The 72089-nt window shown below is 39.3% G+C and overlaps 1 protein-coding gene and 1 pseudogene across 1 annotated transcript; both read left to right on the top strand.

The window, feature by feature from the left end:
- Positions 1-32461: 32461 nt before the first annotated feature.
- Positions 32462-52623, top strand: LOC124100470 (S-adenosylmethionine decarboxylase proenzyme). Its single transcript, XM_046455999.2, has 9 exons — positions 32462-32907; positions 43313-43399; positions 44826-44952; positions 45159-45261; positions 46860-46902; positions 47018-47162; positions 47286-47378; positions 47463-47618; positions 48012-52623. The coding sequence occupies exons 1-9, from the start codon at positions 32798-32800 to the stop codon at positions 48150-48152; spliced, it is 1005 nt and encodes a 334-aa protein (XP_046311955.1). The 5' UTR covers positions 32462-32797; the 3' UTR covers positions 48153-52623.
- A 9092-nt stretch (positions 52624-61715) lies between these two features.
- LOC124100474 (glyceraldehyde-3-phosphate dehydrogenase-like) lies at positions 61716-64630 on the top strand (annotated as a pseudogene).
- Positions 64631-72089: the final 7459 nt, after the last annotated feature.

Below are 72089 nucleotides of genomic sequence, written 5' to 3'. Positions count from 1 at the left end.
GGAGTGATAGGTCATTCCTAAGGAGGGGGTTACATTTAAACTGATTGGTCCAGGCCCTGCAATGCCTATGTGCGACCACACAGAGCCCTTATTACTGGGCAGTTCCAAGCATTGTCTTAACAGCTACAGAAATTTAACTCAGACCTTGCAGCTTAGAAACTTTACAACACCCGGTCTTTTACCCTTTAACTTTTACACTTTAACTTCAATTTCTTTTACCCTTACACATATACACAAGCATGGGTGCAGAAGCCTGTTTTTGCTGATAGCAGGCCCGCCCTGGCCCCTGGGGACTCAACCCCCAGTTCTTTGTTATGCATGTCAATGTGGCCAGCTCACAAGGCCATGACGCAGGCTTGCGGTTCCCTGTTTATCTGCCTCGCACATATGTGTCTCTCGGGAACATCTTGACCTGTTCGAGCCTCCTGATAGGGGACGGTGAGGTGATGGTAACCCAAGGACGCAGTTATTACTCTTCCCTCCTCACTTTTGAGTAATTTCCCGCAGCTGTTAAAAAGATATATAAAGGGAACAAATCTGGCAATAAAGCGCGCGCGCACATGCTCCCTCCTGGATGAAGAACCTTGGTGTCCTGTGTATTTTTAACCCCGCCGTCCCTCGCCAGACTCGGCTCCGTTAGCTGGACGCGGAATCTGGAGGCTCCCACCGAGATCCGGAAAGTAGGGGTAAGCGGACGGGGCTCACCTTCTAAAGGTAGAAGGGGGAGGATTGGTTTAAAGGTAATTTAAAGAGACAGGGTACGTACCATGGGTAACTCAACAGTGAAGGTTCGTCTGGCCAACGAACTAAAAGAGCTGTTAAATACACAAGGAACAGGAATAAAAACTAAGACTGCAACCGAATTCGTTGAAGTTATAGCCCAGGCTTGTCCTTGGTTTCTGACAGGAGGCTTTCTCAATAACAATGATTGGGATTTGGTTTGGCAACAGCTTCGCAGGGCTGTCTTGTCTGGAGGGGATTTTTTGTTGTGGAAAGTGAAAATCAAGAGAGGTGTCACGAGCTAGCCCGAGTCAATCAGGACGCCGGCTTCCCACGGCGTAACCTCAAATGTTAACAGGCTCAGGACAATATGCTGTCATAAATCAGCAAATTAATTATGATCCTGGGGGTCTATGCTCAGATAGCCTCAGCTGCGGTCCATGCCTGGAAAGCCCTGCCCGTTTCTAAGACTGAAGCAAAAATTTCCAAGATCTCTCAAGGGCCCTCTGAACCTTATTCGGACTTTATAGCCCGCCTAATGCAGGCGGCTGGAAAAATATTCCCTAATCTGGAACAGGCTATGCCACTTATTAGACAACTGGCATATGAAAACGCTAACACTTACTGCCAAAATGCTATTAAGTCCTCCTGGGCCAAAAGTATAGATGACATGATTCGAGCATGCAAAGATATAGATGGGCCTCATATTACTGGTCAGGTTTTGGCTGCTGCCCTTAAGACTGGAATGCAAAAATCTGATAACAGGGGAACCCGCTCTAAGGGGTGTTTTAAGTGTGGGAAAGAGGGACATATAAGGAGAAACTGCCCGGAAAGGAGCGAGGGTGCTGGCAGAGGGATGCTTGGAATTTGTCCTCGATGTCATAAAGGAAATCATTGGAGTAGTGAGTGCAGGTCAAAATTTGACATCCAGGGTAACCCAATACCGTCGGGAAACGGGAGCAGGGGCCCGCCCCGGGCCCCAGAAGCCAAAGTGTACGGGGCAGTGCAGGGACGAAACAGTGCCCCGGGGAGTGGGCATCTCCGCTGCCTCCCCCTGACCAACCCCTTTCTATCCGGGAACTCCCCAGGGGAACACCGGGAAGTGCAGGATTGGATCTCAGTTCCACCTCCCGAGCAGTACTGACTCCGCAGATGGGTCCCCAGACCCTGCCAACTGGAGTCTTTGGCCCTTTGCTGGAGGGAATTGTGGGACTGATACTGGGAAGAGGCAACACTCTGCATAAAGGGCTCAGAATTCTTACAGGTGTGGTTGATGGTGATTACCATGGGGAGTTAAAAATTGTTGCCGAGGCTACCCAAGGAATCGTTATTATTCCTCCCGGAGAACGCATAGCACAATTATTGCTGCTGTCGGCAGCGTCTCTACCCAGCCGCGCCCTACAGGCAGCCCGGGGTAATGGCAGTTTTGGTTCCACCGGCTCCCCTCAAACCTTTTGGGTAGCACACTTGGACTCCCGACCACAGTTAACCATTAAAATACAGGATAAAATCTTCAAGGGGATATTAGATTCAGGAGCTGATGTCTCTGTTATCTCTAAGAAACAATGGCCATCTGCTTGGCCTCTCCAAGATCCCTCAGCTGTATTACAGGGGATTGGGCAGACGAGACCAGAAAAAAGTGCCTCCTTTCTAAAATGGAGAGATGAGGAAGGACACAGTGGTTATTTTCAGCCTTATGTAGTGGCTGGACTCCGTACAAATCTTTGGGGAAGGGACCTACTTCAACAAATGGGAGCTATCCTCACCACTCAGACCCTAAAAGGGAGTAATAAATTTGTTAATGACATGATGTTAGATATGGGATGGCTTCCCGGAAAAGGACTGGGGAAAAGACATGAAGGAAGGGCAACGCCTGTGGACCCTACAGAAGAAATTACCAGAAGTGGAGGAGATCGGAGGGGGCTAGGAAATTTATCCTAGGGGCCACTGAAATGCGGCCACGTCCTCTATCTATTACTTGGTTATCAGATGACCCTGTGTGGATAGAACAGTGGCCCCTAACTAAGGACAAATTGCAGGCCGCAACCCTTCTGGTTCAGGAACAGCTTAGGGTGGGGCATATAGTGCCTTCCACTTCCCCCCTGGAACACTCCTATTTTTGTCATAAGAAAGGGGTCTGGAAAATGGAGGCTTCTCCAAGACCTGCGGGCTATTAATAATACCATGCAGCCCATGGGAACTTTACAGCCAGGACTACCCTTCCCCACCGCTATCCCTAAAGATTGGCATCTTATTATTTTGGACCTAAAAGATTGCTTCTTTTCTATTCCCCTGGCCCCCCAGGATTGTAAACGTTTTGCTTTCTCTTTACCTTCAATAAATTTTAGGGAACCCTATCAGCGGTTTGAATGGACTGTCTTACCTCAAGGAATGGCCAATAGACCTACTATGTGTCAGTACTTTATAGCAAAAATTCTGCAACCCTTTAGGCAACAATTCCCAAACTTTTACCTCGTCCATTATATGGATGATATATTGTTGGCAGGCCCTGATAGGAAAGCACTTTTCCGGTCTTATGAAGTCCTCCAGTCCCTGTTAAAGGGGGCCGGACTGATTATAGCCCCAGAGAAGGTGCAGATTCAGTATCCTTATAACTATCTAGGATATACTATTAACAAGGTAGGGATCACTCCCCAGAGGCCTCAATTTCAGGTGAACCAGCTCAAAACCCTGCACCAATGGCAGACATTTCTGGGGGAAATCCAATGGCTGCGGCCTTCCCTCCATGTCCCTACTGGTGAACTTAAACCCCTGTATGACCTTTTGAGAGGAGACCCCTCACCCACCTCCCCGCGAAAACCTACTCCAGAAGCCTTGAAGGAGCTTAGATTGATAGAGACAGCCTTACAAGAGATGCAGGTGATGCAGGTGGACTACTCCCAGTCCTTGTTATTCATTGTTCTGCCATCAAAACTCACCCTGACTGGAGTCTTTTGGCAGACTGGTCCTATTTATTGGGTTCACTTACCTGCATCCCCCTCCCGGGTCTTGATACCTTTCCATGATCTGGTAATACAATTAGTTTGGAGAGCAAAATATCTAGGAGATGCCCTGTTTGGGAAAACCTTTGATGTTCTCATATTACCATATAATCAAGACATTCTTTCTAAATTAAGACAGGAACATGATCTCTGGTGTCTTTTCTTCTGTAGTTTCATGGGACAGGTTGACAGTCACTACCCTAAAAGCAGGCTCCTTGAAAGTCTAAAGACATGTCCAATAATTTTCCCAAAGATCCTAAAAAAGGATCCTCTCCTGGGGGCACAAACCGTCTTCACTGACGGGGCCAAAAATGGGTTTGCTGTCGTTTCAGATGGGACCCAAGTCATCCGCAAGAAAGTGGCCAATTGTTCAGCCCAAAAAGCGGAGGTTGCAGCCTTAATATTGGCCTTACAGACCTATAGCTTGGTGCCCCTTAATGTTTTCACAGACAGTCTCTATATCGCCAGGCTCGCCTCCGCGATTGAGACGGCACCTTATATTGGAAAACAATCCACTATCATGGATCAACTACAAACAGTGCAGCTTCTTATATGGGCTAGGGCAGACCCCCTCTTCATAGGTCACATTAGAAGTCATTCCGGACTTCCAGGTCCTCTGGCGGCGGGCAACGCCATGGCAGACGCTGCCACACATGCCACTAATTTTATATATACAATAACTGAGTATGATAAGGCCCTACAACTTCATAATAAATTTCACCTAAACGCACAAACTTTGCGCTTCCGCTCAGGATGTTCCCGGGATCAAGCTTTAAAAATTGTCTCCCTATGTCCTACTTGTGCACCTTTTATCCATTCCCCTTCTCTGGGAGTCAACCCAAGGGGCCTTCAGCCAAACGACATCTGGCAAACTGATGTAACTCATATTCCTAGTTTTGGAAAGCTGTCTTTTGTGCATGTCAGTATAGACACGTTCTCTGGTTTTATCTCCGCTACTTTACATTCAGGAGAAAAGGCTAAGGACGTGATACAGCACTATGTTAAAACCTTTTCCTTTATGGGAACCCCTCGATGTATAAAAACAGATAATGGCCCAGCTTATATTAGTCAAACCTTCCAAAAATTTTGCTCACAGTGGGATATTATACACAAAACAGGAATCCCATATAACCCCCAAGGACAGGCCATTGTTGAACGGGCCCATCAACATCTTAAAACCTATTTGCAAAAAAACAAAAGAGGGGGAGATATACCAGAATTGTCAGGGACCACAAGCACTCCTAAGCATAACTCTATTCACTTTAAATTTTTTGCTCACTGACGCCGAAGGCCGTAAAGCGGCGCAGCGTCACTTTTCCCCTCCCACCATACAAAAAGCACAGATAAGATGGAAGGATCTGGCTACAGGGAAGTGGCAACCCCCTGCTCCACTCTTGGCTAGAGTGAGAGGAGCTGTATGTGTCTTCCCTCCAGGGATGGAAAAACCCATTTGGATCCCGGAGCGCTGCACCAGACCGGTGAATGAAAATTCAAGACAAAATGAAGTTCCCAAGATGGCTGATCCTGCCGCTGTTGTTCCCACCCCTTCAAATGAGTGCCGAGACACACCTCATGAGCTGGACCCCGCTTGTGGCATTCCTTCTGGACAGGTTTGTTGAAGGAGGGCTTGACCCCCCACCTGGGAATATTCATGAATATCTTTTTGGAGCCCCCCCTCTGGTTATACCCAGAGCGTTAATTGTGGGACTAAAGTAGCCTACATGGCGGCTGAACTCAATCAAAACATCGGAGGATTTGAGCAACCAAAATGGGTATGTGTCAATAAGCCCGGACTTAATGTCCCCAGTTCGACTGAGACTCTTGGAAGCTGTTCCGCCACTTGTCATTACACCCCGGCAATGCACATCTCCTGTTATACATCAGCCTCAATTTGTGTTAATAATCAAGGAAAACAGTATTTTGAGGCCATCCTAACTAACACCCATGGAGAAGGGGGGACCACTTATAATTTTATTCCTTTTCTTGGTGACCGGGGAGGAGAAGGCATCACGACTCGGTTAACGGAGGCAGGATGTGAGGGAGTCATGGGTAAACCCTCCTGCTGGCCCATGCAGGCCCCCATCGGAGTCTCTGATGGAGGGGGACCCACTGATGCTATCAAACACCTTCAGGTGATTAAGCTTTTAAAGCCGGAGATCCCTAAGCCTACATACCACCCCTTGATATTGCCCAAATCCCAGCTTCCTGATTTAGATGCCAATACATTAGATATCCTAGAAACTACCTTTTCTTTACTTAACAGTTCCAATCCTACCCTTGCTGGTGATTGCTGGCTCTGCATGACGGCAGGTGCAGTCATGCCATTGGCAGTCCCCATTAATTATACCATTGATGATGACAACACATGTCAATCTGGGCTGCCCTTTAAGGTGCAGCCTCTAGGTGGTTTTATGTCTTGCCTTCTGGGCATGATGCAAAATAATACCTATGATGTTGATGTTGGAGTCTCTTCCTTTGGGAACTGCTCATTAGTAAATAATTATTCTTCACCTACTCCGCCCATTTGTCCCCCTAATGGTACAGTTTTTATGTGTGGTGGAAATTTAGCTTTTCCCAGGCTCCCAGCAAATTGGACTGGCGGTTGCGTTCTGGCATTACTGCTTCCTGATATCACGATTATTTCAGGAGATGAACCCCTACCCATTCCTAGCCTAGACACCCTAGTTAGAAGACACAAGAGAGCTGTTCAGGCCTTACCACTCCTTGTTGGCCTTGGAATAACCGCTGCTGTGGGCACAGGCACAGCTGGACTGGGTACGGCTATACATTCTTATCGCCGTCTATCTCAGCAGCTTATAGATGATGTGCAGACCATATCTGGCACCATTAAAGACTTACAAGACCAGATAGACTCCCTAGCAGAAGTGGTCCTCCGAAATAGGCGAGGCCTAGACTTACTGACTGCCAATCAGGGGGGAATCTGTTTAGCCTTAGGAGAAAGGTGCTGTTTCTATGCCAATAAATCAGGCATAGTTCGCACTAAAATCAAGGAGCTTCAAGAAGACCTAGAGAAAAGGAGAAAAGAATTATTCGAGAACCCTCTTTGGACTGGGATGAATGGGTTCCTGCCCTACCTTCTTCCCCTCCTGGGGCCCTTACTGGGTCTTCTTTTGATTGCAACCTTGGGACCTTGTGTTGCAAATAAGATAACTCAATTCATTAAGGACCAGATTAACATTTTAACCTCCTAGCCAATACAGGTTCACTACCAACGCCTGGAGATGGATGACTCCGCCCACGAGGTGTACTTACGACCCATCTGGAGATGAGATGTAACTGGACAGGAGCCAATACCCGAGCCCTCCTATGTATGCCTGCTTTTGCCCAGGTCCCTAATTACCCTGCCGACTTGGTGCCGTCATCCCAGACTCTTACGTTCAGAAAGCTCCCTGGTCATAGCTATCCCACTGGCAAAGATGATGACTGGGATCTGCAGTTGTGTCCTGCTGGCCATGACATCCTAACTGAAAAGTGTCCGTTTACGTAGGACAAGAGCTGATCTTGTAGTACCCAGTGACGGGCAACTTCCACGCTTGCACTGCAACCTAAGCCAGGGGAATGGGGCCTCCCCAGAGACGGGTAAGCAGTGCAGGGGCAGTGGACGACCTAAGACAGGGGCTACTTGATTCCCATTGACATGCAAAAAACAAAAAAGGGGGACTTGCTGATAGCAGGCCCGCCCTGGCCCCTGGGGACTCAACCCCCAGTTCTTTGTTATGCATGTCAATGTGGCCAGCTCACAAGGCCATGACGCAGGCTTGCGGTTCCCTGTTTATCTGCCTTGCACATATGTGTCTCTCGGGAACATCTTGACCTGTTCGAGCCTCCTGATAGGGGACGGTGAGGTGATGGTAACCCAAGGACGCAGTTATTACTCTTCCCTCCTCACTTTTGAGTAATTTCCCGCAGCTGTTAAAAAGATATATAAAGGGAACAAATCTGGCAATAAAGCGCACGCGCACATGCTCCCTCCTGGATGAAGAACCTTGGTGTCCTGTGTATTTTTAACCCCGCCGTCCCTCGCCGGACTCGGCTCCGTTAGCCGGACGCGGCATGTTTTAAACTATCCAATGGTAGTGGACAATTTAGGAATCTCTCGCATTACTGTGTGGCTTCTGGGCAGACACTGACTGCCTTTGTCCCATAATCTTTTTACTAATTTGTCCAAGTATACCTTGTTTTACTGTGCTTCACTTTATTGTGCTTCAAAGATAAGTTTGATTTGGTGTAGTTTGGTTTGGTGCTGAAGATTGAACCTCCAGTATGCTAAACACGTGTTCCACCACTGAACTACACCCCGCAGCTGAGTCATTTACAAATTGAAGGTTTGTGGCAATGCTGAACCAAAAAGTCTGTAGGCTAGGCACCATTTTTGCAACAGCATGTATTCTCTTCGCATCTGTGTCACATTTTGGTAATGCTTGCAATATTAAATATTTTTCATTATTATATCTGTTATATGATCTGTGATCAGTGCCTTTTGTTTGGTTGCAGGATTTTGGTTTTTGGTTTTTGTTTTGGGGACAGGGTCTTGCTACATTACCCAGGCTGTCCTCCAATTCAAGATCCTCCTGCCTCAGCCTCTGAGCTTCTGGGATTACAAGTACCACTGCATCCAGCTGTGATCTGTAATTTTTTTTTCTTTAAATTTTTTTTTTTTTTTAGTTGTAGATGGACACACTACTTTTTTTTTGTTTATTTTTTAATTTTTTTATGTGGTTCTAGGATCAAACCACACCCGCCCCCCCCATTTGTTACTATTTTATATTGTTACTATTTTAATTGTTCTGGGGTACCATGAACTGCATCCTTATAAGAGAGTTAATTTATTTATTTTTATTTATTTATTTTTGATAGTAAGGGTTGAACTAAGGGGTACTTCACTATCAAACCGTATCCCCAGATCTTCTTTTTTTTTTTAGTTATAGGTGGACACAATGTCTATATTTTATATTTATGTGGTGTTGAGGATCCAACCCAGTGCCTCACACATGCTAGGCAAGCACTCTACCCCTGAGCCACAATCCCAGCCCCTCCCCAGATCTTTTTATTTTTTATTTTGATACAGGGTCTTGCTGAGTAGCTGAAGGTCATGCTAAATTACTGAGGCTGGCTTCAAACTTGCAATCCTCTTGACTCAGTCTCCCAATCACTGGGATTATGGGTGTGTGCTACCACATCCAGCCTCAGTCCTTTTTTATTTTGCAACAGGATATTATTAAATTGGTGAGGGTCTCACTAAGTTGCTGAGGTTCATCTTGAACTTGAGATTTTCCTGCCCCAACCTCCTTAGCCCCTATAATTTTAATATATATTTTTAGTTGTAGTTGGACATGATACATTTATTTTACTTATTTATTTGTTATGTGGTGTTGAGGATCTAACCAGGGCCTCACACATGCTAAGCAAGCGCTCTACCACTGAGCCACAACCCAAGTCCTCCTTAGCCCCTATTTGCAAGCAAGTACCACTATACCTAGCCTAGAAAATGGTTTCTTGAGATGAAATCTTCTTCTGTGATGAACACTGTTGATATGACAAGAAAAGATTTTAAAAATATAAATTTAGTTGATAAGCAGTGACAGAGTTTGGGAGGATCAATTCCAACTTGAAAAAAAGTTCTACTGTATGTAAAATGCTATCAAATAGCCTGGTGCAGAAGTGCATGCCTATAATCCTAGCAGTTCTGGAGTCTGAGGCAGGAGGATCATAAACTCAAAGCCAGCTTCAGCAACTTTGTGAGACCCTAAGAAACTTAGCAAGATCCTATCTCAAAATCAAAAAATGGGGGAAAAAGAAAAAAGAAAAAGGCTGGGCATGTGGCTCAGTAGTAAAGCACCTCTGAGTTCAATCCCTGATACCTTAATTAAGTAATGCTATCAAATAGCATTGCATGGCACAGAGGATTCTTTCATGAAAGGAAGAGTTAACGATGGAGCAAACTTCATAATGGTTTATTTTTCAATGCTAGGGATCAAACCCAGGGCCTCATACATGATAAGCAAGTGCTCTACCATTGAGCTACATCCCCAGTCCTGGTCTTATTTTTAGAAATTGCCATGGCCGGGCTGGGGATGTGGCTCAAGTGGTAGCGTGCTTGCCTGGCATGCATGCAGCCTGGGTTCAATCCTCAGCACCACATACAAAGATGTTGTGTCCACCGAAAACTAAAAAAAATAAATATTAGAATTCTCTCTCTCTCTCTTTAAAAAAAAAAAAAGAAAGAAATTGCCATGGCCATTCCAACCAACAGTAGCCACCACCCTGATCAGTCAGAAGCCATCAACATTAAAATAAAATTCTCCACCAGAAAAATAGTTTATGATTCACTGATGTTCCTTATGACTGTTACCACATTTTAGTAAAATGGTGTTTTGTTGTTATGCTTTTTTGGTGCTGGAGATTAAACCAGGGCCTTACAAAAGCACACATTCTACCAGTTAGCTACATCCCAAGTCCCAATAAAATATTTTTCAGTCAAGTATCTACATTGTTTTATTAGATATGTTATTGCATACTTAGTAGACTCCAGTACCGTATAAATATAATTTTATTTATTTATTTGTTTGTTTGTTTATTTATTTATTTATTGGTACAAGGGATTGAACCCAAGGGCTTTAACCACTGAGCCACATCCCTAATCCTTTTTTATGTTTTATTTTGAGACAGGATCTCCCTAAGTTACTTAGGGTCTCACTAAGTTGCTGAGACTGGTTTTGAACTTGGGATCTTGCTGCCTAAACCTCACTGGCTGCTGGGATTACAGGCGTGCACCACTGTGCCCAGCCCAAACAGATCTTTTTTTTTTTTTTTGGCATGGGGATTGAGCTCAGGGCCACTCAACCACTGAGCCACATCCCCAGCCCTATTTTATATTTTATTTAGATACAGGGTCTCACTGAGTTGCTTAGCACCTCACTAAGTTGCTGAGGCTGGGATTCCAAACAGATCATTTTTAAAATTAAAAATTATCAAAAAGTATTTGTATTCTTGCATTTGCCAGGAACTGAGGTTGCTTTCAATTACACTGATTGAAAATGATGTTGCTGAAAGTATAGACTTTGGTGACCTAATGAATGAATTTGCAGAAAAGCAAGTCAAAAACCTTATGATCCAAGTATCACATTAATATAGTATTATTTATTTTTATGCAAAACTATGACACCAAAATGTTTTATTAATTTATGTATTTGTTTCAATGTGTTATACATGATAGCAGAATGCATTTCAATTCAGAATATACAAATGGGACACAATTTTTCATTTCTCTGGTTGTACACAAAGTAGAGTCATACCATTTGTGTCTTCATACATGTAACTAGGGTAATGATGTCCATCTCATCCCACCATGTTTCCTACCCCCAGGCACCAAAATGTTTTTGTAATTAGTTTATATTATTCCTATGTAGCATTATTAACCCTATTACATTTTATAAATAATAAAATAGTTTTAAAGGAAAAAGATTTGTTTTAGTATCCTTAATGGCACTATTTCCCACTTTTTGAAAAAATCTCCTCACATTTTCATTTTGCAATGGTTCAACAAATTGTTTAGTTAACTCTGAATCCATGGCATGTATAGCAGTCAGGGTTCTACCAGAGAAAGAAAACCATAAATACATATATAGGGAGAAAGATAAGAGAGTTCCCTATTTCTAGTGGGTGAACTTATATTTCATCTTTACAATGATTCAAAAGCTATACACATTCAGGAGAAGTTGTACTTTAATTTTGATTTCTAGCTCTATCAAAAAAATAAAAAAGAAAGGGGAAAAAATATTTTTAAAAATTATGATTTCCAACTTTTTTTTTTTTTAACCTGGGATTAAACCTAGGGGCGCTTAACCACTGAGTCACATCCCTAGCCCTTTTTTATATTTTATTTAGAGGCAAGGTCTCACTGAGTTCCTTAGGGCCTCGCTGAATTGCTGAGGCTAGCTTTGAACGTGTGATCCTCCTACCTCAGCCTTCTGAGCTGCTGGGATTATAGGCATGCGCTGTCCTGCCTGGCTTGTTTTTCAACATTTTTGATTGTCTCTTTCACAGAAACATGTAATTGCCTCATTCCTTTACAAATTCAAAAATTCTTTTTACTGTTTAAATATGGTTTGTGACAAAGAGCTTACTTAAATATAGAATGTTTTTAAAGTATTATTAAAAGTGTTGGGCTGGGGACATGGCTCAGTTGGTAGAGTGCTTGCCTCGCATGCACAAGGCCCTGGGTTCAATCCCCAGCACCACAAAAAAAAAAAAAAAAAAAAAAAAAAAAGTTAGTTCATTTTAATATACTGTTTAAGAATATTAATCACACACATGCTCATATTTGAGGGACCCTCCCAATAAATCTTCTCCTTCTGCACCTGATTCTGAAGTAATTAAGAGAAAAATACAAAAAAGTGAGTATTTGAAGAATTAGAAAAGATCTTCTTTGTTCATTACAAAAACCATTTTTAGAAAATATGGCATACATCTGTAGGACTGTGAGCTTCCTAATTCTGAACTCCAAAAGAAGGCAGATTTGCCCATCTTGTCACAGGCAAGACTGGAAAACCGCAAACTTCCTGTGAAGAGATAGGGCCCCTTTCCTCAAAGGCAGTGCTCTGACACTCTTCTTGAGGCTGCTAGCTCTCCAGAAGAGGCGGTGAGCTGAATATAGGAACCCCATTTCCTCCCGCAACTTGCTAATCAGATGACTTGCCTTTGCTGGGAGGCCTAGGAAAGGGGATTGGGATTGCGAGGGAAATAAAGTTTCCTTCACTTAAAAAGAAACATTTCCCATTTCACAGTAGACATTTGCTGTTTAACTGACTTCAAATTCATTATATTAAAAGCAGGGAGGAATACAGTTTGTTGACTTATTAAAATCATTGGCATATTTTGTTTTGGGGATAAAGTGTATATAAAATTGAATTGAGGCATTCAAACAACAGCTTTCTGCTCCTTCAAGTTCTTCTCACATGCAAAATGCATCACTCCATTTCAATAGCCGCAGAGTCTTAACTCTTTCCAACACCAACTCATAAGTCCAAAGTCCAGAGCCTCATCTAAATCAAATATGGAAAAAATAATAAATTAGGGGTGGTTGTAACATGATTAATTCACCTTCAAATGTGAGCCTGTGAAATTAAACAAGTTATCTAGTTCCAAAGTCCAAGGGCGAGACAGGCATAGGATGGACATTTTCATTCCAAAAGGGAGAAAAAGGAAAAAAGAAAAGAGTCATACATTCCAGGCAAGGCCAAAACTCCCAGGGCAAAGAATACTAAATCCTAAGGATTGAGGATAATCTTCTAGAACTCCATGTGCATTTGGGGCAAAGTGGAGTAAGGGTGGGGAACTCAAGGCCTTTTATGTGGAGTTCAGCCCACAAAACAGGTCTCCTGGGTCAGTCTCATGGGTTGAAGTTTCGTGGTCTAGCTCTCCCAGGCTGGTGATGCACTCTGGCTGCTCTACAGTTTTGGAGTCCCATAGGGCAGTCCCATTCCTAATTCAACACTAGGCATTGCCCTAGTGGGGACTCAATGCAGTGGTTCCAACCCTATGACAGGCTTCTTTCTGCCCAAGGTCCCAGGCATCTGATTTAGCCTTTGAAATCAAGGTGGAGGTATCTTTGCCCCCACAGGTTACAAACTTTATGTATTTGTAGAATTATCACCACATGGTCACTTCCTAGGGATATTGCATTTGCTCTCCAGACCAGCAGCCCAAGCCATATCCAGCCTGCTTAAGCCATAGCTTGGTCAGCAAGGGAGCACTGGGCTGGAATTTAGGCAGCAGAGCTCTATAGTCTTGGGCCACAAATTCATGGAGGATGCTCTGTCTAGTCATACAGAAACCATTCTGCCTCCCTAGCTCACTGGGCTTGTGAGTGGGAGAGGCAGCCTCAAAGGCCTTGGAAATGAGCCAGGCATGGTGACACACAACTATAGTCCCAACTACTTGAGAGTTATGGTAGGAAGATCACTTGAATCCAAGAGTTTGGGACCAGCCTGGCAACATTGTGAAATTCCTGTCTCTGGGTGGGGGGTGGGGGTGGGGTCATTTACCCATTGTCTTGATGAATGCCACCTGGTTTTCTTCTGGCCATACTAATCTTATCATCTCCTTATCACTTGGACACAAGCTTGGTTTTCACTCCTAAAAATGTTCCTTCATTTTCTAAAAACTTAAGAATCTTTCAAATCCCTAAATTATTTTTCCTTTTTAATTACAATTTCCATTTTAACATAAATTTTCTCTTATTTTATTCTATGCAGTTAAAAGAAACTGCATAGCTCTTTCAATATTTGGTTAGAAATTTCTTCCCCAGATATACTAGTCCTTTGATCTTTAATTCTGCATTCCATAAAGCCATCAGGCATGCACATTTTCAGGCAAACTCATTACCACTTGTAAAAAGGAGGGCCTTTATTCCAGTTCCCAATACCTTGTCCCTCCTTTCTGTCTGAGACCTTATCAGAATTGCTTTTATTAGAGCCAGGTGCAATGGCTCATACCAACTACTCAGTTGGCTGAGGTAGGAGAATCAAGAGTTTGAACCCAGCATGGCCAACAGAGCAAGATCCTGACTCCAGGAGAAAAAAGTTGCCTTTACCATCCATATTTATACTAACATTCTGATCATAACCACTTAAGTAATCCCTATGAAATTTCAGACTTTCCTACAATTCCTCTCTTCTTCTCAGCCAGAATCACCCTTAACACAATATAGGACTTTTCCTACCCGCTCTTTCAATTTCTACCTGTTACTCAGTTCCAAAGACACCTCCACATTTTTCTGCTAATTTTTAACAAAACCCTAATCCCGGTCCCAATTTTCTATCTTAGTCCATTTTGTGCTTCTGTAACAGAATACCATGGACTTGGTACTTTAACAGAAATTTATTGGCTCATGATTCCAGAAGCTGGGAAGTCCAAGATTGAGGGGCTAGCATCTGGCAAGGGCCTTATTGCTACATCATCCCATGGTGAAAGGACAAAGAAAAGAAAAGAGAGAGAGAGAGAGAGAGAGAGAGAGAGAGAGAGAGAGAGAGAGAGAAAAGAGAGTGAACCAGAAAAAGGGGGCTAAACTTGTGCTTTCATAAGGAACCCACTCCCACAGTAATAACATTAATCCATTCATGAGGGTGATGCTCCCACGATCTAGAATAGCACCCCACCTAGGCCTCACTTTCTACTATCACCACACTGAGAATCAAGTTTCCTACACATTAATTTTGGAGGACACATTTAAAAAAAAATGTAGACTGAAGTTTAATTTAATGTCATCAATTTTAAAACAAAGAGAGCTGAGGATGTAGCTCAGTGGTAGAGTACTGGCTTAGCGTGCAGGTTTGGTCCCCAGCACTGCAGAAAAAAAAAAAAAAGAAAAAGAAACAAACAGGAAAACAATGAAAGAAAGAACAAGTAAAAAAAAAAAAGAAACAAATTTGCAGCTGGGCAAATTTGCACCAGTGGGGCACACCTATAATTCCGTGGGAATTGCCAGGGATCCTGAGACAAAAAAATTTCACTGTGGGGGAAGGAGGATGAGGAGTTGGAGAAGCCAGACTGGAACAGATTGAAAAAGAGTTACAGAAGTGGAAACAAGGTGGACGGGGTGGGGCAAACCTGTAATCCCAGCAGCTTGGGAGGCTGAGGCAGGAGGATTGGGAGTTCAAAGCCAGCCTCAGCAATGGTGACACACTAAGCAACTCAGTGAGAACGTGTCTCTAAATCAAATACAAAATAGGACTGGGGATGTGGCTCAGTGGTTGAGTGCCCCTTAGTTCAGTCCCCAGTACCCTCCCAAAAAGAAACAAATTTGCTTTTATATTCTCATAGATGAATTCATGCATTTACATTTGCCCTTAAAAAGTAGTATAGTATAAAAATTGGACTGGGGATGTGGCTCAAGCGGTAGCACGCTGGCCTGGCATGCATGGGGCACCGGGTTTGATCCTCAGCACCACTTAAAAATAAAGATGTTGTGTCCACCGAAAATTAAATAAATAAATAAATAAATAAATAAATTCTCTTTCTCTCTCTTTAAAAAAATAATAATAAGCATATAATTTTAGCTATTGTACTTTATTGTGGTGCTGGAAATGAAACCCAGGGCCTCATGCAGGCTAGGCACCCACTCTACCACTGAGGTATCTACCCAACACACTATTTTATTTCTATTTCTAAATGCTCTAAGAGAATAAGGTTTTGTTTGCTATTTTTAAGCACTTCTCTGTGAGTAATACATTGCAGATATGGGTGGATTTTACTCCCAGTAAATATAAGGCCAAACTCTGTTTATTGTGGCGGTAGGGATATAGCATTTGTCTAGCATGTATAAAGCCCTAGGTTTGATCCCCAGCACCACACCCACACATTAAAATGTATATAAATTGGATTGTTTAAAGAAAAGCCAAGAGCTTCTTGTTTAAAATGGAACTCTAGCAAGCTCTTCTACATAATGAATTTTCAATACATATTATACAGCTATTTGTTCTCCCTCAACAATTTCGAAACATCTGTCTTAGAACCCATAGTCACATAAAGACATATTCTCAGGGGCTGGGGATGTGGCTTAAGCGGTAGCGCGCTCATCTGCCATGCGAGCGACCCGGTTCGATCCTCAGCACCACATACAAAGATTTTGTGTCCGCCGAAAATATTTAAAAAAAATTCTCTCTCCCCTCGCTCACTCTCTCTTAAAAAAAAAAAAAAAAAAAAGACATATTCTCTAGCCTTATCTTAAAAATAAGATGAATTAATACAAAATTATTTAAAGAACTGATGATGATTTTTATCTGTAAGTTTTTTTCACTTTTAAACAAACTTTTTATGGGAACTTCATATCAACGTGTCTCAATTTTGTTATTTATTTATTGTGGTGCAGAAGATTGAACCCAGAGCCTGTCATAGCTAGCCATGTGCTTTTCCACTGAACTACAACCCCAGCCCCAGCTTCTCAATTTTAATTTAATTGTGTCCACCGAAAATTAAATAAATGTACTTACCAGTGCATTTTAAGTAATCAATAAATACCTGTTCAGGTATTCGGAAGGTGACTCAGTAATAGAGTGCTTGTGTGAAGCCCTGGGTTTCATTCCAAATGCTGTAAAAAGAAAAAAAAAAAGTTTGTTCAATGAATGAATGGCTTAATTAATTAAACACGAATTAAGCCATTAATTCATTAATAAAATAAAGATCATATCTAAACCTAAGCATATTCTGGTAGATGGGGAAGACTAGCAAAGTTCAGAGGATAAGTAACCATATCTTTTTTAAACTACCTGACCTTTTGGAACTAACAATTGAAAATGGGAATTTTCTGTTCTGTCCCTCAGTGCATCCGACAGTGAATGCAAACCCACACTTGTCTGTATAGTATTGCAGCTCTTCCATTTTATTGTGGAATGACTGTGAATAAGCACAATGCTCAATATCTTGTCATTAGACAGTCACACCACAGTCTCCCAAATCACTTAGAAACATTTCCCCTCCCACTCTTCTCAGTTCCTGTGGAGAGACCTACTCTAAACATGGAACTTGATAAGGGTGAAGGAAAATTCCAGTGACTGATACTTTATGTCCAGGAATTTTCAGAGGCTAGATGACTTCTGGTTTTAGACAGTGTTTTTTTTTTTTTCTTTCTTGCTTTTTTCTTTCTTTAAAATAATATATATATATATATATATATATATATATATATATATATATATATATTAGTTGTAGTTGGACACAGTACCTTTATTTTATTTATTTTTATATAGTGCTGAGGATGGAACCCAGAGTGATAGGCATGCACTCTGCCGCTGAGCTTCTTTTCTTTATTTAGGGATTAGAACTTTTGAGAGTTCACTGTACAGTGGAAGATGCAGAACAGAAACATGTTTGACTGGAATAGTGTCCTTTACCATTGGTGATGCCACACCTTAGTTGCTAAAGACACTGCTGCTGGGAAACATTGACAACTCCCCATCTCACACTCCAGCTTTCAGCTCTGTCAAGTTAAGCAGTTCACTTCATCACACTGGAAGCCTAAACTTAAATGAGTTACAACTAACTTTTATGTAGATCAGAAAGGTGCATGAACAGGAAAATAGGTGAGTTGAAGGAGAAAGGAATCACTCCTTTCTATACAACTCCTTGGGTATAATTATAATTCTAAATGAATAAAGTAAATACATCAATACCAGGGCCTTTTTAAACAAAGTTAAGCTAGGTTACTGCCACTTCATTGATATAATTGCTTTCTTTAAAAAAGAAAAATGAGGGCTGGGGCTCAGTGGCAGAGCACTTGCCTACCATGTGTGAGGCACCGGGTTCCATCCTTAGTAACACATAAAAATAAACAAATAAAATAAAAAGAAAAAAAGATAGAAAAGAATATTAGCTTTAAAATGTCTATTGGAGGCAGGAATAGTGGTGCATGCCTCTAATCCCAGCAGCTGAGGTAGGAGGATCACAAATTCAAAGCCAGCCTCAGCAATTTAGCTAGGCTCTAAGCAACTTAGCGAGAATCTGTCTCAAAATAAAAAGGTAAAAAAGAGTGGGGATATGGCTCAGTGGTTAAGCATCTCTGGGTTCAATCCCTGGTACCAAAGAATAAAAAATACAATATCTATAGGAGTATTGTGAGTTAGCTCAGTAGTACAGTGCTTCCAGAGTATAATTGAAGTCTGGGGATCAACCTGCAGCACTGAAGAAAAAACAAAATAATTAGAGGAGAAAAAGAAAATAAACAAAAAAAAATCTATTGACTATTAATCAAAGTAGTACTTAGATAAATTGATGACCTCCTTAAATATTATTTTTCTTAGGAAATGCTTATATTCTTTCTAAGGCCGAGTAAAAGTAAGATTAAACATGAAATAGGCTATAGAAATATCACAGTGAATGGAAAAAGTTTTCACTCTGGGTGTGAAACTAAGTAAACAATGTTATGACTTCATTATTCGAAGTAGATAAGAATTAAATAGCTGTATATAATTAAACTCATAAAATACTCTAATTTTTAGTTACCCAAGATAGAAACAACTTACTTGCTTTCATCCAAAATGATCTGCATTTTTATCTACTTTTTTTCATAAGTATTTAATGGTAAACAGTGTGACTGACATAAATCAATGTATTGTTTTTTATGTCAGAATTGAATGGAAAGTCATTTTAAAAAGAAGCTGCTTTAAAAATGTGTATGTTGTAATATGACATGATACCAAAGGGTTCATAATCATCTTACATACGCCCATTTAAAAAAAAAAAGACATCTACTTTACCACTGATAACAATGTTAACATTAATCTCCTCTTCTTCACATTTTTGTAATTCTTATATTCTGTAGAATAAAATTCATTAATTGAGTTTATATTGAAATGTATAAATTCCTAGTTCCATTGTATTTTATTTCAGCTCCTTTTTTAAAATTTTTTGTTTTAATTACTTACACATGACAGTACTATGACCTTGACTAAGCTCCTTTGAAGGGATCTAAGTCTCTGAGTTCAAATTGTCAAGCAAAAGAATATGATTGGATTAGATGTTCTGATCTGGTCCTGTCAGCTGTGGCTAGGAAAACAAAGTTTAAAAAGTATTAGGGCTGTCCCTTCCATGGACTCTGGGTAGGGCAGATTCTCCAACAAAGAAATGTAGATAGAGATAAAAGATCTAGCATATCAAGTTCTCAGGTACCAGATAGGTTTAATTAGACCTTCTAAGTAATACTTTCTCAATCTTTATTTTTAAGTTGGAGGTTAAGGATCTGGAGGAAGAAAGGTCAAATCATCATTCTAAAAGAAGATAGGATTTTTCATGTGTATGTGGCAAGTATATTTGAATCTATTAAAAACTGGGATGCTGAGGCTTCTTGGTCCACAGTTACCAAGAAGCCAAGGTGTCTGGATTCCAGAATGAGTGGGAGCTTTGAGTGATCAACTAAAGCTGGTCACCAGTTGCCAGGATAGCTTTTGTTCTTCAGTTCCACATAAGGGTTCTCTCTAAGAGAGATAACATATTGATGGTGAAAGTTTATTGCTCCAGTTATCCCAGTTATTATCTTTCTCAAACAAGAACAGCATTAAAAAAATGAGTCAGAAATAGAACTTAAACAATTCTTTAACCTGTATGATTAAAAACAACAACAACAGCAACAACAATTAGGCTGGGATGTAGCTCAGTGGTAGAATCCTTGCCTAGTGTGCATTAGGACCTAGGTTCAATCCCTTATATCCCAAAAAGGAGAAAAAAATTTTTGAACAATCACACTTTACTTCTGATTTTTGAAACCTGTAGTGATCACTTGCTGTGACAACTTGAAAACCTTCCTGTAAAACATTATATATTGAGCTTATCACAATGCCTAGAAAGAACTATAGATACTGCCTACTACAGGTATAGAGTTCTCAGTTAAAAATAATCAGGCTTGCTGGTTGTGGTGGCACACACCTGTAATCCCAACAACAGGGGAGGCTGAAACAGGAGAATCTCAAATACAAAGCCAGCCACAGCCACTTGGCAAAGCCCTGAGTAATTTAGCAAGACACCATCTCAAAATAAAAAATAAAAAGGGCTGGGGCTGGGGTTGTGGCTCAGTGGTAGAGCACTTTCCTAGCATGTGTGAGCACTGGGTTCGATTCTCAGCACCACATATAAATAAAGAAATAAATGTCCATCAACAACTAAAAAATATATTTTAAAAATTGTAAAAAATAAAAAATAAATAAAAAGAGCTGAGGATGTAGCTCAGTGGTTAAGCATCCCTGGGTCCAATCCCCAGTACCAAAAAGAAAAAGAAAAAAATAATAATAAAATAATAATACAGTGGTAGAGCACTTGCCAAGCATGTGTGAGGCACCAGGTTCAATTCTTAGCACCACATAAAAATAATAATAATAATAATAATAATAATAATAATAAAATAAATAGATAAAGGTACCGTGTTCATCTACAACTAAAATTATTAAAGAAGAAATAACACTTCTGCATTTTATTATATTGTGTACATGTAGAACATGTAACAACAAATCCCATAATCCCGTCATTATGTGCAACTATAACACACCAATAAAAAAATGTGGAAAGAAGAAATAACAGTTCGGAGAACTGGAAATGTAGCTCAATGGTAATGTATTTGTAATGTATGTGTGAGGTCCTAAATTCAGCCCTCAGCACTGTAAGAAAAGGAAACGAAAAGGGGAGGGGGGGAGAGGGAGAGAGGGAGAGAGAGAGAGAGAGAGAGAGAGAGAGAGAGAGAGAGAGAGAGAGAGAGAGAGAATGCTCAAAAATAGTAGGGTAAAAGTGCAAAAGAAAAAAAATATTAAAACTCTTCAAAGAGGCTTTTTGTCTAAATACTTTAAAACTGAAACAATAATCTGGGAATGATGCTGCATGGCTCAGTGGCAAAGTGCCCCTAGGTTCAATCCTCAGTACTATTAAAGAAAAAAAAAAGTGTTCGTGAACCACATAAAATTTGCAAATAGCACATCACCAATTCTTTGCTTACTGAATATTTAGCTACTGATAAAAATGAATAAGAAAATTATGTTAGCATATTTTACCAGAACAAATTGCTTAAAAATGGCTTTGTCCATTTCCATTAAGTTCATTGTCTAGCTTTTCTTATTCTTTTGTCTGCTATTAAATATTTAATTCATCATCACATAGTTTACTATATTTTGAGCCTCTTATTCTCTCATATTAGTTTCACATCTTCTATTTCTTGTCCTTCACCTGTGTCTGATAAGCTAAAATACAATACAGAACATTAAGGAAAGCCATTCCAAATAAAACTGCATTCTTACTTTTGGCATTATCACCTCTGATTCATATTAGTCACATCAAAGAAGTCGAACAGCTTTGGGGATAGATTGTATCTGGGCACTTGTGTTTCACAATTTTATGTCAAATATCTCAGGCATTACAGTGTTGTTCCTTTACTCATTAGTTTCCCTTCTATTTCTTCTGTATTTTGCAGAATAAATATCTTTATATGGTGTTTTACACTTTCCAAAACACTTGTCTCAGTGAAGCCCCAAATGGCCTTGAGTACTGGAACTCACATTTACTTACGTTGGAGAAAACCATATTTTCAATGCCAATAATATGACAGATTTATGATAACCAGTGGTGTTCAGGTAGATGTTTAACAATCACCTCCATAAATCCTGATTGTAGAGTTTGACAATTTCACTGAAGTAAATGCTTCCACCATGATCACTTTCATTCCACCAATGTGATGTCAACTGACTCAAAATTTCTGAGAATATAACAATCAGCTTTTTCCCCCTTTTTATTGGCACATTATAATTATACATAACTGTGGTATTTGTTATAATATATTCATATGTGCACACAATAAAACAGTATAATTTGATCAGTTTCATTCCCCAGTACCCCCTTTTCCTCCCCTCCATCCTCCTGATTCCCTTCTTCTATTCTACTGGTCTCTCTTCTATTTTTTTTTTTATTTGTTCTAATTAGTTATACATCACAGTAGAATGCATTTTCACACATTGTACACAAATGGAGCACAACTTCTCATTCCTTGGGCTGTACATGATGCAGAATCATAGTAGTGTAATCATACATGTATATAGAGTAATAATGTCTGTTTCATTCTACCTTCCTTTTCATCCCCACAACCCCACCCCTCTTTCACTCTCCTCTGCACAATCCAAAGTTCCTTCATTCTTCCCTATGGCCCTACCACAATGGATCAGCATCTGCTTATCAGAGATTGGATTTGGGAGATTGGCTTATTTCACTTAGCATGATATTCTCTAGTTCCATCCATTTATCTGCAAATACCATAATTTCATTTTTTAAGGCTAAATATTATTCAATTGTGTATATGTACCACATTTTATTTATCCATTTATCCCTTGAATGGCATCTAGGTTGGTTCCACAGTTTAACTATTGTGAATTGAGTGCTAAAAATATTGATGTGGCTGCATCCCTGTAGTATGCTGATTTTTTTTTTGAGAACTTAAATGAAATGGATGATTTATTTTAAATCAATTATGTATACTAGCCATGAACAGTTGGATACTGAAATTTAAAGACAATGTCATTTACAAGCACATTATAAAACATGAAACACAAATAAATCTATGAAATGTATGCAAGATATGTACACCAAATGTTTAAATTACTGAGGGAAATTAAAGATCTTAAAAAAATAGAGAGGTAAAGTATGTTTATGGACTACAGGATTTAATATTACTATGATAACATTTCCCCCTAATTGATCCATAGATCAGTGTAGTCCCCATGAAACCCAGCAGGTTCTACTGTAGAATTTGAAAAGAGCGTTCTAAAAGTTATATAAAAATGTGAAGAGCCAGGCAGATGGCATACTCCTGTAATCCCTGCCACTCTCAGCCTGAGGCAGAAGGATCACAAGTTCAAGGCCAGCCTCAGCAACTTAGCAAGACTCTGTCTCAAAATTTTTTAAAAAGGTATAGGGATGGAGCTCAGTGGTAAATCACCCACAGGATTCCATTCTCTGTACTTCCACTCCAAAACATAAGGAATCCACAATAGCCAAAACAATTTTTAAAAAGAAAAACCAAGAGAACTCATTTTTTTTTTTAAAGATAGAGAGAGGGAGGGAGAGAGAGAGAGAGAGAGAGAGAGAGAGAGAGAGAATTTTTAATATTTATTTTTTAGTTTTCGGTGGACACAACATCTTTGTTTGTATGTGGTGCTGAGGATCGAACCCGGGCTGCACGCATGCCAGGCGAGCGCACTACCGCTTGAGCCACATACCTGGCCCCCTTTGATCCACTTTGAATTGATTTTTGTGCAGGGTGAGTTTTAATTTCATTTTGCTACATATGGAGTTCCAGTTTTACTAGCACAATTGTTGAAGGGGCTATCTTTTCTCCAATGTATGTTTTTGGCACTTTTTGTCTAGTATGAGATAATCATATTTATGTGGGTTTGTCTCTGTATCTTCTGGTCTACACGTCTTTTTTTGGTGCCAATGCCATGTTACTATGGCTCTGTAGTATAGTTTAAGGTCTGGAATTATGATGCCTCCTGCTTCACTCTTCTTGGTAAGGATTGCTTTGGCTATTCTGGGTCTCTTATTTTTCCAAATGAATTTCACAATTTCTTTTTCTAGTTCCATGAAGAATGTCATTGGGATTTTAATAGGAATTGCATTGAATCTGTTTAGCTATTGGTAGTATGACAATATTAATTCTTCCTATCCAAGAGCATGGGAGATCTTTCCATCTTCTAAGGTGTTCTTCAATTTTTTTCTTTAGTGTACTGAAGTTTTCATTGTAGAGGTCTTTCACCTCTCTTGTTAGATTGATTCTCAAGGTTTTTTTGTTTGTTTGAGTCTATTAACAACCAGCTTTTACATAAGACAGAAGCCAGCTCCAGGACTTAATCACTTTAAATTCAACCTAAAAGTATATGAAGGATGGGTTATAGCTCAATGGTGGAACACTTGCCTAGCATGCATGAGGCCCTGAGTTCTATCCCCAGCACTGAAAAAAATAAATAGAAGTATGTGAAAATTCATATGTGTGTCTTGTTTTGAGATTGAGGATATCAAAATAAAAGACATGGAAATTCCAAATTACGTGGTAAATTAAACCAACAATGAAGCTACTCAGTGATAAATTATGTGGACTAAATTGCAGATGCTTTCAGAGTATTGAGTGTGATCAGTAGGTTCACGGCTGGCCCTTGGTGATCTTTTTTTTAATTTTTTTTTTTTTTAGTTGTAGATGGACCCAATACCTTTATTTATTTATCTTTATGTGATACTGAGGATAGAACCTAGTGCCTCACCCATGCTAAGCGAGTGCTCTACCACTGAGCCACAATCTCAGCCCCCCTTGGTATTCATGACCTGTGGAAACACTCTCCTTTGGTGTGATTTGTTTCTAATCTGCTTAACCAAAAGAATATGTCAAAGATGAGTGGTGAAATGCCATGTCTGTGATTATGTTATATTAGAGTGTAACTTTTGTCATATTAGCAGACTCTTTCTGGTTTTGATGAAGTAAGTTGCTATGTTGTAAGCAGACCTAAGGAGAGGCCCATATGGTAAGGAATTGAGGCCACCATCCAACAGCAAGAAACAATCCTGCCAACAATCATGTGAATTTGAAGGCACACTCTTTCCCAGGTAAATCTTGAAATGAAACTGCAATAAAGACTGTGTTATGGACTGAATGTTTTGTGTTTCCCCCAAATTCATATGTTCAAATCATATTATCAATGTGATGGTATTAAGGTGGAGCCCTGGAAGTAATTAGGTTAAAAGGGAAGAATCTTCCCAAATAGGACCAGTGTCCTTACTAAAGAGATCTCAAAGAGCTCTCTGGATCTCATTTTTCCATGTGGAGCTCCTTGAAAGAGGGTCTTCATGGGAACTCAATTCTGCTGGCACATTGGTCTTGAACTTCCAGTATCCAGAACTCTGAGAAATAAATTCCCATTGTTCATGTATACACACATGTATACAACATGATGATATAATTTTATAATATTGTTCCTCAGTATTGACCTTTTGCTCCCCACTTTCCTCCACCTACAATTCCTATTAAGAATTTAAGACACCCAGTCTGTGGTACTCTATTATAGCAGCTTAAGCTGACTAAAACAGACTAATAACTTGACTGCAATCTTGTGAGAGACTATGAAGCAGAAGATCTAGCAAGACCATGTGGGAACTCCTAACCCACCGAAAGAGTAAGATAATGAGTCTGTTATGTTAAGTCACTAGGTTTGTGTAATTTGTTATGCAGTAATAGGTAACTAACAGCAAGTGCAGGAATACTGACCTAGAAAATGTAATGTGGAATTTTAACTTTAGACTACTATTAGAAGTTACATAAGATTTTAATAGTGGAAGGAATGGGGGAAGCTTTGAGAAAATGTTGGCAGACAATATTAGTTGAAACAGTTGGACATATTAGGAGTATACTTAAAAATTCATTACTCATTTATTCAATTAATAATGATTGAGACCCAAAGGACATAAAAACAGCATATTACAGGGACACAGCCACATCAATGTTTATAGCAGCACAATTCACAATAGCTGAACTGTGGAGCCAACCTAGATGTCCTTCAGTGGATGAATGGATAAAAAAAATGTGGCATTTATACATAATGGAATATTACTCAGCAATAAAAAAGAATAAGATCATGGCATTTGCAGGGAAATCGATGGCATTAGAGAAGATTATGTTAAGTGAAGTTAGCCAATCCCCAAAAAACAAATGCTGATGTCTTCTCTGATATTAGGGGGGAGACTCAAAATGGAGTTGGGAGGGAGAGCAAGGGAGGAAGATTACCTCTAGGGAATAGGGTTGGGAGGGAAAGGGTGGGAGAAGAGGAATAGCATGGAGGGTGAAAGGAGACCCTCATCATTATACAAATACATGATGAAGATGTGAATTTGGTCAACATACCTTATAAATAATCAGAGATATGATAAATTATTGTATAATGGTGTATTAAGAATTGTAATGGAAAATAAAAAAGTATAACTAAAAAAAATAATGATTGCATACCAACCTATGCCAACTTTTTTGAGTGATGCTATATAATATTTAGCAATGACAAACAAGCTCTTATGTGGCTTAAAAGCAAAATGAGGGCCAGATATGGTGGCATACACCTGGAATTCCAGCAACTTGGGAGATTAAGGTAGGAAGATTGCAAGTTCAAGGCCAGCCTGGGCAACTTAGTGAGACTCTGTCTCAGTATTTTTTAAAAATTAAAATAAAAACAGCTAGAGATGTGTAGCTTAGTGATAGAGCATCTCTGGTTCAAACAAGTAAATATAAGAGAGCAGTAAGAAATACATAGAATGTTGGGAATGTTGTTCAGTGGCATCTGGTAGTTCAGTGGTAGAACACTTGCCTAGCATGTGCAAAGCCTTAGGTTCCATCCCCAGCACTGGCAAAGATTAAATAATTATGTAGAGAATTAAAACAGAATGATGTTCTAGAGAGTGACTAGGTGACTACTGTAGATTAGGTGGTAAAGAAGAGGTTTGAAAGGACTGCAGATTGTCCCCCACATCCATTCTCTCCTGGGGATCAAACCAGGGATTTGTGCATGCAAGGCAAGCACTCTACCAGTTGAGCTAGATCCCCAGCTCCTCTCCTTCTTTTTAGAAATATAATCCTACAAATTTTGACTAGGGAACTTACTACTCAGCTGTCAGATACATTTCCCAGCCTTTTTTGTAGCTAGATGCTAACATGTAATGAAATGAACTAGTCTGTTTTTGTTTTTGTTGTTGTTTTTTGTAGTGCTAAAGTATAACCTCAGGGCCACGTGCACACTAGGCAAATGCTCTACCACTAAGCTACATCCTCACCCTTTATAACCGAGACTAAGTAATTTGTAAGGGACATAAATTGATTTCTAAAGGCTGAAAAGTCCAAGATTAAGGCACTGGCATCTGATGAGGGCATTCTTAATTTACCCTCAACATTAGAGAAGACAGAAGGGCCAGAAAACCAACTTCCTCAGTTGAGCTCTTTTATAAAACCACCTAATCCCATTCATAAAGAATTCATGAGTCTCCATAGCCTAATAATCTCTTAAAAGCCCCACCTCTTAATACTATCACATTGGCAACACATGAATTTTGGAAGGGATCAATTTTGTTAAAACTTTAGCATGAGGGAGCTGGGTAATGGCTCAGTTGTGAAGTACTTGCCTAGCATGTGTGAGGCACTGGGTTCAATTCTTAGCACCACATATAAATAAATAAAATAAAGGTCCATTGACAACTAAAAAATATTTTTTAAAAAACCTTTAGCATGAACAGAATTGAGGTTACAATTTCCAGATCCTGTTTTCATAAGGAAATTCTTTTGTCTCTACTTTTTATTTTCCTCTTCTTCCTCTTCTAAAGTGGACAAATCTACACAAGCTTCAAGCATAAGAATGAAGATCGCATCTTATGCAAAGAACAGATTAGAACAAACCTGATTATCCACATGATCTCTTGGAGCAGAGCTTCCCACTTACCCTGGACCACCTGCCTACCTCAGAAGTATTATGTGGATGTGAGAAAGAAACTTGAATCTTTTTTTGAGTTATTGTATTTGGGGATCTGTTTGTTATAATAGCTTAGCTAGCCTGTGCCCTACTACCAGAGTTGACCTCTTAGAAGAAGGAACATTTGAACTAAAACCTAAATGACAAGAATAAACAAGGCATAAAAAGAAAAGAAAATGCATTTTACCTAAATAAAAATGACCTAAAGAAGAAAAGGACACAAGGAGTGAATGGTGAAGATGATGTTGGAAGAAGGTTAATCAGAACCAGATCACATAAGGGTTTGAGGGCTAGGTTAAGAAAGTTTTATTTCAAGTATGATGGGAAACCACTGGAGAATTTTACTGCTTGTCATAATTGGGCTTATGTTTTAGAAATACCACTCTGGCTACTCTGTAGTAAATCAACTGAAGTGGCAGGTTAAATGCAGAGACTAATAAGGAAACTATTGCAGTAATCCAAGGGAACTCATTTTAATGCTCAAACTAGGGTGGTGGTAAAGAAGACAGAGAGAAAAGACAAATTCTTGAAATGTTTTAGACGTATCAACAACGCAAAGGATGATTAGATGTAAGGGAATGCAAGAAAGAGTGGGATAAAGTTTGCCTTTGGGTTTGAGCAACTGCTATGTAATGAGATGATTGCTGTGTGAAGGGGAGACCATCAAAAGGCAAAGTGGAGGCAGAGAGGTCAGCCAGGGAGCTTCAGTTGAGGACATTTGGGTTTTAGTTTTTTGGTTTTGTTTTGTTTATAGGAAGGAAGCAGATTTTGTTTTGAAAAGGAACAACTTGTTTTAGTCACATTAGCTTCTATATGCTCATTTGGCATTTGAGTAGTCAGGTAGGCAAGTGTTCCAAAAGCTTGGACTAGATGAGGTAGGTCATCTAGGGAGAAAGTGTACATTGAGAAGAGCACAGAGGTGAAGCCAAGAGCACTGCAGCACGGAGAAGAAAATCCAGGTATAGAAAGAAACCCAAAAAGGGAAAAGTGTCACAAGAACCTGGAGAATTATTTCAGGAAAGAAGATCTAGGGCTGGGGGTACAGCTCAGTGGTAGAGTACTGGAAAGGGCATTCTCAGTAGTAGAGCCTGGTATTTGTGAGACCCTAATTCCACCTCCACCTGGTCTCCCCACACACAAAAGGAAAGTACAAGGTTTTTTTTGTTTTGTTTTGTTTTTTGTGTTTTTTTTTTGTACAGGGGATTGAACCACCAGAGGTACTTAACCACTGAGCCACATCCCCAGCCCTTTTTATGTTTTATTTTGAGACAGGATCTCACTAAATTGCTTAGGGCCTCACTAAATTGCTGAGGCTGGCTTTGAACTCTCAATCCTCCTGCCTCACCCTCCCAGGCACTAGGATTACAGGAGTGAGCCACCACGCTTGGCTAAGTACAGGTAATTGTACAACAAGCTATTGAAAGATTGAATATACTCAAGCTGAAGCTGGAGGATCAGGCCAGCCCTGAACAACTTAGCAGACCCTGTCTCAAAATAAAATTTTAAAAAAAGCTGGGTGTGGTGGCACATACCTGTAATCTCAGTGACTCAGGAGGCTAAGACAGGATAAACAAAGTTCAAGGCCAATCTCAGTAATTTAGTAAAACCCTGAGCAATTAAGTGAAACTCTCTGTCTCTAATAAAATATTAAAAAGGGCTGGGGGGGCTGGGGTTGTGGCTCTGCAGTAGAACACTTGCATAGCATGTGTGAGGCACTGGGTTTGATTCTCAGCACCAAATTTAAATAAATAAAATAAAGATCCATTGACATCTTAAAAAAAAAATGCTGGGGATGTGGCTCGGTGGATCAGTACCCCTGGGTTTAATCCCTGGTACCAAAGGGGAAAAAAATTTTCTTTTTTTTTTTTAAAGAGCTGGGGCCAGGTGTGATGGCAAGTTCGCAAACCACCTCAGCAACTTAGCAAAGCCCTAAGTAACTTAGTGAGACCCTGTATCAAAAGAAAAAATGAAAAAAGGGCTCAGGATGTAGCTCAGTGGTAAACTATTCCTGGGTTCAATCCTCTATTACCCACCCTGCCAAAGAAAAAAGAGCTGGGGATGTAGCTCAGTCTTAGAGTGCCTGCCTAGCTTGGATGAGACCCTTTGTTCAATACCCAGTACCATAGGAGCACACACAAAAAGACTGAATAAATGACAATTGAGACCAACCATTGAACCACTGGGTTTAGCAAGATGTGGACCCTGAGAAGTGGCTTTTTGGTCAAGTCCTAGAGATAAAATTCTATTTGGAGGATTTGAAGAAGCAATGAGGTAGAAATTGCAAGTGTGGACTTGTCTTTTATATCTTTCAAGGAGTTTTACTGTTAAGGGGAGCAGAGAAATTGGGTTACAACTCAAGAGAAGAGTGGAGTCAGGTAAGGAGTTTCTAAAGTTGAGTTGGAATAAAGCTGGGGATGTGGCTCAGTCATAAAGTGTATACTCAGCATGTTGGAGGTCCTGGGTTCAATTCCTAGCAAGCGCGTGTGCATGCACACACACACACACACACACAAGGTTGAGATTCTATTAGGAATGATTACTAAAAAGAGTATGGGGAGTGGTGTCTTAAGAAGACCTGCAAGGTCAAATGCTGCTCAATAAGTATTTTTTTTTTTTTAATGAGGGAAAAAGGACACTCTAATGGGAAGAGGTTGATGAGAAAGGAAACCAGTTTAGGAATGATAAATATGTTTTAGACATGTTGAGTTCAGTGAAATATTTAAGTTAAGATTAACTAACTTAATAATAAGTACAAGAGCTGGGCATGGTTGGCATGCCAGTAATCCCAGCAACTCAGGAGGCTGAGACAGGAGGATTACCAAGTTCAACACCAGCCTCAGCAATTTAGGGAGGCCCTAAGCAATTTAGCAAGACTCTGTATCAAAATAAAAAATTAAAAGGGCTGTAGATGTACTTCAATGGTAAGGCACCCCTGGGTTCAATCCCCAGTACCAAAGGAAAAAAAAAGTACAAAGGACTTTGAGCTTCAAGACAATAATGATGCCTAAGAAAAATTATATATTTTACAAATGATCAGTCCAATTCATAGACACTATTTTAAATTATCCTATATCAAATTAACAAGGATTTACCTTGCCAAGATTCTTGGCACTTTTATATTGACTTAAATTGCATTGGGAAAAGCATAATGGTAATTGAAAAGCAACTAATTATAAGCAATTATAAGCCAAATTATGTTTATACCACAATTAGTGTTTGAGGTGGTTTAGTAGGCAGATTCTTCATTTCAATAAGCAACCATCAAATAATTGAATAGCTTGTAAAATAGAAATACTCCTTTTATCTTTATTCCAAGCTTAACAATTACATCCTCTTTTAATTATTATTATAATAAAATAAGTAGCATTTTATTATCTTTTGTTCCAATCCCCAATTTGAATTGGATGCTTTTAAAAACATGGCACAAGTTTCATGGTGACTGGTCTTGTTCTTGTAAGACAAGTACCATCTTGCAGGGTATCTACAGTAGGAACTCCCACCATGCCATTTTCAGTGGATTTTTCATGCTGATATTATCTTATTTCACTTTGAGGAAAGTTTTTCATTACGAATAATAGGAGTAAGTTACTTTGTCTTGTGACAATGGTAGTTTTTATGTCAAGGTGGTTTTTACTCCAGTATTTCCAAGTCATAAATAACTTCGTTACAATTTTGCCACCTCGGGTTAAACGTAAGTATACTTCATACTACTTTTAAAATATAAAGTAGACTTTACAACTACTTTATACTTTACATTGATTAGTGATATTTTAGAGAAATGGTTCTTTAAATTGCCTCAAGTGATAGCTCTGGAGTCTGTTACATCAATAACTGCGCCGCAAATTTGGGGGATTGGGAGGACACCCTTTCAATCAGTTCATCAGTTTAAGAAACATATTATCAAATAGCCTCAGATTATATTTAACAAACCTAGTTTCTATAAGTAGTTTTGCTGAATAAATTCCCGACCAGTTCAAGGGCGGCTGTTGCGTTCGGCCAACTCCAAGGCTCGCCTAGTCACATGGTGAGAGATAGGTACAGGAGCCCTCCAAGGCGGGACGCCACGTTGCTTTTTCCCCTTTTGAAAAGGAGACAACGCTTCTGGCTATTGTGTAAACGGGTCGAGAATTACATTCATTTGCACGTCAGATAACGCGGGAGCTGAATAAAAGCGCCTTCTAATTCGACCCCTGGCACCTTCTGTGTCACGGACAAATGCTGACTTTTAATGCTTGATTGCGTTCGCCTCAAGGAAACACACTTTAAAGAACGGCCAAGTACCTCAGCAGTCGCGGCAAACTGCACAGAATCAAAACCACCAGCCAACCTAGCACAGGCCACCACCCCAGTCAAACCCGCCAACACCCCTAAGGACGCCCCCATGTTCTCTGCTAACAAGTTGTATGCAGGGCTGGACAGCCTTTCCTCACTCCGTTCCCGCTCTCCCCACCCACTCTGAATTCAACCCCAGTTCCTGGTCCCCGTCGGACAACGCCGCGGAGGATCCGGCTCAGGGGACTGTGATAGTTCCATCTGCAGCGCAGCTGGTAGTTCCCAGCGCTCCCTATCGGCCCAACGCCAGCCAGCCGCGGCTCAGCCACTAATGAGTGACAGCGAGCTGCTCCTATGAGTCGTGGGGGGCGGGACTATGCGTCATTTCCTGGCCTTTCGGAGACCCGCCGTATATAAGGTCTGCACTCACGCAGCGCTCTCGCTTACACAGTATGGCCGGCGACATTAGCTAGCGCTCGCTCTACTCTCTGTAACGGGAAAGCAGCGGACTACAAGAGACTGAACTGTATCTGCCTCTATTTCCAACAGACTCACATTCAACTTTCGCTCACACACACAAAGCCGGGAAAATTTTATTAATCCTTTTTTAAAAAAATTTAATATAAAATTATAGCAAAAAAAAGGAACCTGAACTTTAGTAACAGCTGAAACAATCCGCAGCGGCGGCGGCGGCGGCAGCGGCGGGAGAAGAGATTTAATTTAGTTGATTTTCTGTGGTTGTTGGTTGTTCGCAGTCTCACGGTGATGGAAGCTGCACATTTTTTCGAAGGGACCGAGAAGCTGCTGGAGGTTTGGTTCTCCCGGCAGCAACCCGACGCAAACCAAGGATCTGGGGATCTTCGCACTATCCCGAGGTAGGTGTCCGTGGCGCTCTCCCGCAGATCCGGGCCCGAGGGTCGTCTCTGCTTTCAAAGCACCAGACCCTAGCCCCTGCCGGATACCCGCAGCCTTCAGGTGGGGCCGAGGCCGCGAGCAGGGGTCGTTTCGACCGCCGTGGAGGGCGCGGAGTCTTGTGGGGAAGCAGCGCGTCCACGCGAGGCGGGAACCGGCTTCTCCCGTTGCCCGGCAGGCACTGCCCTGGGGGAGGGGAGGAGGCCGGCATGGCCGCGTGCTCAGGTAAAGTCCCCGGCCGCGCGTGCGGGGCGGCGGGCGGTGGGCGACGCCGCGCGGCGTGGTTTTGCGGCCCATGCCTCTTCCACACTCCTGTCCGTTGTTGGCAGTACAGGCCCTGAAAGGTGGCGGGCGCCTGGGTGGGAGGCTGCGCGGGCTCCCTGGGGCAGGTGTGGCTGCGCTGGCTCAGGCGCTAATTCGGGTGTGCCCGCTTCGGGTAGGGGCGGAGGGAGCGAGCGGGACTCTTTTTTTTTTCTTCTCTCCCTGGGCGCCTAGAGGAAGGGGCCCTCTGGCCTTGGTGGAGGGGTTGGCGAGCAGGCCTCCCGCCGCGGTCTCGGCGGACAACGTGTGGCGCTTGGGCGGCGGGGATTGGGCGGGAGCCGCCGTGTCGCAGAGGCTGGGCCCCACCGCCGCCCTAACGTGCTCTATGGCAGAGCGTTTTCAGGGCAGTAGGTGGGTTGTGATAATGTTGGGGAAGCCACTGGAGACGCCGTGGATTCGCCAAGGGTTGCCCCCTGGTCTCTTGACCTTGGGTTGTGTAACCTGTTACTGAGCGGCAGGAACCGGGAGACCGCAGTAGGGTTGAGGAGAGGTGCAGGGGTGGGGAGGTCTGTCCACATTTGCGGGGTAGAAGCTTGTCTGTCCCAGGACATAATACCTTTAATGCTTAAGCTTAAGGAAAGGAATGGGGCCCCACTCGCACCGTGGGAGGTCAAGCGCGAGAGAGCTGAGCTGGTCGCCCGGTAGTGCTCTTTTTGTAGTTTTGCTGTAGAAATGGAAGCGCAGATAAATGCACAGGCGATGTTGAGGATGCATGGGCCCTGTTCCTGGCGGCGTTCACACCAGTAGCAACCCGTCGCCCTCCTAGGCCCCTCCGCGGTTTCCCGGCGCGTTAGAGAGGCCAGGGTGGCGGTGTGGCGGAGAAACCGGCGTGTCCCGCTTCATTGAGATGCGGCGACCAATGAGCTCCTGGGCTCCTCCAAGAGCCTGGCCCCAGGGTGTGGGCCAATGGGCGTTTTAGGAATGTTGGCTGCGCTTGCAGCCGTCCCTTGACAAAAAGCAACTGGAGAAGAGAATCCAGGCGGACACGTGCTGCTGAGACTTTAAGGCACACTGGGAAACGCAGTTCTTGAACGTTTCCACTGTAGGGGAAAAATTCTTGGTTACTAAAATGCCACGGGCCTTATTTTTCAAGCTTCGTGTGGCACTTATAATGTCTAACATGGCATATGTGCCAGGCCCAGTTCAAAAGAAACACTTTAAAAATATGTGTGTGTGTGTGTGTGTGTGTGTGTATGGAAGAGGTTACTTTTTTCCAAAATAACCTCGGCGAAGCTTATTTTTAGAGGTAGGAAAACTTGTTTGTGATAGGCATTTGGAAAAATTATTGGCATCTGCATTATCACCTAGAAAATCTTGGCAAGAACAGGCCTCGAAAATAATAAAAGTTATGTTGGTGTAGTTATTCACATATTTGAAGCCTTAAATAATTTGTAACACACGTTCTTAATAGAAGAGTTTTGTTCTCTTCTAAGGCAAAAATGCCAGAATTTGTGCTTGGATTCTTTTAGTAAAGTGTTTACTGAGTGAAGGAGAGGGAGAAAGGCTTTTTACAAGGCAGCCCATTTTCTTTAAACGTTTAAGAACCACTTTTACATGGTACTTATTACATCTGAAATACTTTTACTGCTTCAGTGTAACTCAAAATGATGGCAAAAGTTAAGCCTTTAAAGACAGAATATTCTGGGTTTTGCCTTTTTTTTTTTTAAGATTTCATAACTTGGTGCCATTGTGGGCATTTAACATTCATTGAACTACCATTGGTAATCTACCACAAATCGGATGCTTTAGATAAGGCAAATTAAGTAATAACTGAAAATTATCTGTGGTAAGGAAGACATCTGTTGGTAGCCTTTGTGGGAACATTTTTTAGTAGCCAGTCAAGCTAAGGATGCACTGGTTGGGCTATTAAGGTAGAAAAGTATCTGAAAAATAATGAATAGATATCGCCTAAAATCAATGGCTTAGCAAGAGAGGAATCATTTGAAGGGAGACTGGTCTTTGAGGAGTTGGTGCAGGCCCCAGAAAAACCCCTGGAAGAATTATCTGTCAGAAGAATATACATAATGAAGTGGCTTAAGTTCATGGCCTCTGGATTTGAATCCTAACTGCATTAAATAGTGTGAATCCTTTCCTCATCTTTAAAATGGAGACAATAATGGAATACCTTGAGGTAGTGTGAGGATTAAATAGGTTAATGTTTTCTACAGTAAAACATTACCTTTGTTTTAGGTTTCAATTTAAGGACAAAAATCTTCTTTTAGAGCAACCAAGGCTAGAGAAGAAAGCATGATGCCAAGTTGTAATAAAAAAGATACACTTGAAAGATGCCTTAGCGATTTGATGTGCAGCAGTTACTTTTATTCAAAGAGGAAAAATAGTCACTGGAGAGTTTTAGACTGCTTTGTACATTCATCCTTCCACAGAATACTCTTAGTAGCTTTGTGTTTATTAAATGGTTAAAAAATTGAAAACCAGAAAGTCCTTGCTTATCCTTGACCATCCTGCTGCCCTGAATGTCCATTAAAAGGTGAATAGACAAAAGGTGACTGCTAAAAGATTAACAGTCTGGGTTAAAGTAAACAAGTCTATTTGTGAAATATATTAAACATAATAATATAGAAATGATTAAGAGATTGAGAAGGCTAAGGTGTCCAAGGAACTTTTTTTAGATGCCTAAGACATTAAAAAGATAAGGGTATTTATCTAGAAAAATGCCTTTCCAAAAATGATACAAGTAGATTAAAAAACCTAAAATAGTCCCAATAATTGTTATTACATACGCTGAAGTAGTCATTAATCATCTTACAAAGAAAACTAGACCCAGATGGTTTCACTGGAATATTATATCCAAGGAAGAAATGATAATAACCTTTTCACATTTTCCCAGGATGTAAATGATTTTGTGGTCAGCATTATTTTTATAACATGACTTGACAAGATGTGAAGGACTGGGACATTCTCTGACAGGATAGAAAAGGGTACAAGCCCATGTTGAACTTGGGCCGCATGCTAGTACTTTCTCCACCACTGAGCTCCACCCCCAAATCTGGCGATTTTTTAAAAAAGTTAATATCTGTCATGAATCCCTCTAGTCAAAGATAACAAATATGTCTCCATACAAAGACTTCTACGTGAATGTTCTTGGTAGCTTTATTTATAATAGACCCCAAACAGGAAGCAAATGTCTACTAAAACAGGCAAATGGGTGAGCAAATTATTGTATGTCCGTACAGTAGAATTCTACCCAGACATTTAAAAATGAGCCATTGATATGCAAGAACATGAATGATAATGTAAAAGTAATTAACACTGATTAAAAGAAGCTAGACAAAAGTACATATTTAAACACTAAAAAGTGCAAACTCATCTGATAGAAGACAGATCCATGTTTGCTTGAGGATGGAATAAGGGAGAGGTGTATTATGAAGGAGCATGAGGGACTTTTGGAGATAAATTCCTGACTGATGAGCATGGTACTGGAGATTGAACCCAGAGCTTTGAGCATCCTTCTTAAGCAAGTGCTATTTTTCTGTTTTTGTTTTTTTTTTTTCTATTTATGAAATGTTCAATCAGGTCTATTTGCCTACCTTTGGGTTGACTTTTCAATTTGTAAGATGTATATTAGAAATATTTTTCTTGCTGTATTCCTTTTTTTTTTTTTTGTATGGTATCTTTCTGAGAAGAAGAAAAGCCTATTGATAGTTTCTCTTTAATAATTAGCTGATTTTGCATTGTATGTAAGACATGCCAAAGTCTGGAAGACACACCCCTCAAGATTATTTTACCTTTCATAATCAGATCTTTAGTTCACCTGGGATTGATTTGTGGATAAGGGAATAGAAAGCGCTTGAAACAAAATTTGTGTATCTTTCCCAGCTTTAAAGGCAAATCAAGCTGGAAACTTCTTCCTGAATTTTATTTATTTTTTTCCTAAATAGTTCTTACCCTCTTATAGGGTAATTCATCTTGAGTGTAATTCAAAAGAATTACATAGTAATGAGAAGTTTTTGTGCTAAATTTCTCAAATGAGAAGAGAGATATGTGGGGTTTTTGTTTGTTCTTAACAAAAGAAACCCTTAGCTGGTATAGTTGGGTTAAAGAGTATTAACGTTTGTTGAACAGCAACTAGACATCCAGATGATCTGTGGGTTTTAAAAAACTTACTTCATATGGTATTTGAATTTGAAATATTAAAAGGGAGAGGCAACTTCTTAGGGTTAACCTGAAGTTTAAGATCTTAAAAGTATGGATTATAATTGTAGCACATGGGAGAGCACTTGCCTGCTGTGTGCCAAGACACTGGGTTCATTCTCTAGCACCAAAGAAGAGAGCTGGGGATATAGCTCAGAATATTGGATAAAATTCACTGGCCATATAGAAAATGCCTTAGGGCCATTGCACTAAAATTATGGACCAAACAAGCCTTTTTATAAGAAATGGCAACTTGAGCAGGGTGGAAATATTGAGGAAGAAGTCTGTTAGAAAATTTTTGATGAGAAAACAGTTTAATTTTTTTTTTCAGGATTATAAAATCCTTCTTGCTTTTAAATTGATAATAGACCTCAAGCTGTTCATGGTAAGGAGGTTGAGTTTAGCTGGGAAATTCTAGTGGAGGTGAAGAGAATAAATGTTTTAATAATTTTGGGAGTGTTACAGGTGTTTTTAGTTATGAAAACTAGAATCTTGTGTTGAAAGTGTCATTTAGAATTGGTAGGATATCCTGCTATTCTTTGCAAATTTTGTAAACTATAAAACAAAATTTTCAGTAAAGGTGGTAAATCACATCTCAGCATTAACCTTCTCTGAACTGATGCCTTATTTAACTACATAATTGCACAATGTTGGAGTTTTAGTCATTTACACTGAAGGAATTTATAGCCTATTGCCAAAAAACCTTTTAGTGTAAATGTTTTGGAGCTGAAAAGCTTCCTATTGAAGAACTATGCTTCTCATGGCATTCCTCATCATTTAAAAAAAAAATTTAATCGTGTTTTTAAAACCACTTGTCTTTAAGGGAGCACATGTTGAAAGTATTAACAAATGGAGAAAGTGGTAGTAACTATACTGATAAAAGACTTAAACTTGGTAAGATCATGAGATAGCTTATTACTGTGATTATAATTAGCAGTGTAATGTTCTGGATTTGTTTCCTTAAACAAAAGGGGGGGGAGGCTTACTTTAAACAGTTATGAGTAAATTAAACTCTAAAACTAGCTGTTTTTACTTTAGGAAGTAATTGAATCACCTGGAAGCTTCTTTTTAAGGATACAGTTCAGTAGTAATTATACTTAATATTGTACAACAGGTCTCTGGAACTGTAGTTCATCTTGTAAAATGAGATTCTGTGCAAAGATTTCTCAGTATCCATAGGAAATTGATTTTAGCACACACAAATTCTCATGCCGAAACCCATGGAGTCAATTATATATATAAAAGTCCTGGTATAAAATGGTGCAATATGGGGCCGGGGCTGTGGTTGAGCACTTGCCTCGCATGTGTGAGGCACTGGGTTTGATCCTTGGCACCACATACAATCAATAAATCAATCAATATATGAATAAACCGTGTCCATCTACAACTAAAAATATATATGTATTTTTAAATGGTGCAATATTTGCATATGACCTGTGCACAACCTCCCAGAGATACTTTAAAAGATTTCTAGATTACTTATACCTAATATAATGTAAATGCTACATGGAGTTATACTATGTTATGACAAAAAATAAAGGTTTGTGTGTTTAGTAGAGACAGTTTCCAATATTTTCCCACCTGCATTTGGTCTCAGTCCTCAGATACATAGGGCCAGCTGTATTCATTAAACATTAATTACCATGCCCCTCAGCCCTTGTCAACCAGCTTTCTACTTTCTACTGTCATGATTTTGACTACTCTAGATAATTCATATGGGTAGAATCATATAGTATTTGAATTTTGTGACTGGCTCATAGCATAATGTTCTCAATTCATTCATTTTATAGCATGTGGCAGAAATTCATCTTTTTAAAGCCTGCATGATCTATTGTATACATGTACCACATTTGGGTTACTTCTTCCTCTTGGCTATTGTGATTAATGCTGCTACGAACATGGAAGTACAACCATGACTATCTTCTAGGTCTTGCTTTCAATAGTTCTAGTTATGTACCAAGAGGTAGAATTACTAATTAATGATTTTGGGTATCTTTTCATATACTTGTTAGCCATTTGTATATCCTAGGAAAATTGTTGCATCCTTTGCTCCACCCCCCACCCTACCCCCCTTGAGTGCTGGGTATCAAACCCAGGGTCTTGCACATGTTAGGCAAGCACTACACTACTGAGCCACAGCTTCAGCCCCTTTGTTGATTTTATTTAAAAAAATTTTATAGCAAACAATCCACCTGGTTAGATCAGGCATCAAGATTTACCCAACATCTGTGGGTTATGTTATGGATTTCAATATCAGTTTAGTTATGAAAGCCTTTGTCATATTATCCATATTTGTTCCCTTAGTATATCATTCTGGGGCTGAGAAGGTAGTCTGCCCCATATTTCAGTTTTCATAGCTTCAGTGTGCTATGAAAGGTCAGATCCATGAAAAAAATCTAGGGGTGTTCATATAAAATTTTATGGGAGCCAGAGGAATAGCTAAGTGGTGGAACATTTGACTTAAATGTGGAAGGTCCTTGTTTGAGCCTGGGGGGGGGACTTTTTGGGGATCACTTTATTCAGCTCTTTTCAGTCTCCTAAAGTGGCTTTAGTGTCTCCACTCTGCAGTACATTGCCTGTGACTGTATTCTTCTGGGACCAAGTAGAGAAAGGAGGAGGAGGAAGGAGATAAGTAACAGGGATCTCAACGGTGTTCTTTGTTCTTGGGACCACAGTTGTTTTAAAAAAGATTCTCCTGGGCTGGGGTTGTAGCTCAGTGATAGAGCACTTGCCTAGCACATGAGAGATACTGGGTTCCATCCTCAGCACCACATACACATAAATGAATAAAGGTATTGTGTCCATCTATAACTGAAAATATATATTTTTAAAATTGTTCTCCCTTATAGTTGATAGTTGTAGGTATCTTCCTAGCCACCACAGCTACTATAGGACTTAATGGGTGCAAGGATAGGAAAAAATGGAGGGGGGAGCCAAACCAAAAAAGATGGGATTTCCCCATATTATCGGATCCAAAAGGGCTCCCTTGTTGCAGACCAGAACTAAAAGGCCTGTTTTGGAACTTTTTGTTTTCACCAAGTAAGTTCAGGGTTTCTGGATGCCTGAAACCAGTCCAACATATATCAAATGGGAAAGAAAGCAAAAAACAGGACTGCTGATTCAGTAGCATTTTGATTTTCTTCTTCAGTTCACCTGTTAACATTTTACTTCGAAATCTTGCGTTCTGTCCAGGGTTGTCTTGCTTTGTTTTGAGGTGTTAGGACTCTGCTTCCTGAGTAGCTGTGACCGAAAACACATGCTATTGCACCTGGATCTGTCCCAGGGTTTTTAGTTTAGTAAAAGACCATGTATTGTACTTCTATCTTGGCAAAACCTGAATGCACTTAGTGTAGCTTAGTGGTGGAGTACTTGTCAAATCATTTGTCATCTAATAATACTGTTCAGATAGGTTTTTTCATTCTTAAGAGAAAGAAAGTAATTGCTTTGAACACTGTAAGACAGTTGGATGGATAATCAAGAAGCAAGAAAGGTGAAAGAAAACTAAAGAGGTCAATACAATGCTGCTTTACTTGAACATAAGAAAGGTTAAAAAAAACAATTGAAGATTTCAGCACATTGTTTTATCACTTTGCTGTGGGGACAATAAGTGTGCTTTTGTAAATAAAGTTTTATTGGAACCTAGCCACACCATTCATTTATATAATGTCTTTGGCTATTTTCTCCCTATAAGGGCAGAGCTGAGTAGTTTAAACATAGACTGTCAATTTTGCCTTGCAAAATTTACTCTCTAGCTTTTTTACAGAAAGTTTGCTGACTCCTGTTTTAGAGGAAGAGCTTTCACTGTCCTGCTTTCTGTTCATAGAAATAATGGGAAAGACAAGTGTTTTCTGCAATTGGCAGAGGCATTTTCTTTCTTTTTTTTTAACATTTATTGTTTAGTTTTAGGTGGACACAATATCTTTATTTTACATTTATGTGGTGTTGAGGATCGAACCCAGTGCCTCATGCATACTAGGCAAGCACTCTACCACTGAGCCACGACTCCAGCCCAACATTTTCAAAATTATATATCTATGATTAGAATGTCAGTCATCAAACTAGTTATGGTGGAAGGTGTCTTGTTTTGTTCACAAACCCACTTCGATGAATCATTAGTCTATATATTATAAACTGTTTTTACAATGATGTTTGGTAATTCTTGGTATCGTAAATTTTAAACAGTGATTCAATAAATTATACTAATAGTTACAAAGCTGATTGAAGAGGCATGATAATATTGGAATGTGTGCATATAGGACCACAAAATACTGATTTGGTAATTGAAAATTATTACACAATTCTTGGGTGCTTATAAAACAAATAAATATGGATAAAATGCTTTCTGGTTTGAATTACTTTTTCTGTTTTTAAAGAGCACTTCTTCATATCATTGTTTCTTAGCTGGGGGTAATATGTTATCCATGAGACTTTTGGCAATATTCAGAGGCAATTTTTGTTATCAGAACTTGGGGAGTTGGGAGGCTGGGGTTGTGGCTCAGCTGCTAGAGTCCTTGCCTAGTATGCATTAGGCACTGATCCAGCCCTGGCACCACATTGAAAAAAAATAAATGTAGATATTGTGTTCATCTACAACATAGATAGATAGATAAAACTGGGGGAGATGAGGATGCAGGGCACCTGTAATTCCAACAACTTGAAAGATTGAGACAGGAGGATCACAAGTTCTGAGGCAGCCTCAGCAACTTTAGTGAGCAACTTAGTATCTCAAAGTCAATAATATAAAGGGCTGGAGGAGTGGCTCAGTGGTAAAGCATCCCTGGGTTAAATCCCCAGTACCAAATATAGGTCTGGGTTGGTTTGTTCTCCCCTCCCCTATTTCCCTCTTTCCCTCAGCCCTTGATTATTACTTTTTACATTAAAGCATATTTTTTGTAGAATTGGGATACTTGCTGTGGGTCTTTAACTTGTACATTGTGAGCTTTTGAATTACAAATAAGTTCAAATCTACTGCTAGACTTAAGCAGATTTTACTTTTTAAAATTCTGCCTCTGAGCTCCAACCCAGCCTTTTTGTTATTTTTATTTTGGGATAGGTCCTTGCTAAGTTGCCTCAAATTTTAGATCTTCCTGCCTCAACCTCCCTGATGGCTGGCGATTACATGCAAGTGCTTCTAGACTTGACCCGCTGCCAATTTGATGGCAAGAGATACTAGCTACACAGTATAGTATAAGAGTACCAGATTGCTCCATCATTCAGATTTTTAAATCTCTGCTTATGATGAAATATGTATATATGTCTTCCTGGGGATTGAACCCAGGAGTGTACTACCACTGAGCTGTGTATCCCCATCCCTTTTTATTTTTGAGGCAAAGGTCTCACTAAGTTGCCAAGGCTGGCTGAAATTTACCATCCTCTTGCCTCAACCTCCTAAGTAACTGGGGTTATAGGCACATGCCACCGTACCTGGCATGCTTGTTTTTAGTACTGACAATTTGAACCAGGACTTTATGCATTCCAGGCAAACACTCTACCACTGAGCCATACCCTAACCCAGATGATGCTCTTTTTAAAAATGTGAGTTTGAGGGGCTAGGGTTGTGGCTCAGTGGTATTACACTAGCCTAGCATGTATGGGGCACTGGGTTTGATTCTCAGCACTGCGTATGAATAAATAAAATAAAGATTCATCAACAGCTAATGAATTTTTTTAATATGAGTTTCACAAAATATCAGATTTTAACTTGAATTTCTTTAACCATAATGAGTTAGTGAATTCCTTGGTTTGTGAGCCTTTGAATTTCCTAAGTGGCTTATTCGCATTTTTGCTCATTTTTCTTTTAGTGATTTGTAGTCATAAAGAATAGGTCAAGTGGGAGAGCATTTATGAATAGGCAAGTACTGTTAACTAATCGTATTTTTTGTTGTTAAATAATAGATCTGAATGGGATATACTTTTGAAGGATGTGCAATGTTCAATCATAAGTGTGACAAAAACTGACAAGCAGGAAGCTTATGTACTCAGGTAAGTTCCTATAGAACAGGTGTTAACTAGCCATTTTTGGTTCTAATCATAAATTTATGTGAAATATCATTGTTCCCCTCAGTCTCAGTTGTATGATAATGTTCACCATGGTTGTAAGAATTTTGTGGTATAAAACAAAGTTAGTAATCCTGGTGTTTCTAAGCAGATTTTGAAACTTAATAGCTCTTCAAGCTGGTTGCCATCTTTGCGTTGTAGTTGTAGCAATTATAAGTATCTTGACTAGTTTATATTGTGATGGGCCTTGTATTAAACAAGGTATATAAAGTCTCTACTTATGTTTGGAGTATTCAGGTATTTATCAGAATACTTTTCTGTATCTGTCTAGTAAAAAGAAATATTGGGATGGTTGCAGAAATAGGATGTGGGAATAAGTAATGCAAGATATGTATTTAGTAAATAAGTTTAAATAATTTAGGCATATACTAGTGACAGTTTTTAGACTACTGTTTATAGTTAGCCATCTGGAGCCAGATGAGAGAATGAGCAAGCCAGGCACGGTGGTGCGGGCCTGTAATCCTAGTGGCTCAGGGCACGGAGACAGGAGGATCACAAATTCAAGGCCAGCCTCAGTAACTTATCCAGGCCCAAAGCAACTTAATGAGACCCTGTCTCAATCAAGCTGGCCACAGTGGCATATGCCTGTAATTCCAGTGGCATGGGAGGCTGAAGCAGTAGAACTATGAGTTCAAAGCTAGTCTCAGAAATGGTGAGGCGCTAAGCAACTCAATGAGACCCTGTCTCTAAGTAAAATACAAAAAGGGTGGGGGGGCTGGGGCTGGGGCTTAGTGGTAGAACACTCGCCTAGCGGGTGTGAGGCCCTGGTTTTGATCCTCAGCATCACATTAAAAAAAAAATAAAGGTATTGTGTACAACTACAACTAAAAAATAATATTTTTAAAAGGGAGAGTTGCTGAGCATGTGGCTTAGTGGTCAAATGCCAGAGCTCAATCCTCAGTACCAAAAAAAAAAAAAAAGAGGGCGGGGGAGAGACCCTCTCTCAAATTATAAAACCAAAAAAGGGATAGGGAATATAGCTCAGTAGTAGTGCCCAGATTAAATTGGGGGGAAGTGGAGAAGAAAGCAAGAATGGATCCTGTCCCAAATAGATGTAGAAAGATCTTTCATTCTTAGATGCTAGTGTTCCTAGGATACTTATGAATAGAAGAGGAAGGTGGCTATGTATAATGAGCTAATTCAGTGAAGATTCTAGAATCTTAAACTGTTTTTGTTGTTGTTGTTTTAATAACAAAGAAAGACTTCTGTAGTACATTATTTGCTTCCTTTGAATACTGACAGTTTAATGTACTAGCCAAAAATCAGAAATGATGATGTAGTAATAGGTTAATTATATCATCAGTAGTACATAAAAATCTCATAATAATCCTTTGACTTTTTTCAACTACAGTGAGAGTAGCATGTTTGTCTCCAAGAGACGTTTCATTTTGAAGACATGTGGTACCACCCTCTTGCTGAAAGCACTGGTTCCCCTGTTGAAGCTTGCTAGGGATTACAGTGGGTTTGACTCAATTCAAGTAAGTATTCAGAAACATTATTTAAGCCTTAAAATAGAGACTATACTAGTGTCACTTCATTAGCTAATTTGTTGCTTCAAAAAGTACATCATTGAAAATATTTTTTTTTAAGAGTGTGAATTTTGCTGACTTTTGATTTGCAAAATAGTTGAATTGTTTCAGAAGTTCTTAGTATCCATCTGTGTTCTCTCTTTTTTTCCCTCAAGAGCTTCTTTTATTCTCGTAAGAATTTCATGAAGCCTTCTCATCAAGGATACCCACACCGGAATTTCCAGGAAGAAATAGAATTTCTTAATGCAATTTTCCCAAGTAAGTTCAAATAGAATTTAAACATTTTTCCTATTGAACTTAGAGGGTGTAACCTTTCAGAGATCTTTTTTCTTTTAATATATGAGAGGATCTATATATAGTCCTGTATACATACTCTTCATTATTTCTTCAAAATTTAACATACTTGGATGTTTTATCTGTACAATAGTGGTTTGGGTTTTGGGGGGGGTTGGTTGGTTGGTTTTTGTTTTTGTTTGCTTGTTTGTTTTTTAATCTGAGATAGGATATCACTAAGTCATCAGAGTGGCCTTAAACTTGGATCCTCTTGCCTGACACACAGCTAATGGTGACCTTTATAATAGCTTATATTATTGAAAATATGCAGGGCTGGGAATGTGGCTCAAGTGGTAGCGCGCTCACCTGGAATGCGTTCGGCCCGGGTTCGATTCTCAGCACCACATACAAACAAAGGTGTTGTGCCCGCTGATGACTTATAAATATTAAAATTCTCTCTCTCTACCTCTCTCTTTAAAAAAAAAAAGAAAATATGCAGAATTTGCCAGACGTGGTTGTACATTCCTGAAATCCTGGTGACTGGGAAGGCTGAGGGAGGAGGATCACGAGTTCAAAGCCAGCTTCAGCAATTTAGGGGGGAGATCCTTTCTCGAAAAATAAGAAAAAAGAGCTGGGGATATGGCTCAGTGGTTGAATGCCCTGGGGTTAAATCCTTGCTACCAAAAATATATATGTACATGCAGAATTTATAGAGAGTAAAAATATCAGATATGAGTTAGTAGATAACTTATTTCAAATTTTGTGTTGTGTGCTCTTGTAAAAATAACTGCATCTCAAATCAGTGCTGTTGAAACAGCAGAATAAGGACACCATGGAAGCTTTGACACTGGCATGTGCCTGTAGTTTCAGTCACTAAGGAAACTGAGGCAAGAAGATTACTTTAGCCCAGGAGTTCAAGATCAGCCTGGGAAATATAAATACAGCAAGACTTTCTTATAATAAAAAAGAAAGAAAATCATGGAATTGAATGCCTGTTTTACTTATAGAGGTTAGGGAACTAAGGTTACCTAATTCCAGTACCCTGACTTGCTAAGTGAGACTGAAAACCTAGGATAATTTGATAACTTCACATAGTCCCCCAGAGGCATGATTATTAAAAAGAAAATAAGGGATCTGAGAGTATCTTCTTAGTAACCTATCACATCTAATAGGAAACACTACTAGGCTATATCAGAGAGTGGTAGGTATTTAGTGCAAATAGCTTGTAAGGGCTGATTATTGTTTGTATTTAGTTGGGAAAGTAGATAACTGGTGACCAAATTCCATTTTCTGTCGGAGTTTTAAGGGGAAGGTAAGCCATAGTTAACTATTTAAACCAACTCATTAGCCGAAGTGTACTTTGTTCAAAGACAGAAAAAATGTGTTTGGGGTATTTTCTTTCTTTTTTTAAGGACAGGATGTGATTGGGGTATGCAATCCTGTCTATCTTAGAATCTATCTACTTCAATTACTCTTTTTGATGAAATTTCTTATAGGTGGCAAATAATATAATCTCACTTGTTAAATAGGTGATAATAAGCTATCATGTTAAAATGGGTTTATTTACATTCTCTTCTCAACAGATGGAGCAGCATATTGTATGGGACGTATGAATTCTGACTGTTGGTATGTTTGATAAAATTTTGTGGATTTTTTTTTTTTTTTTTTGCTGTTGTCCATATAAGATTTATTTTAAACTACCACTTGCTGTTTTTAGGAACTATTTTTTACTTTCATACAGGTACTTGTATACTCTGGATTTCCCAGAGAGTCGGGTAATAAGTCAGCCAGATCAAACCCTGGAAATTTTGATGAGTGAGCTTGACCCAGCAGTTATGGACCAGTTCTACATGAAAGATGGTGTTACTGCAAAGGATGTCACTCGTGTAAGCATTTTTTAATAAAAATTGTTGCTAGATTTTTCTGCTCTAATGCTGCATTTTTTTATTTATCTCATTCTCTGTTTATTTTTCAATTTTATGTTTAATTTGGTCTTTGGTCTTTTCCAGGAGAGTGGAATTTGTGACCTGATACCAGGTTCTGTCATTGATGCCACACTGTTCAATCCTTGTGGGTATTCAATGAATGGAATGAAATCGGATGTAAGTAAATTACATCTTGCTATCTTGCTTCAATAAATATATTAAAATATTTTCCATTACTAATGCAAAGCTGTTTTCTCTAAGGGAACTTATTGGACTATTCACATCACTCCAGAACCAGAATTTTCTTATGTTAGCTTTGAAACAAACTTAAGTCAGACCTCTTATGATGACCTGATCAGGAAAGTTGTGGAAGTCTTCAAGCCAGGAAAATTTGTGACCACCTTGTTTGTTAATCAGGTAATTTGATTTCTTGTTGACAATAAATGTTTAAAAGGAAATGAAGATAATGAGGCCTGTTGTAAGATGTATTCTAAGATGGCACACATACTTAGTCACTCAGATATCCAGAGGTACTACTAGTAGATCAGAAGCTTGTATTTCATTAACTTCTGTGTGTCCTTGTTTTATATCCAGCCCAATTGATGGGTTCCTCCTATCATGTTTATTTTCCTTATTGACAGGCCTAGTGGGGGACCATAAAATGTTCCATGCCCCCAAGCCCATTAGAAGAAAGGTAAACTAAATAAAATGCCAGTATCATTAAGATAGAAGGATATTTATTGCATAACTATTTTGTTTGAAAATACCTACAGATTGGAGGCACTGATGATTATTTCAATTTTCCCCCAGAGTTCTAAATGTCGCACAGTGCTGTCATCACCCCAGAAGATTGAAGGTTTTAAACGTCTTGATTGCCAGAGTGCTATGTTCAATGATTACAATTTCGTTTTTACCAGTTTTGCCAAGAAGCAGCAACAACAGCAGAGTTGATTAAGGAAAATGAAGAAAAAACGCAAAAAGAGAACACACATAGAAGGTGGTGGCTGCTTTATAGATGATGATACTGGGGGCCATGCTTTCCATGACCACCACCTTGTAGTTGCAGAAAGCCCTAGATGTAATGATAATGATAGTGTAATCATTTTGAAGTGTATGCATTATTATATCAAGGAGTTAGATATCTTGCATGAATGCTCTCTTCTGTGTTTAGATATTCTATGCCACTCTTGCTGTGAAATTGAAGTGCATGTAGAAAAAAACTTTTACTGTATGAAACTTTACAACACTTGTGAAAACAATTCAATTTGGTTTATGCACAGTGTAATATTTCTGCAGGTATCGTCCAAAATTCCCCACAGACAAGGCTTTCGTCCTCATTAGGTGTTGGCCTCAGCCTAACCATCTGGGACTGTTCTATTATATTGCTGCCAGAATTTTACATCCAATTACCTCCACTTTCTAGAACATATTCTCTACTAATGTTATTGAATCCAGTTTCTACTTCATACAGATGTTTTTTGCAACAGCAATTAAATTTTTCTTTCACAAGTCCTTAAAATGATTCCAGTTACTCATTTTGTGTATTTACTATTTTAATAATTGTTTCTGCATTTGTAGTCTTTTGATTTTTTTTTTTTTCCCCTCAACCTGGTGTCTTCCCCTCCAGCCCCACAAATGAAGCAATAAACTTACACTGTGGGTTTATATACTAATCTTATATCCCAAGTGGGGAAAAGTCTCCGGGTTTAATTTTCTTTTAAGGGCATATTAATTTGGCCTCTTTTTTAATGGCATGGGCTCTTTTGGAAGGTAAGTGACAATATTAAATATTAATATTAAATATTTCTCACAAAAGAATTTTAAGCATCTCCAATATTGACTAGCAGTGAGGACATAGAGTTATAGATTTGGGTATGCTGACTAAACTGTACACCCCATGTTATGCTATGCTCTTTGATAAATGAGATTAGCTTCAAACAGTACCATGCCTTTCCTAACTTGCTAAGTAGTGATATAAAAGGATTTTTATCACTAAGTAGATAAGTAGGGAGATTTAGTATATAGGTTGTCCTGGATTCATTAAATCCTGTCAGCTTGGATCATCCACCTTAACTTTTACTTTTAGTAATCATTGCCACTAATTTCCTATAATAGTGTATTATAAACTGGTTCAAAGCAGATCAGTGGTTTTCCATCTTAAGACTTAAAAGTTATGTGATTGATAACTTGTTCTGACTTCATCTGTTCCCTTAATATCTTCCTCCTTCCATGGTATTCAAAGATAAAATGAATAACTGCCCAGAATGAAAATTGTACATGTTATTCAGATATTCCCATGTGTAGCAGAATGTATGGATGGATTTTTTAAAATTAAAATTCTAAAAATATTCAGTGAGAAATGACAAGTAATACTGGCTTTCAAGAGTTGTGATCTTTTATCTATATTTGCAAATACTGTGGTATTTAAGCAACTGAGAACAGCAAAATTGACTGTTTTGTATTTCTTGAATTCAATATTTTCTTGATAATTTCTGGATTGATGCAGTGATGCTTTGTTCCTTCCATAGTTTTAAACGAAAAGCATTTTTTCAGTGTTTCTCAACAAAATCTGCTTGGTTTGAAATCAGGTGGTTAGAACACTGTTTTGACTTATATCTCAAGCATTCGGTTTCATTGAGGAAGCTTTCAATCAACTCGATCTGTTTGATTCCTAATGAGCACAGCACGTAATGTTTTGACTTGCTCTGTTGTGAGAACCTATACTCAAGGGTGGATTTTGTTTTGGAGCAGTATCAGTGGATTGGTAATGTTTGTTGGCTTTGAGGTCTGATTTTTATTTTAAAAAATTTTTTTCTTTCCCCATTTAATAGTCTTAAGACTTCTAATGTTGAAAACTTGGCACAAATTTGTGTGGAACAAAGCCTATAAAAATGAAAACTGTAGATTGAATAGGATCTATCCTAGTGTGATAGAAGAGGGAAAATTTTGGTGCCGTATTTCTCTCTTCATTAGTGTTGACTTAAATCAGTTGAAATGTATTTCTGTATCACAATTTAAGCTTCAATAAAAGTTTGCTTACTTAATTGTCTAGTGATATTAAGAAAGTTTTCTGTTGATCTGTTTTATGTCTACTTGACCAAATACTATGGACCTTTTATAGGTTAGGCTTCTAAACCATGGGGTATAGGGGATATCATTTATTGTTAAACTAGAGAAGATTTATAAGCTTGATCATTTTTTCATGGAGGTATATTTTGTGTTTTGTTCTATGTTTATTTAGTGGTGGTACTGGGGATCAAACCCAGGGCCACGTACTCTAGGCAAGCACTCTACCACTGAGCTACACCCCCAACCCCTCTCATTTTCTTGAATTGACAAAATTTCATTTCTAGTTTCCTGTCTCTAATTAGCTGAAAATAGTTTTATGAAAATTTATATATTCTGATCTTTCTCAGAATAAACTTAATGGAAATTTTGCTAAGTATTTTCTAATTTAAGAATAAAAACAAACCAGGCTTGGTAGAGTACCTGTAGATCTATCTGGAAAGGTGAATCAGGAGGCTTGCTTGAGTTCAGGGCCAGCCTAGACAAAATAGCTTGAACTCTGTATCTTAGCAAAATACTACATTTGTGTGCAGTACCTGTTTAACCAGGTAAGTGAATTTTTATACTCAACAAGCAGCGTTGTTTTTTAAAAAGAGGTTCCTGTGTTTCTATCACAAGTACATACATGGAAATATTCTTACAGACAAATTAACTACCACCAATTTCTGGCTTCCCCACCACTACCAAACTTGTTGTTTTCATCCACCTTTTACTGTGAAAATGGAAGAGGGTTCTTCTCATTTGAATTTCATTTCTTCCTGCCTTCAAAGACTGTTTGAATTCTTCATATTTCTGTCTCTGATATTGAGTTGTGAATTCTGCAGATATTATGTTGGTCAGTGTAAAAACATTTCCATTAGTTTTACTTCCCCAATCCACCTACATCTTCCTTTACTTAAAACTTTCCCTTGTTTAATCATTACTAAGGTAATATGTGATAAATCTTTTATACCCCAAAATGGAGATGTAAAAACAAACTTTCCAAAATTCTGCTGATGTACAATATTGAGGCCGGGAATAGAGCCAAGGTGTGGTGGGCACAGATAATACCAATGACTTGAGAGGTTGAGGCAGGAGGGTCACAAATTCAGGATCAACTTTAGACACTTGTACCAAAAAATAAAAAAGGACTGGGGATATATAGCTGAGTGATAAAGTGCCCATGGGTTTGATCCTGTTTGGGGTTCGGTAGGACCTGAACTCAAACTAACATGTTTACGGGTTTCTTCTTGGAGGATACTGAAAAACCTATGAATATGATGAACTTCATGCAAAGTCAAAGTTAGAGGCCTTTGACTTTTAGATGACAACTAAACTATTACAGGCACTTGTCAATGGATTTCTAGTACCCTGTTATTTGTCCTCAGGGGTCGAAAATAGATTGAGATTTGTAACATCTTTTATGGTATGTGTGTGTGTGTGGTTTGGTTTTGGGTTTTTGTGGGTTTTGAGTGAGGTGTTTTTGGTTTTGGCAGTATGGGGGTATTCTACCACTAAGCTACATCCTTTGACCTTTTATTTTTTATAATTTGAGACATGGCATCACTAGGTTATCCAGGCTGGCTTTAAACATAAAAAGTAAACAGAACAGCAGTGATCCATTATATGCCAACATACTTTGTCGTCATCATCATCCATCAATTCACTACATGCTCTTTGTAGATAAAATTTGTTTCAATTGACATGAAAATGGTAACTTAAGATTTTGGTAAAAATATATCTTACCTCGCATCCTCTCAGGACAAGAAGATATCCAATAGTCCCTTCCTAGGCAATTAAACATTATTAATTTCTTCACCCCTCACTCAATTAACTACTTCCTACTTTTATATCAAAGATTCATCTTGCCTTTTCAAATTTTTCTTGGTACTTTGTATAATGCTTTATCTCAGCAAAAAATTGACGTTCAAACAACTCTTATCTGCTGAGTAATAAGTATTTCATTGTATGAATACACTCATGATTTGTTTCTTTTCCTTTTAGTGGATATTATTGCTTTCAAGCAAATATGAGTAAAGCTGCTATGAACATTAGCACAAATTTTTTTTTGTGGCTTCCATATGGGTAGTGGTATCAATGTGATTTTCACCTACATTCCTCTAATGATCATTTCTCTAATGTGTCTTTGAATTTTAAGTGTTACACATTTTAACAATACAGTTGGCTGTGTTTATTACTCAGTTGTAGGTGTTCTTTATTTTGGATATAAGTTGCTTTCAGTTATTCTGCAAATATTTTTCCACTGTGTCTTGACTTTGTTCCTTATAGTATCTTAATGAGAAGTTATTTTTAATAGTCCTAATTTATCAATTTTGTAAATGGACCTTTTCTTTTTAAATAAATTTGCCTACCCCCAGATGTGGTAAAGGTGTTTGTTTCCTCATGATGTTGTAGTTCAAGCTTTTATATCTAGGTCTATGATCAATCACAAATGAAATTTGTGTGTAGTAGTAAATAGTGTTCGATTTCTCCCAAGTTATTCTAGCATCATTTGTTGAAATGACATTTTCATTCTCACTGAACTACTTAGGCAACTTTGTAAAATTTCTGTTAACCATGTAAGTATAATGTTTCTGGAATATATTTTCATTCATCAATCCACTATATCTATGTGCCAATATCACTGATTTCTAAGTTTTTTATAACTCTTTGTCAGGTGGTCTATTTTTCTTCTTTGTCAAGATTCCTTTGTTATATTTCTGTGTAAATATTAAAATAAGTCTATCAATTTGTATTCTAAAAAGCCTGGTGTGATTATGGTCAGTATTAGTTGAATCTATAGGTCAGTATATGGAAAACTGTTAATACTGAATCCTTCTAATCCATGATGCTATATTTCTCAAATTATTTTTTTAAAATATCTTTATTTTTATGTGGTGCTGAGGCTCAAACCCAGTACCTCACGTGTGCAAGGTAAGCACTCTACCACCGAGCTGCAGCCCAAGCCCCTCTCAAGTTATTTTAAGTCATTTTTCTCAATACTTTCTGTTTTTTTCCCCAGCAACTTGAAGTTGAGGCCAGAGAATGGCAAGCTCAAGGCCTCATCAACTTAATGAGACCCTGTGTCAAAATAAAGGAGGAGGACTGGGTAGCTCAGCACCCCTGGCTTCCATCTCTAGTTCCCAAAAGAAAAAGACGGTCCTGATAAGTTGCTGAGGCTGGCTTTACAGGACCCCATCTTGGAATTTAAAAGGGGCAGGAGGTGTTGCTCAGTGATTGTGTCCCTGGTTTGCTCCCCTGTGCCAAAGGGAGAAGGACTGAAATAGACGCCCAAACACGGGGTACATAGAGGGTACTTCTGAGCCACAACCCCAGCGCCCCTGTCCCACTATCTGGTTTTAGTTAATAGTTTTAATTGCTGTTGTCTCAAGAACTCCTTTTTTGTAGCACATCTGCTTCTGGTGGCTTCAGCCTATAGCTTTAGCATTTTAATGGTAAAAGATGTTGATGAAAACCCTCAAAGCCTGCAAAATAAATTGAATAAAATCAACCCAATTCTGTGGCTTTCCTTAGATTATATATGTGCATATAGTTATGTATAAAATAGCATATAGCAACATTAAAAGTTAGGGTACTGGTTAGGTATTGTGTTCATACATACAACTAAGTACAACTACTTTTGAATATTCAGTTAAAAATAATGGGTATGGTGGACCACTCCTGTAATCCCTGCTACTCAAGGTGGAGGCAGGATCGCAGATTTTTGGGTTTTGTTACTGGGTATAGAACCCAGGGGAACTTAACCACTGAGCCATATATCCCCAAGCCCAGCTTTATATTTTCTTCAGGAGAGAATCTTACTGAGTTTCTTAGGGCCTCCATAAGTTGCTGAGACTGGCTTTATTTTATTTTTTTTAAGAGAATTTTAATACTTTTTAGTTTTCGGCAGACACAACATCTTTGTATGTGGTGCTGAGGATCGAACCTGGGCGGCATGCATGCCAGGCGAGTGCGCTACCGCTTGAGCCATATCCCCAGCCCGAGACTGGCTTTAAACTCTAAAGCCTCCAGAGGCAAGAGGATTGCAAGTAAAAGCCAGCCCGGTGACTTAGCAAGATCCTGTCTCAAATAAATGTGCTGGGGATATAGCTCAGTGGTAGAATATCTGTGTAATGTGTACAAGGCCCTGCATTCAGTCCCCAGTACAACAACAAAAGATCTAGGACTGAGGAGTATTGGCTAGTGGCATCTTACAGTTGAGTCCCTTTCTAGAATTTGTTCTCAGCAAAAGATTTCCATATAGTGTGAACTTAAATAGTTTCAAGTACTTGTAGTAATTTGTGTTTGTGCTTGTGGTAGTTTTATAATTTTTGATACTGGGGATCAAACCCAGGGGCACTTTACCACTGAGCTACATTTCCCATCCCTTTTTATTTTTGACTTGGGGGTTTTGCTAAGTTGCTTAGAGGCTTGCCTTGAATTTGGTAATTCTGCCTCAGCCTCCCAAGCCGGTGGGATTACAGGCAATAATTCTCTCAGGAGCTTTATGTTCTTTTAAAAAGCTACATAACTCACCTCCTTACCAACCTGTCTTCACTCAAAATCTCAGTAAGACTTATCCTGACCATCCTATTTTAAATTGCAATCCAGTCTCTAGGCATTCCTAATTCCTTTAATCTTTATTAGGTTTTCCTTTAGATAATAAATCCCTGCTCTTATAATACTTTTTTTCTATCTGTTTTGTTTCTTTATTTCCCACAAGAAGGTTAGCTTCCTAATTGGCAGTTAATGATTCCCACCTACTATGTTCACACCATTTTGTAGTCTTAACATGACTGATAAAATGTTACAGAAATTATGGAGCATGATTTCCAATATCATGAGATGCCTATTAGAAGTGAATACACTAAGCCAGGTGCAGTGACAAAACTCCTGTAATCCAAACAGTTTAGGTGGTGGAGGGAGGAAGATTGCAAGTTTGAGACCAGCCTCAGCAATTTAGCAGTGCTGTCTTTAAAAAGGGATGGGAATGTAATGTGAATAATTCTCAGAAGAAAACAACCTAGGCTATGAGACAAAAAAATACATTTTAGAAAGGGAAGACTAGCTGTGAAGCAGGAGGGTTGCAAGATGGAGACCAGCCTGGGCAATTTAGACCCCGTCTCAAAAAAAAAAATAGAAGGGGTTGGGGTATAGCTCAGTGGTAGAGTACCTCTGGGTTCAATCTACAGTACTGAAAATAAAGAATCTAGAGAAAGCAAGTAGAAATATGTTCTTAATTTTTTATAGTAGTAGGTGGAGACAATACCTTTGTTTTATATGATGCCAAGGAATGAACCCAGTGCCTCACCTGTGCTAGGCAAGCAGTCTACCACTGAACTACAACCCCAGCCCCCTAAAGAAAAAAACTACAGTTTGAAGTGAAGACAACTGAAAGGGATTAACAGCAGAGTAAACATTGCTGAAGAAAGGATGAGTGATCTTGAAGACACAGCAATAGAAACAAGACTAAAAAAAATGAATACAACTTCAAGTACTCTTACTTCCCCCCCCCCACACACACACAAGTTCTTGATAAGTTGCTGAGGTTGGCATCGAATTTGTGATTCTCCTGTCTCAGCTTCCCAAGTAGCTGGGGTTACAGGTGTGTGCCCCAGTACCCAGCGGAACAGCTTTTTACCATACGATTTATTTTTTTTCTTTTTCTCATCACAACATCATATATGTATTCTGTATAACAATGAGGTTCTCCTTCCATCTTCCATGCAACTCCCCTTCTCCCTCTTTTTCCCTCCCACCTCTCTTCCCTATTTAGTGGTAGTCTTCTTCTCATGCTCTTCCTCCCTATCCCATTTTGAGTCACCCCTCTTATATCAGAGAAGACATTCGGCATTTGTGTTTTAGGGATTGGCTAACTTAGCATAATCTGCTCTAATGCCATCCATTTGCCTGCAAATGCCATGATCTTGTTATTTTTTAGTGCTGAGTAATATTCTATTGTGTATAACTGCCACTTTTTTAAATCCATTCATCTATTGAAGGGCATCTAGGTTGGTTCCACATTCTAGCTATTGTGAATTGTGCTGCTATAAACATATAAACAGTGAAAATATCTTTCCAAAACCCAGGTGAAATATTTTTTCAGATATAACATCAATAATAATCAGGGAAGTGGTAAATGTAAACCACAATGAGATCATACCTGTAAGTGGGAATCAAATGTCCATCTACTGATAAATGGATAAACAAAATGTGGTACATAATCTCAAAATAATAGTGAGCAAAGAAAGTACAAAATATGTGGTTCCATTTATATAAAATTCTAGAAGATGCAAAATAGTCAATAGTGAACACAGATCAGTGATTGCCTCTGAAAGGGAGGAAGACAGGAGGTACAGAAGGGATGAAATAAAAAGGAAATTTTAGAAGCAATGGTATGTATGCTCATTATCTTGATTGTGATAATTGTACACATATAACAAAAATTTGTCAAGTAACACATGAGTATATGTGACTTACTATATGTCAGTTAAACCTCAATGAAGCCAGGCACTGTGGCACAGGTCTATAGTTTCAGTGGCTCAGGAGGCTGAGGCCGGAGGCATGAGCTCAAAGCCAGCCTCTGCAACTTAAAGCAACTCCGGGAGACTGTCTCTAAATACATAAAAGGGCTGGGGATGTGGTAGATAAGCACCCTTTGGTACAATCCCTGGTACTAAAAACAAAAAAAAAAAAAACACCTCAATGAACTTGCTTTTTAAATCCTCAACATTAAAATGTCGTCTGCAACAAAACTGAATTTTCTAATTAAATTGGCCCTCCTTGCCATACTTTGTTTGGGACAGTGTGGATCGGTTCAGACCTAAAACAGTAAAAGCTGTCACTACAGGGTTAGTTCTACTACAAAGCACAAAACCCCTGAAGCCTATAGGTGGAGGGTAACCATCATCTGAATCTGTTTCAACATACTATTGTGTGAAGTGAAACTGCCTGAGGCATTTTTTGAAACCTTACCTAGAGAATTTTGATAGCTGAGAGTTTCTCCCACATTAGCCAAAGACCAAAATACACCAAAGTTTTGGTTTTATTGGTTCCCTCCCTTCCACCGTGCACACATGCATGCACACTGCTTTTCTTTGTTAATTTTTAGCAAAAGTTACAACTTAGGGAAAGCACACCAATACATAAAATATTAAAAACTTGTGAGATTGTCTTTCTCCATAAAGTCTCTGTTCATTCCTAGGTTTCTGCTTACTATTTTAAAAACTTATTTAATATTTGTACATGTTCAGTAATTGGGTTCATTAACATGCAAATGGTACAAAAGGATATAGAGTGAAAAGTCACTCTCACCACTGTTTTCCACCTACACATAATCTATATATACAGTCAAGGGTGTGTTTCTGTCTGTCTTAGTATACAACACAGTCTTTGTTTAAAAAATTTCAGCTTTGTTTTGTTTTTTGGTACTAGGGATTGAACCTGACAATTTTTGAGTGCTTGACTAGAATAAATGTGGCTCAGGAAGTTATGATTTTTAAAGTTATATTCATGTGCTAAAATTCAAGTCCTGCTTCCATTTTGTTTTTTGTCTAAACAACTAGTTACCAGTTTGTTGTGTTTTCTTCTAGACAGAGTTTATGCATATATAGCCTGTTTTCTACTAACAGCCTTGCTCCCTAAGTGTAGGGAATTTGTTTTACTGTTTCCTAACACAGCACCTTATCCAGTTCTTAGTACAGAATAAGTGTTCAATAAAGACATCCTTATCTCCCTAGTCTCTTTTATCTGCATTTTCTTTTATTATTATTTAGTTTTTAGTTTTCTGTGGACACAGCATCTTTATTTTATTTTTATGTGGTGCTGAGGATCGAACCCAGAGCCCCTCGCTGGCCAGGCGAACGCGCTACCCCTTGAGCAACACCCCCAGTCCAATATTTACTTTATTTAGTTTTCGGCAGACACAACATCTTTGTTTGTATGTGGTGCTGAGTATCGAACCCGGGCTGCACGCATGCCAGGCGAGCGCGCTACCGCTTGAGCCACATCCCCAGCCCTGCATTTTCAAATACATTCAGCAAGTCTGATTGATTCTCCCATGGGAATTTTTCACAGCTTCATCCCTTCCTCTTTTTAAATTTTAATATTCATTTATGTATTTAATTTTGGTACTGGAGGTTAAATACAAGAGTGCTTTACCACTGAGCCACATCCCCAGCATTTTTTTTTTTTTTTGATATAGGTTCTCACTAAATTACTTAGGGACTCACTGACGCTGGCCTTGAATTTGCTATCCTCCTACCTCAGCATGCTTACCGAGGCATTCACCGCTATACCCAGCCCTTCCTTGCTTTTTTCTGTGTAGTCCAACGCCACAGTATAACACTACATGTATTAGACTACTACTACCTCTCCTGTCTTCCACACAGATAAACGGCTCTGTGTAGAAAAGCTATGTCACATAATACTTGGGAACACCAGGTTTAGAATCAGATGGTCCAAATTCATATTTCAGATTTGCAAAAGTAATGAGGTGCCAGGTACAACAAACAACTATAATCCCAGCAACTCAAGAATTCAAGGAACTTTCAAATTCAAATCCAGCCTAATCAATTTAGCAAGACCCAGTCTCAAAATTTAAGGAAAAAGGGGCTGGGGATGTGGCTCAAGCGGTAGCGCGCTCGCCTGGCATGCGTGCGGCCCGGGTTCGATCCTCAGCACCACATACAAACAAAGATGTTGTGTCCGCCGAGAAATAAAAAAAAAAAAATAATAAAATATTAAAAAATTTAAAAAAAAAAAAAAAAAAAAAATTTAAGGAAAAAAAAAAAAAGATAAATCTGGGGTGTGGCTCAGTGGTAAAGGGCTGGCCTCTGGTTTCAATTGCCAGTACAGAGAAAAAAAATTCTTAAAAAAAAAAAAATATATATATATATATATTTTTTTTTCACTATATATATATATATGAACTTACCTGGACTGTGAGTTAATCTATTGAGACACTGCTTTACCTGGACTGAGACAACAAACTGTAATCTATAACAAATTGTAACTCGGTATCTTTGCTAACGGTGTCATTGCTGGTATAATTTTTCCAAGGGCTTCTTGCATGGAGCCATCAATTGGCTTGGTATTGTGGTATTTTGTATCCTCCCCTTCTGCTTGTAGCAGATTATTCATGGCGTTATTCATGTTATTCACAATATATATATATTTATATATATATATATTATATTTCATATAAATATATATATATTTTTTTTTTTAAGAATTTTGGGGGTTGTTATAAATAACTGTGAAGGGAAAGCAAGGAACGAGATGTAAGCAAGAAATGAAAGACCAGGCAAGAGATACACATAAAAGGCCATCTCCCTATATTGGAGAGAGGAAAACAGAGTTGGGTTCTGGGACTTCTATGGGGCAGGCTCTGGAATTAGAGTCAGGTGGATCCTAATGCGGGCAGTTAGGGTTTGGGTTGGTATGAGGGTGTGATAAGCCTTTCTCAGAAACACCCCTGAGTGGAAAGTGAAACTTTTTCCTTAAAATGGTGACTGTCGTCCAGATGCTAAGCAAGGACCTTATAAACTGGTATAACCTTTAATGGTAAATCCCTTAGTATTGATCAGTATGATCATCATATATTATTTTAGCACCTTTGTTGTAAAGGCACCATGTTTACAGCATATAAAGATACATTAAGTGCACCTTCCTGTGCCGAACTAAAAATCTAATGTGGCAAGAAAGACAATAGGCTAAGCTATCTGAGTGGCACAAAGAAAGAGTGGCACTGAGAGAAAGCCATTATTAAGTGCTATAACAAATTAGTGCTTTGTAGAGAATGAACCTGATCTGACCCTTGAATAAAGGGTCAAATGAGCGTAAGGAAAACCAAATATTTTAGTGATGGATGCTATATGAATGTTATATGATTTGTTGTGAAATATTATTTTAAAACTGGGCTTCAAATTTTCTTACAGACATTAAAGATGGTCAAATGGCACTTCATTGAGTCCTGCTATGTGCAAAACATTATGCAAGGGAGAGTGGGAGAGGAATGGGAGTATCCCTGCCCTACAACCCATTACGACATAATGGAGACTACAAACATGTAAATACCTAATAACAAGCAGATGAAGGAAGCTCAGAGAGCCAGAACTCCAAGATTACAGCAAAGACTTCCTGACTGCCACTGAATATCATCCATTCCAGTTTTCTCATTTTTTAAATATTATTTTTTAGTTGTAGTTGGACCCTATATATTTATTTATTTTTTATGTGGTGTTGGGGATTGAACCCAGGGCCTCGCCCATGCTAGGGGAGCGCTCTACTGCTAAGCCACAATCCTAGCCCCCCAGTTTTCTCATTTTATAAATGAGGCAGCTGAGGTCTATAAAAGAACTTGATTAAATAATAGGACTTTTTTTCCACTCATTCCTTTAATGAGAAAAGCACTTATGTGAAAGTTTTATTGTAATTGGTCCCTTTAGACATTTCTTAGACTTCATATTTCATGACTAATCCAGGACATCATATCTGGAGCAGAAAGTTAGCACTGATGTAATTAAGTGATCTGTGAAATTTTTGCTACTCATTTCACCATCCCCATTCTTAGCGTAACAATTTTATTCATGCCAGTTAAAATGAACCTTTCTTATTGAAGAATGTTAACACTATCAAATACAACAATACATAAGAAATTTTAAATTACTATTTCTTAGTATATCTTACCCTTTTTTCCAAGCTAACTCTAAATGATACCTGACTAGATTTGGTAATATACTTCGAATAGAGATATGTGGTTTTCAAGTTAGGAACCTTAGAAGAACTAACATTATTTTGCCTCTAAGTACTAACTTAGTAGTAGTCTAACACATAACAAAATCAGATTTTGCTTCAATTTATCAAATCAAGCTTCTACAATGAGTACCATTTCATACTGGACACTAAAACACACAATAGTAGTAAGAAGACCTAATCCTAGGGGCTGGGGTTGTGGCTCAGAGGTAGAGTGCTTGCCTGGTATGCATGAGGCACTGGGTTCGATCCTCCGCACTTCATAAAGTAAAATAAAGACATCGTGTTCACCTATAAATAAAATAAATATTTTAAAAAATAATAAAAAAAAAAAGACCTGATCCTATGCTCTCATGTTGCTTATCACATAGTGGACAGTAGCTAGCTACTCAAGAGATTGAGGCAGGAGTATCACAAGTTTCAGGCAGCATGAGCAAGTTAGCAATACCCTGTCTCAAAATTAAACAGCCAGGCAAGGCCTGTAATCCCAGTGGCTCCGGAGCCTGAGACAGCCTCAGCAATTTAGCAAGGCCCTAAGCAACAAAAAAAGGCTGGGTCTGGGGCTGGAGTTGAGTGATTAAGCGCCCCTGAATTCAATCCCTGATACAAAATAAACAAGTAAATAAGAATTAAAAACAGGCTTTCTGTTCCTCCCCGTTCGACAGGCAGCCGCATCCGCTCCTCTAGTGCAGTGTCAGGCGTCCCTGAGACACGATGTTAAAGGTTGGAGTGAACATTTGCCCATATTGGGCACCTGGTCATCAGGCCTGCTTTCAACTCTGGCAAAGTGGATTTAGTTGCCATCAATGATCCCGTCATTGACCTTCAACTGTAAGGTCTACATGTTTCAGTATGATTCTACCTATGGTAAATTCAATGGCACAGTCAAGGCTGAGAACAGGAAGCTTGTCGTCTATGCAAGGTCCATCTCAATCTTCCAGGAGCAAGATCCCACCAATATCAAAAGGGGTGATGCTGGTGCTGAATATATTGTGGAGTCCACTGGTGTCTTCACTACCATGGAGAAAGCCGGGGCTCACTTGAATGGTGGTGCCAAAAGTATCATCATCTCTGCCCCTTCTGCTGATGCCCCCATGTTTGTGATGGGCATGAACCATGAGAAGTATCAACTTTCTCAAGATCGTCAACGATGCCTCCTGTGCCACCAACTGCTTAGCCCCCCTGGCCAAGGTCAACCATGACAACTTTGGCATTGTAGAAAGACTCATGACCATATGCCACATTCCGGCTGCAGCAAAATAACTGGGGGGTGACGAGCAACTTGTGTAGATTGATACAGCAGGAGTAGGAGCCGTTTATTGTAGCACAGGAGGGATATATATACATTACACACAGCTTATCTTAATTAACATAAACTAGATACAGCAGTCAACCAATAAGGAATCTCCACACTTAATGGCTCGCTGGCGATACTTCACAAACCACTCCCTCTGGCAAAATGCCAGGCGCCACCTTGACTTGTTTACAGACCCTAACATTTCCCCCTTTTGTTTAATTTAAATAACGACCATAGTGGTTTTTACACAAACGCCATGAATAATCTGCTACAAGCAGAAGGGGAGGATACAAAATACCACAATACCAAGCCAATTGATGGCTCCATGCAAGAAGCCCTTGGAAAAATTATATCAGCAATGACACCGTTAGCAAAGATACCGAGTTACAATTTGTTATAGATTACAGTTTGTTGTCTCAGTCCAGGTAAAGCAGTGTCTCAATAGATTAACTCACAGTCCAGGTAAATCACAGTCCAGGTAAGTTCACAGTCCAGGTAAGTTCTGCAGGCAGCTAGCTTGATCCGAAGTCTCGTCCATTTTTCAGCCGAAGTTTTGTCCGGTTTTCAGCAACACTGGAAATTCTTCCACCCTCACCGGCACTGGGACGAAGGCAGGAACTCTGGCAATGATGCTAAAGAAAATCCTGTAGTATTCCAGCAGGCACTAAGAAAAGAATCTTCTGAACAATTTAGTACATTATCTCAAGGTTTTCTTTACATTTGAAATAATCCTTAATAATGCTCATTATTCATTAGCTTCCAGGTGTGGGAGAACCATTGTAGTTACTGGCCTTGGAAATTATCAAACTGCAGTGTCCCGGGCAGCCCCAGATGGCCCCGGGGAGAGTCCGGGGAGTGTTCCGGACTCAAACTGCCACTGGGTACAGGGAGCAAGAGCCTACGAAACTGTGCCTCCGGGTCAGGTTTGGATTTGGGCTCTCACAGTGGCGTTCCGCTCCCCGGGAGGGGGGGAAGGCAGGGAAGAGCCGGCTGCTGCAGCTTGGAAAGTCCTTGCTGCACCATGACCGGCTCGAGTATGTGGCAGCCGCCGCGCCGATTCATGTACCCTCTGGTAACGAAAAGTATTCAGTAATAGCCTTTTGTTGCAACTTTTTTCCTGATAATCCTTCTTCTTCTGAACTTTCTTTTTCTTTCTGACTAGAGTTCCTGGGCTTTTATCAACACATGCCCTAACTATTCTTGTTTCCATTGGGGTGGCTCTTTTCCTTATCAATTTACCTAACACCCCTTCCATATTTTCATCACAAAGACAATACAATACACTGAGACAAAACAAGACACAAACATACTGCATCAATCTTCTCCATTTTCTAGAAATGGCCATTTTTCCTCTCGCCCTATCTGTCTAGGGACGAGCAGATTTGCTCCTGTCCTATCTAGGGACGGGCAGCTTTTTTTTGTCACTTACCCCCAGTGTCCCGGGGCTCCCGGTACGGGCCACCATCTGCCGCAGTCTGGCTGCAGCAAACTAACTAACTGGGGGGTGACGAACAACTTGTGTACATTGATACAGCAGGAGTGGGAGCCGTTTATTGTAGGACAGGAGGGGTATATATACATTACACACAGCTTATCTTAATTAACATAAACTAGATATAGCAGTCAACCAATAAGGAATCTCCACACTTAATGGCTCGCTGGCGTTACTTCACAAACCACTCCCTCTGGCAAAATGCCAGGAGCCATCTTGACTTGTTTACAGACCCTAACAACCATAGTTTATGCCATCACTGCCACTCAGAAGACTGTGGATGGCCCCTCTGGAAAACTGTGGCATGATGGTGATGGGGCTGCCCAGAATATCATTCCTGCATCCACTGATACTGCCAAGGCTGTAGGCAAGGTTATCCCTGAACTGAATGGGAGCTCACTAGCATGGCTTTCCATGTGCCCACCCACAATGTGTCAGTTATGAATCTGACCTGTCCCTGAAGAAAGCTGCCAAATACGATGACATTTAAAAGGGGGTGAAGCAGACATCAGAGGTCCCCCTCAAGAGTATCCTGGGCTACACAGAGGACCAGGTCATCTCCTGAGACTTTAACAGTGATACCCACTCTTCCACCTTTGATGCTGGGGATGACATTGCTATCAAAGACTACTTTGTCAAGCTTATTTCCTGGTATGACAATGAATTTGGCTACAGCAACAGGATGGTGGACTTTATGGTCCACATGGCCTCCAAGGAGTAAAAGCCCCTGGACCACCTGCCCCAGCAGAAACACAATGGAAGGGAGAGGCCTTCAGCTGCTGGGGAGTCCTGCCCCTAATTCAGTCTCTCAACACACTGAGAATCTCCCCTTCTCCCAGTTTCCACCCCAGTCCCCTAAAGAAGGGTAGGGGCTTAGGGAGCCAGCCCTACTGTTGCATACCATCAGTAAAGTTCATTGCACCCAAAAATATATAAATAAAAATAAATAAATAAACAAATAACATTTTAAAAGCCTGCCTGGGGATGTAGCTCAGGGATAGACCACTTGCCCAGCTTGGCACTGGGATCAATCTTCAGTGGGGCTGGCGGGGGCGGGGGCGGGGGCGTGGTCGTGTAGGGGATTAAACACAAATTTCATAATAGATCTTGTTAACTCATATAATGCAAGTAAAACTTTATTTTTTTCTTTCTAAAGTGCTTCTAAAGTTATCAAGAGCTTATATGAAAAACCATTGGTGAGTCCCATTTGTTCTACCAAGTTAGTGAAGAGACTTCTGTATAGAAAATTATGTGATGAATTATTATCGGGGCTCTGTGGCACTTAAGCAAGCACCTCCCTCTTTAAAACAAAACAAAACAAAAATCTTTGTAACACCTAAGAAAATAAATGTAAACTAAAATAACAACCACGAGAGAATCTAGTTAAGAACATATTTTAGTCACTTTTTTTTTTTTTTTTTTGGTGCTAGGGATTGAACCCAGGGCCTTGGGCTTGTGAAACAAGCACTCTATCAACTGAGCTATACCCCCTACCCCAAATGTCACTTTTTAAAAAATGAAGTGAAAATAAAGGGAAACCCCAGTGAGAACACTTAAAAGTTTTGCTTTTTATTGTTTATTTTGGTGCTAGGGAATCAAGTCCAGGCCTTGTACATGCTAAACACTTGCTCTACCACTGTTATTCCTCCAGCCCCAGAGATTTTTTTTTTTTCTACTGGAAATTTTTATTTAACATCAAGTGCTCTCATTCTTAACTAGTTGCTACTCTGCATCAATGAAAGTATGAAAAGAAATATCTTGAGGAAAAATCACAGCTTCATAAATCATAATGCAACCTAATCAAATTGTATCATCAACATTTAAATTTATTTCCACATTCATGAATACATACAAGAGTATCATGCTCCCAGTGACTCAGGAGGCTGAGGAGGGAGGATCACAAGTTTGAGGTCAGCCTGATCAACATAGCAAGATCCTGTCTCAAAAAATAAAAAGGTCTGGGGATATAGTTCTGTGGTAGAGCATCCCTGGGTTCAATTCCCATTACCATGAATTTAAAGAAGTATCATGCATCAGCAATGCTTAATAAATATTAACCAACACTGTATCCTTGCACTGGCAACATAATTAGTTTTTACCATTAGTCTTTTTTTGTGAGGGAGAGAGGTATCAGGGATTGAATTTAGGGGCACTCAACCACTGAGCCACATCCCCAGCCCTATTTTATATTTTTATTTAGAGGCAGGGTCTCACTGAGTTGCTTAGTGCCTCGGTTTTGCTGAGGCTGGCTTTGAGCTCTTAATCATCCTATCTCAGCCTGCCAAGCCACTGGGATTACTGGCATGTGCCACCATGCTGGTCATTAGTCTTTTGACTATCGGTGCAACAAAAATGTTGTGGGTTTTACTTATGTTCACATTGTATTTTTCCTCAGACCTTAACCAAAACTACCTTGGCACCAGAAAGATGGTGGTAATCTCACAATATTAGACATTACTAAAACAGAAATCATGTTCTGTTCATCTGGTAGGAAGCCAGTTTCACACTGAGAAGCACAAAATGATGATGTTATAGTTGAGGTTAGGTGTGTTCACAAATTTGTTCTCTTAACTATGAGAAATAGGTGTGTTCCAAAGGTTTATGCTTAGAAACAGGAATAAGAGTTTAATTGTTGCTATTAAATTGTTGCCATAAAACTCTTGCTCATAGAAACGAGTTTGGCTTACAGCAGGACATTTTGCATCTGATTATATTACGCTGATCTATAGGGTGATGAGAATTAACTTCCTACACAAGGGTGCAATGTTCACACAGGATAGTACTAGAAATCCAGTGTGTTTAATAAGTGCCAAGTATTATAATTAATTATCTTTCCTCAGTTGCTACTCAGAGTTCCTATGGCAGTGTTAATATAAGAGCGCCTGTGTTAAATGTCCACTGTGTCCTTAATATAATCTCACAAGGCTTATGGCTGTTGATGTCAGGGGACTCAGGATTCACGTGGACATCTGTCTAGAACATATTCAAAGTGACAGGTACTGCAAGCATCCACTTTTTGCAAACAGCATTGGAAGACAATGCACCAGACAGGCAACTGGAAGAAAAACTTCTACTTAGTTCAATGCCTATTTGACACTCTCCAATCTTACTACAGCTTCAACAAAACAAAAAGCAACTAACAAGGTACCACAATAGTGAAACTACAGAAGACAAAACTGAATTATTTTTTAAAAAATATTTATCTTGTAGTTGGACACAATATCTTTATTTCACTTATTTATTTTTATGTGGTGCTGAGGATCGTACCCAGGGTCTCGCACGTGTGAGGCATGCGCTCTACTGCTAAGCCACAACCTCTGACAAAACTGAATTCTTAGTTTAGAAGTCATCATTTTATTCTATTTTTAAAATATCTTTATTTTATTTATTTTTTTATGTGGTGCTGAGGATTGAACCCAGGACCTTGCATGTGCTAGGTGAGTGCTCTACCGCTGAACCACAATCCCAGCCCAGAAATCATCATTTTAAATCTTTGAATTGATCTTTCGTTCCTTCATCTATCAGAAAATACAATTTCCATTGAATTCTCACTATGAAAGAAAATGCTTCAGTGTATAACGAGAAAATAAGGAAGAAAAAAGATCTTTGTTGAGTTTGGCAACTCTCAAATGAACAAAATATAAACAGTTTTTTTTTCTTTTTTCCCATCCACTGGAGCACCAGTGTACTCTTCAGCAAAATACCTATTGAGCTAAAAGACTATACTAATTGTTCTTATGGCTAGATTTTTATCTGCCATTGTTCAAGTCAGAAGATGCTACAATTTGAAAATGATGTTATCAACAATGATTATTATCTGTCTGAGTGGGTGTTGCTGAAAAGACCGATACTAGATTACTCTATAGTTACTTGGGTTACTGGGTACAATATATTTTTCCAGTTAAGAATTAAAGTTAGCCCTTGCCTGTCTCGTTCTATGGAGAGATGGCCTTTATTTGTCAGTTCTGACAAATAAACCCTCGTGTATATCTAAAAAAAAAAAAAAGAATTAAAGTTAGCCCAATACCAAAATAATAATAATAATAATAATAATAATAATAATAATAATAAGGTTAGAAGGGCATTATGTCTGAAACTTATTCTCAAATGTTTCAGAAAAAAGTATATAAATAAATAAATGTACATATACATTTGTATATGTGTATATTATTTATACATACATATGCTATAAATAGGTATATATATCATATGTATACATATATGTTGTAATGTGAAGATTACTTGGAGAACCTTTGAACTATTTTGCAAATTTTCTGTCAGAAGCCACCTGTGAACTGTGCATGAACTAAAATCGCCATGGAAGCCATTAGATGGAAAAGTCTGGTATCTGGGAACTCAGAGCAACACTTATTCTGGTGAGATCACTCAGTACTTGTGAATTCCTACCTAGCTCTGACAGGTTCAGTGCTGCACTGGAGTTGGGATGACCTGCTGGAGCCACATAGACACTCATGGCTTGCCAAGATGCCAATCAACCTATTTGCTGCAAGTCCCCTGCCACACCAGAAGCAAGACTCCTCTCGCTGAAACCTTATCCCTGCCTTTGATAAACTCTCCCTTAAATAAAGAACCAGAGACATTTTCTAGTTGTTCAGTTCCAGCTCCATGTGGACTGGACCTATCAGGTGCTCTGCTTCTTCTTTATCTAACTCTTGGCTCTGTCTCTTATTTCTTCACTAGCTATTTCAGACTTTATTTTTTCTCAGGTGGTTCATCACCTCCTGAGCATGAAACTGCCCTGGCAGGGTGCTGGCAGCCCTGTGATACTTTTCTGTTTATCTAAATTAAGTTTAAAAATCTTTAAGTATATTTAAAATTCATGCAAATAAAATATACATTTGGTGAGTGAAAGTTAGAATCATTTTAGTTGAGATATAATTCATATACTATAATGGAGTTATTGTTTTAAAAAAGAATCAAGATTAATTAAAACACCAATTAAAATGATATGATCTGAAATTATGAAAATATGTATTCATGAGCACTTAAGTGTACAGATTTTTTTATATTTTTTCCCACCTTTTTTTTGGTGCATTATAGTTGTACACAAAGCCGCTGGGATTACGGTGGGATTTGTTGTAATACATTCATATATATACACATATAACTATATAATTTGGCCAGTGACATTCCCCAGTATTTACCCTTTCCTCTCTCCTCCTTTCCCCTGGTCCGTTTTCTGAACTATGTCCCTCCAATTTTCATGAGATTCACCCCACCCACCTTTCTTTTTCTCTTTCCTCTGTAGCTTCCACACGTGTGACCCTTGACCTTCTGAGTTTGACTTATTTCACTTAACAATGTTCTCAAGTTCCATCCATTTTCCTGCAAATTACATAATTCCATTTTTCTTTATGGTGAAATAATAACTCCATTGTGTACATACATCACATTTTCTTTATCCATTCATCTGTTGATGAACACCCAAGTTGGTTCTATAGTTTGGCTATCCTAAGTTGTGCTTTAGAATAAATACCGAGGAGTGTACAGTTGCGTCACATTGTGGTTCCATTCCCAGTCTTTTTTTTTTTTTTGCTACTATGTATTGAATCCAGGGGTGCTTAATCACTGAGCCACATCCCAGCTCGTTTTATTGAGACAGGGTCTCACTTAGTTTCTTAGGGCCTCCCTAAATTGATGAAGCTGGCTTTAAATTTATGATCCTCATACTTCAGCCTCTCAAGCTGCTAGGATTACAAGCCTATGCCACCATGACCAGCCCATTCTTACTATCTCTCTCTCTCTCTCTCTCTCTTTTAAAAATATTTTTAGTTGTAAATGGACACAATACCTTTATTTATTTATTTTTATGTGGTGCTGAGGATTGAACCTAGTGCCTCACATATACCAGGCAAGTGATTTACCACTGAGCTTCAACCCCAGCCCCTATTCCTAGTCTTTTGAGGAAGCTCCACAATGATTCCCATAGTGGTTGTGCTAATTTACAATCCCACCAAGAGTGTCAAAGTGTTCCTTTTTCTTTTGTGTTTATAAAAGCCTCTATTATACTCTCATTAGATAAAATGGGAGAAAATAATACTTTGTGTTTTTTATCTACCAGCTAGATAGCCAGAAAGTAAAATACCATTTAAATGTTTGGACTTTAAGCAAAAATTTCAGTAATTTCCCTATTTTAGACCCTAGTTAATAGCAAAATTAACTTAGCTCTTCAAGGTTTATTTCTGGACCAACCACTTTTCAAGCTCATTGACCTTGAATAAGTTCCTCAACTTCTGGATTCATCCTCTTTACAGAACTTAAGCAGTTACATTAAATTGTCCTAAAGTTCCTTCTAATACTAACTTTCTATTTTAAGTTCCTTTTGCAAACAGGGTAATAGAAATTCTAATCGCAAGTAACATTCCAGAAATCACATGGCAAGAAGAAAGCCTAATTTTAAGAGTCAAGTAATTGGGGCTGGGGATGTGGCTCAAGCGGTGGCGCGCTCGCCTGGCATGCGTGTGGCCCGGGTTCGATCCTCAGCACCACATACAAACAAAGATGTTGAAAGATGTTGTGTCCGCCGAGAACTAGAAAAGATAAATAAATATTAAAAAATTCTCTCTCTCTCTCCCCCACTCTTAAAAAAAAAAAGAGTCAAGTAATCACATCCAGTCTAGATTCACACACTAACAAGGAATGCATTGTAGAAAAACTCTCCTGATCTTCCTAGGCACATCTGCTCTCAAGGTCCCATCCTTGAGTGATCAGTTGCCAACACTCACCTCACTCTATGAAGGGTAGGGTCAGGGGGTTATAAACTCTCTGGTTTGGTCTTGGGGCTGTTTTCCATCTATCAGAGGCTAGCACACCTCCTGGAGACAAGAGGAGGAAGGAAGAAGAGGCCCTGGAATTAACACAGTCTCCACAGACATGGGACAGGAGATGACTTGGCCAAAGGATTGTTGCTACAATAGACTTTGTGTTTTGTTATTCTTCGTAGCTACCAAACACTTTCTGGTAAGTGAGAAAACACGGTGAACTCATTTGAATCCCTGCCCTTTTTATGTGATTTTTAATTATGGGGAAGCTATACAAAAGATTTGAGTACTGATCCTCTGGCTCATCAGCATGTGGCAATGATCTTAGTTTTCCTTGTGCTTTTTACCCTGTAATAAGGCAATAGCTTTGTTTGAAGTGTCTACTTCTCTAAAACAGAAAAGAAGAAAGGACAACTCTATGGGTTGAGTTTTCTATAATATATCAGTTTTATACAGAAATAAACTTTTTTTGTATGTGTGTGCCAGGGATGGGACCCAAGGGTGCTTAACTACTGAGTCACATCCCCAGACCTTTTTATTTTTTATTTTTTTTCAGAAAGAGTTTCACCAAGTTGCTTAGGACCTTGATAAGTTGGGGAGGCTGGCTTTGAACTTAAGATCCTCTTACCTCAGCCTCCAGAGCCCCTGGATTACAGGAATATGCCACCACACCTGGCAGAAAGAACTACTTTGTTAGAAAGTAGTTATTTGTTTTTATTTCCTTAACATTTATTGTTATTAGTATTATTATGTGGTACAGGGGATTGAGCCCAGGGCCTCATGCCTGCTAGGCAAGCACACTACCACTGAGCTACATCCCCAGCCCTGGACACCTAAAATTCTGTTAACAGAAACATACACGTAGTGTTTATAATGTGTCAGGCTCTGTTTCAAGCACCTTACATACATGGAATTGTTTAATGCTCCCAACCACTTATGAGATAATTATTCTATTCTTCTCATTTTGTAGATGAGGAAACTGAGGCACTGGAAGTTAAACAATATACATTTAGTAAGTATTGAGTTGTGATGAACTCAAGAACTTGGATGCAAGCATCCATTAGTTTTAACTGCTGAGCAGTTACCTTCATGACACTTACTTATTAGTCCTTCTTTATACATAGGGCAGCAGTGATCAAACAAGAAAGCATCAGAATCACGTAAGACACTTATTTAAAGTGTGTATTTCTTGGAATCGGTGGCATTTGCCTATGATGCCAGCTACCCGAGAGGTTGAGGTAGGATCCCAAGTTTGAAGTCAGTCTCAGCATCTTAGCAGACCCTCAGCAACTTAGCAAGATCCTGTCTCAAAAATAAATAAATAAATAAAAGGGATTGGGGATGTAGCTCAGTGGTAAACTCCCCATGGGTTCAATCCCCAGTAGAAAAAAATGCATATTTCTGGTCTGTGCACCCTATTCCCCAATCTGATTCTAGATTTGTAGTATGACTGAAAATTTTATGTTTTTATTATGTATATTTTTTGAAGGTACTGGGAGTCAAACCCAGGAACTGTA

This window comes from Marmota monax, unplaced genomic scaffold, assembly GCF_021218885.2.
Source record: "Marmota monax isolate L192 unplaced genomic scaffold, Marmota_monax_Labrador192_F-V1.1 WCK01_AAM20220418_F8-fsc00599, whole genome shotgun sequence".
NCBI lineage: Eukaryota > Metazoa > Chordata > Mammalia > Rodentia > Sciuridae > Marmota > Marmota monax.
The sequence above is the reverse complement of the archived record's forward strand: the minus strand, read 5'-3'. Positions and strand labels throughout refer to the sequence as shown.

Coding starts and splice junctions, on each gene's coding strand:
- LOC124100470 (XM_046455999.2), top strand. CDS start 32,798: ATGGAAGCTGCACATTTTTTCGAAGGGACCGAGAAGCTGCTGGAGGTT. Junction 43,400..44,825: donor CAGGAAGCTTATGTACTCAG/GTAAGTTCCTAT, acceptor TTTCAACTACAG/TGAGAGTAGCATGTTTGTCT. Junction 47,379..47,462: donor TGAATGGAATGAAATCGGAT/GTAAGTAAATTA, acceptor GTTTTCTCTAAG/GGAACTTATTGGACTATTCA.